At 31.4% G+C, this 72089-nt stretch overlaps 2 protein-coding genes, 1 long non-coding RNA gene and 1 other non-coding gene across 4 annotated transcripts; all 4 read left to right on the top strand.

The window, feature by feature from the left end:
- Nucleotides 1–8054: 8054 nt before the first annotated feature.
- Nucleotides 8055–9444, top strand: LOC131173926 (uncharacterized). Its single transcript, XR_009144244.1, has 3 exons — nt 8055–8253; nt 8698–8755; nt 9331–9444. It is a non-coding gene; the product is annotated as an uncharacterized LOC131173926 (long non-coding RNA).
- A 10447-nt stretch (nt 9445–19891) lies between these two features.
- LOC110659254 (probable xyloglucan endotransglucosylase/hydrolase protein 30) lies at nt 19892–23518 on the top strand. The gene is made up of 4 exons (XM_021817131.2): nt 19892–20242; nt 20367–20467; nt 20854–21062; nt 22880–23518. Exons 1-4 carry the CDS (start codon nt 20044–20046, stop codon nt 23406–23408), a joined length of 1038 nt encoding a protein of 345 aa, XP_021672823.2. The 5' UTR covers nt 19892–20043; the 3' UTR covers nt 23409–23518.
- Nucleotides 23519–33741: 10223 nt separating this feature from the next.
- LOC131174232 (U6 spliceosomal RNA) lies at nt 33742–33847 on the top strand. The gene has a single exon (XR_009144480.1). It is a non-coding gene; the product is annotated as a U6 spliceosomal RNA (small nuclear RNA).
- Nucleotides 33848–57333: 23486 nt separating this feature from the next.
- On the top strand, nt 57334–58970 carry LOC110661364 (putative F-box/LRR-repeat protein At3g18150). Its single transcript, XM_058136837.1, has one exon. It carries the CDS (start codon nt 57799–57801, stop codon nt 58807–58809), a length of 1011 nt encoding a protein of 336 aa, XP_057992820.1. The 5' UTR covers nt 57334–57798; the 3' UTR covers nt 58810–58970.
- The last annotated feature ends 13119 nt before the right edge of the window (nt 58971–72089 follow it).

Here is a 72089-nt window from a genome sequence, read left to right as displayed (position 1 = left end):
TATATCTAATGTATGTTAGAATGTGAATATGCTTACCAGTAGGACTATATAGTTTCATGAGTTAGTGAGTTGTTTCCTCTAGAATGAAATGGAAGAGCATAATGAACTTTGAAAGTATACAATATAATTATAAAGTATAAAAAGGGGAATGTGGAGTTCCTTAAATGTAGATAGAAGTAATTAGGGAAATGATAAGGACAAGAGAGTAAGACTAATCGGTCAAGTCTTCTCCATAATTAATTGAATTATGTTGCATAAATGATGTAATGTTTAAAGAGGAAGTAGTGTCCAAAAAATCACACTAAACATGAGATATATGTAATGGAAGTCTACTGAGGTAATAAAAGACACTCTTAGGTGTTTCAATACCAAGGGTAGACTTAATGATGAAAGAAAAGTAAAGTTAAGTGTGATTAATATAATGTAGTTAAAGTTAATGTATCAAATATTTTGAACAGCTGTAAAAGAAATAAGAAAATAAAGGAAAGCGAGCATATTTTTCCTAAGGAAACAATTCTAAGAAATCCTGCTCATAGTAGTCTTACAAAAGAGACATAAAGAGCTTAGTTTTGCACAAACAAAATAGAATACTGAAGTAATGGTAAAGTAAACTAGAAACAGAAAAAGAAATTTCAGCATAATACACTTAAGGTATTAAGCTCTTTCTGATGAGTTGAGTTATAGTGGAGGAAAGAACCTCCTTTTGACTTTATGGAAAGTTCCATTCAGTAAAGTGGGCCATTAGAAGGTCAAAGTCTATAGTCTTAGGTTGACTACGAGTTTCGGCAGCCTTAAATTAACCTATTCCCTAGTGCTGGTAATGACTCCCCAGTTGGGTAGTTACAACCTGCAATTGTCTATTCTAAAAGTCAAAAGCGCAATTAGTTGATCTTGTACGCTCGTAAATCACAAGTTATTAGCCAACCATGTTTTTAATAAAACAAGACCAATTCCATCCATCTTCTAAAATCTTTTTATCTTTCTATTTCTATCTCACTTTACCCCAAATCACTCTCCCCTCATTTTTACAAATCAATTGCAACTTCAAGACATATTTCTCCTTTCTACTTTGTTCAAAAAGAACCAACTTGCTACATATAGATATTTCCTTTTGGAATATTACTAGGTGCACCTTTAGCACATAACTGTAGTGCTTCTCATACTTATATATATGCGAGTCTCTTCATAAATTATGTGAAATGGACCCCATATTTATATGAGTGAAGAAGTAATAATTCATTTATATTTAATAATTTTTGCTTTCATGTATATTTAATAATTTTTGCTTTCTAATATTCTTGAGGCTTGGTCTTTTTGATGCTTTGGGACAATGACGAACGCAACATATAGATGTAGGGGCTAGCAACGGACATAAGGTGCCTTGCATTTAAATCTAAGAGGGTTAGTGATGAACATAACATTTAAACTTAGCTATCTTTTAAGGCCTATTTTGTAGTAAGGCAAAGGGCAAGAGAAGTGGAAAAAAAAAACCAAAATTTTTTTCATTTAAAAATTTGGGAAAAATTAATAAGAAGTTGATATAAATTTTATAATTAAAAATGTTATTTAAATATATCTAATATTTTTAATCATTTAATCATGAAAATTGAAGTAATAATGGCAATAATAAAAATACTGAAAAAGAAAATAAAAAAGAAAATTAAATAAAAATAGAATTAAATACTTAACATAAAAGACAATAATTTCTATAAGTCTTTCTAAGTGCTACGTAGCAAAATCAAGAAAAAATTTGTATACATGGCATCACCAACAAAAACTTTGCCCACTTTATATTTATAGATAAATAAGAATCAATAGAAATATATAAATAAAATTTGTGAATAAAGACTAATAACTCTTAAATGAAGTAATAAAAATAATAAAGCAAATCAAAAGAAATATAAGAGTAATTAGATTAAGAGACAATATTTGGTTAGAAGAAAAAAGTTTAGTTTGTATCAAATAACAAAAGGTATTAACTATTTATAAACAGAGATAGAGAAAATTAATATCAGAATTAATTAGGTCATTATTAATTAAAAAAAAGTTATTCTTTAATTGAAAGAATTATACGTTACTATTTAAAATATTAAAATTCTAAAACGTTAATCATAAATTTTAGATATAAGTTAGTAGTTACTTTCAAATCAATAGCTTTAATATTGACAGTTTTTTTAGTGACTATAAGTTTTTTTAATGTAAATAATAGTGATAATTAAAAGAGAAATAAAAAAAATTAAATAACAATTAGTATAAAAAAGAGTTATTTATAAAAAGTGATACATGATAAACTCTTCAACATAGCAACATTACGAAAATACTTATCTGCTTCACACACACACACACACACACACACACACATATATATATATATATATATATATATATATATATATATATATATATATATATATATACACATATATATTTGCATGAAGAAATCTCTGATCTACTCCTGTGTTTCCATTTATCTATTACCACTCTCATTTTCCGTCACAATTGCAACACTTCTAATTGTTGCTCTCGTCCGCACTTAGCCAAGGTAACTCGCATGCCCATGTACAGCAAGCGATACTTTTTCTTATTAACTAGTCATTTACCCTATGGTAGTTAGTTAAATTTTTTATTTTTTATTTTTATTTAATTTAAATCAAGTGAACTTTAATTATTTACATTTTTTATTTCTCTATACATTGACAAAAAGAAATTAATTATTATACTAATTTATATATTAATATATATTAATTTAGTAGTATTTGATTTAAACCAAAATAATCGGCCAAATTAAAATAAAGGTTGGAAAATTCCATTAATAAAGATTTTAAAGGATAGAATTATAACTATTAGCTGAAAAGATAATTAGTAAAAAAATATTTTAACATACATAATAGTATGAATAATAATTTAAAAGTATTCAATAAAAAATATAATTAAAGATTGAGTTTTTTTAATATATATAATTTACTAATATATCAGATAAAATATTTTTAATAGTCATACTTAAGTAAATAAAGTTGAAAATGTCACATGAATTTAATATTTTAAAAAGGACTCTTAATATACCAAATTTTCTATTCTTAATTACAGTAATAGACCCGTAAACATTAAATTCATAATTAAAAAATAAATTAAAATAAAATTTCAAATTCTTTTAAGATAATTATTAAATTATGTATCATCTAATATTAATAAATAAATTTATAACTAAAAAAATAAGTTAAAATGAAATTTTAAATTTAATTAAGATAAAATTATTAAATTAAACAATACCTAATGCAAATAACTAAATTTAAAATTAGAAAAAGATAAGTTAAAAATAAATTTTAAATAAAATTATTTTTTCAATTATGTCAAATGTCAGTTAATGGTAGGTATAAGTGTCAAAATTTTAATTAATAATTTTTGGGTGTATAATTAGATTATTTATATTAGATGGCCCTTTTTTAATATTATTAATTATAAGTTTATATATATATATTAATGTCAAATATAAACACATCTTTCTTTTTTTTTTTAAGGAAAAAAATTAAAATTTAGAAGTCTACAAGTGTTATGTGTATATTCAAGTGGCAAACTATTTATGCTGAACTTTTTAATACAATATTTATTTGATATTAATTAACACATGTTTTATATGTATTTGCATATTTTAAAGAAATGTTACAATTCTAAAACATTTGAAATATTTAATAAATATGATTTTTTTTCTTATTAATTATATCTTATATACATACACGTAACTATCCATAAAATAAATTATTAATTTCTTTTAAAAAAATACATAATTAGTAAATTTTAATATATATATATATATATATATATATATATATATATATATATATATATATATATATATAATATTTCACAATAAAATTATCAAGTCAAGCATCATCAAATACCAATAATTATATTTATAAAAAAATAAACTAAAATAAAATTTAAAATATTTTAAAATTTATAAATTATAAATATTTTATATTTTTAAATAAAATTAGGACTTTTAATTATGCCATGTATCATTTAATTATGAATACAAGTGTCGAATTGATTTTGTTAACCAATTTTAAATCTTTAACTTTCATTTATATATATATATATATATATACCAAAATCAAGCTAGCTAAAATGCTCAACAGTTTCTCTCTCTTTTACTATGAGGACAAGATGTAAAGTTTTTTTCTTTTTTTTTATCTCACTTTGTTTTTATTTTCTTCTTTCTCTCTCTAGGATTTCTAGGCCTGCAAAGCAAAAATGTTTTTTTAATTTGGTGAGATATTGTTGGGATTGTTATAGAATTGGAAGATTAATAATTTAACATTTTAGTTAGTTATAGAATTGGAAGATTAATTGTGTCATTCTCTTTCATGCCCATAATGGGTCTCTCGTAAGTAATATTAGTTTTTGCCTCTTTCCCTCTTCAGATTTGATCACATATCTATCTTTTTTGTTCTTAGGAATTCAACATGCCTTATTGATCTATCACCCTTTCTTAATCCTTTGTTTTGAGAAGCCTAGTGTTTTCCAACTAGCATTGAGAAGCTTCGGCTTTAAAGACTTTGTGGTGCTTGGGCTTTAATCTAACTATGGGCTGGTATTTTGAGAAGTATTGCCATCCACGCTATAATGACGCCTTCTATGTTACTAATAATTAGTGATAAGTAACTTATCTCTTGTTGAAAGGGTAAGAGTAGTGAAAGGTGTTTATAAGTTTTTAATAACAAAATCAAACAAATTTTGATGGTCCAAAAATTTGGAGAAACGTTCAAAATGGCATTTATTTGACCTTTAATAAAATATTATGTAAAGTACAAAAAATGGGGGCTTAGGCACTTGGGTTTAAAGCCCTAATTTAATTAATAATTTTTATTTTTTAATTAGAAATTATTAGTAGTTATTAGAAATTGGCAAACTGTTCAATTTAGCCATTGTTTTATTGAAAAAGTTTAATTTAGTCTGTTTTTAATTTTTTGTCAATTTAGCTCAAAAATTTCAATTTAAACTCAATTTAGCTTAAAAAAGTTAAAATTTATGAGGTAAATTTCTTTATTTTTTGATTTAAATAAAAATTCAAGAAATTCAATTTCTTGATTTTGAGAGTAAATTTCTTTATTTCTTGATTTAAGTCCGAAATTAAGAAAATTTTTTTAATTTTTTTTATTTTTAAGCTAAATTGAGTTTAAATAGAAATTTTTTAATTAAATTAGAAAAAAAAATTAAAAATGAGCTAAATTAAACTTTTTCAATAAGTATAAGGATGTAATTGAGTTTTAAGTCATTAGAAATTAATAATTACACATATATGTGTCAAAGGTCGTAATGTTATAATATGGCTTTTAAGGTATAAATACCTATTTTTTCTCTGCAAATTTGACTTCTTTCCATCTTCTTCTCTTCTTTCTTGTATATAATTTTTTTCTTTAATGTGTTCTTGGGTCTCTAAAGAAATATGTCATTAACTCAATAGCAACATAGTAAAAGGCATAATTTCCTTAAAGATAATGATTTCGTTTCTATTTCTAATATTCTCCTCCTCCTATAACCTAATTAATGAAGTTTATTTCTGTTGCTATCTTTTAGACAAAGGGTCACTAAGAGCCCTAGTACTTACAAGAACTCAAATGCATATGTGACAATAATGGTGAGTGGAAAATCTTCCCTTGATTTCACCTTTATTTCTCAACTGCTTAGGACCTGCGGTTTGCTTGTCATCTTATTATACTAGAGTTCGGCCTTTTGCAGTTGTTATAAAGTACTTAGGCTAGGTTCTTATGAACTCACATGTCTCTTGTGTATACATTAACTTGTGAAGTCTCTCTCAGTTTGTGTAGAGAACTCTTATGACTTTTTAACTTTTTATAGGTTCTAATTAGACAAGAACACATTAGGTGGCACTTGCTTGGCTAGACAAGCCCATCTATATTTGCTCTTTGGTTTTATTTTAAAATCAGATAAATTATTATTATTATTATTATTATTATTATTATTATTATAAATGAATTATTACAATAGACATAATAAAATCAATATTTTTGGTTTACGAAAGCGGGATAAATTGAATTTGAGACATTATACAAATTCAGATATTTATTTATTTTTATATGTAAAATATTTATTCAATTAAAAAAAGAATAAAATATGGAATTTTGTTTAATATTGTATTTTTGGATGCACCCTTTTGTTTTAGATTCTGAAAACAGCATTTGCACTACTTTGCTTGTGGCAATAATTAAGTTTGAATATGGTATGCTATTAGTGACATCAATTAAAGTTTAGTTGGAAAGACTTGGTCTTAATTAAGCTATAAATTAGTGTGATTGATGGCAACATTTTGCCTAATATTCTGCCCAAGGTTGTAATTGGCAACCACTTCCCATGCCTTTGTATAAATAATGTAATTAATATCATTTAATATGGTAGAAATATGTCTATTTCTTAAATAATTTAATACTTGAGCTTCCCTTTGTCGTTATTTTTCATTTTTAGTGTGAATTGTATTCAATTTGCATAAATCAAATTCTTACAATTAATGTAATTAATAAGGAGTACATCAACAAGGTTAGTGCTCTACCAAGGGATGATTGGACCCAAGCTTAAAATAACTATTTGGTTTTCAAGTAAATTAAAAAAAAAAAATTACTTGATATGTATATATATATAGAGGATTATAAAAATTAAAACTAATTTCAAAATAGTGAAAAAGTTTACCAAGGCATTAAATTAAAAACTTTTGTGGATTTAGTTAATTTCTCCATGTGATTGTCTTTTTCTCCATAAATATTTTCATATTTTATAATAATTAATTTTATTAATTAACATCATCGCTTAAAAGACTATAATAATTATGATGAATAACGCTATTAAAAAAAACGTTGAGACATCAAAATAATTCAAGAGTTTATAAGTTTAGATCTTAATTTTTTGATATTACTATTTTCTATTCTAAATATCATAGGAGTATTTTATCAATTGAATTACACTTTCTTTTATAATAATAATAATAATAATAATAATAATAATAATAATAATAATAATTATTATTATTATTATTATTATTATTATTATTATTATTATTATTATTATTATTGTTGTTGTTATGTTTTGGTTATTTTATTTATGAACTTTTTAAAATCATTTTGCATGGTAGCTCTTATCTAACCTTAAATTAAAATGAAATTAGATAGTTACACACCAAATCTTACACAATCTTTTGTAATAGATAATAATATTTGAATTCTTTTTTATTTAAATTTAATTTAAAATAAAAATATAGATTAACATGAAAATATAATTTTTTTTATTAAATACATAAATCTCATATATTTATATTTTAAATACATAATAAATCAAATCTAAATAAAAATTTTTTTATAAAACTCACAAGCATCCTTATCATCTTTATTAATTTTCACCTTGCATTAGATCCTAAACAAAAACATTATTTCTTAAAAAAAAAACACTATTCCATATATAGTTTGCAGTTGCTTAAAAGTGTGCGTTATATATATATATATATATATATATATATATATATATATATATATATATATATATTATTTTTTTAGTAACACAAAATAGAGACATTACACACTTCTCAATAATCATCATAGTTTTCATTTAATTACTGTATGAAAAAGATGGAATCCCCAGTCATTAGTAACCAAACAACAGCTTCCATCTAAATAAATAACTACAAATGGCAGGTTTTTTTTTTTTTTTTAATATATATATCAAATATAGGAATTGATTAATGCTACAAATTTGTCAACAAGGAGGATACAACCTGATGATGCTGTGCTACAGAACTGCAATAGAAGGAAAAGTGGTGGAGGGTCTTAGCTGCTAAAGCGTGAGCCACTCCATTGAATTCCCTTTTAACAAATTGCAATTATGGCCTATACTTTAATACAGCCCTAATTTCAACAAGGGCATTGTCGTAATATTACAACATTTTTAAAGTCAATTTTTTTTGCACATAAAATTCAAAATCACATGCAGCAACTAACATCTTAAGAACTAATTGACATCGCAAGGTTTAATTAAAAACAAATATGTAACACCCCTGATTTTTTATATATTATTATTGGGCTTCGTGTAGGTATCCTCAATTCGCGGAAATTCGACAGTTGTCCGGATCTGTGAATTTCCGGCCAGACAGACCAGCTACCGGAAAAGTCTCCGAATTGGATCGAGGTTTTGGCTACCCCACCATTGTCAGGCATCCCGAGCGCGTTCCCGAAGTCGGAATCGGCAAAGGTAAACCCGAACCTTGCTTTTTCGTAATTTTCTAGTGCTTAAATAGGATTAAAAATTCATAAAATATTCGTGGTAGCTTAGAAAATTACGATTCTTTTTGCAATAGCTTAGTAATATTGCTAAGGACCGCGGGGCAAAGTTTTATAATTTTTAGAGCTTGTTTGGGCAATTTTTGCAAAAATGATCAATTATAAGGACTAAATTGAAATTTTTCCATATTGTGATGAATGATTGATTTGATGGGCCCAGGATGGGCTGTGTGATGTGATTGAGTTGTGGATATATGGATTGTGGATATAGAAGTGTGTTTGAGCCCTTTGCGGGTTGGGTAGGTCCTAGGTATAGGGAGACTCACGGGATTTTCGGCATGACTTAAGACGTATTTGGTCTTTTCTTTATTTGTATTGAGTCATTTGTGTTAAATAAATGTAATGTAATTGTCAGGTGAGCCGGGACAGCCTTCTTCCTCCGCCCAGCCGCCACAGTGATTGTCGTCAAGTCTGTGAGTAAAATATTAATTTTAATTATAATTTCGATATTATTATATGTTCAAGCATGCCCATGCATCACTTATATGCATATATTTATGTAGTTAAACTCTAGGCACGATTTATGTTGCATTCATAACTGTTAATGTGCCATGAGTGTTGTTGTGGTAATTTGGAGCAGTGTGCGTGCGTTGGCGTGCGTGTGATGTGGTGTGGACTATGGATAGGACGGGGTAGTCACGGCTTGAGTTCTTCGCTGGGACCCGTTCCTTCGAGGGTAGTCACGGCTTGAGTTCTTATTTGGGACCCTCGATTTGGTTTATTAAGCGAAAGTCCGCTTGAGTTCTTCACGCACTGAGTTGGATCTAAGAGAGTCAGATAGGGATCAGCTCCCAATATATTATGATTGATGCTAAAGGGTGCGTGAGTGCTCCAAATTACCTTTTTGATGCTATGATGTGAATATGATGTTGATGTTGCATTTCACGCTACAGGGTGCATTAGTTTCAGATAGTTATAGAGATTATGGTTAAAATTGATATTTTACTCTCTGAGTCGAACGCTCACTCCTGTTCAAAAATTTTTACAGGCCACAGGAGGATATTTTTTTTGAGGTTAACCTGCTTTCTCCCTCGCAGGTCGATTACTACTGTTTGTATAAACTTGTTAAATCTTAGAATTTCCGCATGTGTTAGAAATGTTTATTTGATTTGGGTCTCAGAACTAAATTATTATTTTTGGACCTGTAAACTTAAATGTGCTATGCATGTTTGATGGATTGGATGAGGGAGCTGAGCTCCCATTTATTTTATGTTGATGAGTATGTGGAGGGTGAGCTGAGCTCCCCAATTGACTATATATTGTGTTTACAGGTCGGGTGAGTCGAAAACTCCCCGTTGGAAAGTCCATTTTATGGCCGGACTCTGTCCGTTTGTTTTCTTAATTTGGGCCCAATGGGCCTTAGAATTGGGTAAATGAGCAGTTAAGGCTTACTACGGGCCTCGGGGCTTTAGGGTGGCCCAGTCCTAGTCTTGGTCCGGCCCATAGGTTGGGTCGTGACAAATGTGGTATCAGAGCTTAGGCTCCAGATTCTTAGGGAATGTTTGTCTAAAATGTTGGGAAGAGTCTACTAGGAGTCACATGCGGAGTATAGGATTCTGTTTCGTCTTTTCCTGTAATTCTTTGTTTCTAGATTCTACGTTATACCTCGGGAAATATAAGATTACCTCAGTTAGTGTCTTGATTTTCGTGGAGTACAGAAATGTGAAATAGAGTTAGTAGACATGTGAGATCTATCATTAGGATAAGTACTCCAAGAAATGTTATATTTTTGTCAGTATGGGTTTAAATGGTGTGCCCATTTCGTGTAAGACACGAGTACATAAAAGTGAGTCTTAAAAGTACAGTTGCCCTAGATAAGGATGAGGATACCACTACTGGCAGTCATCAGTAGATGACCCAGTCAGAATAAGTTTGTGATAATAGAAGATTCAGGAGAGATAAGAAATTAGGAGACCTAGTGCATGGGACGTATCGTAGTAACTATACAATGTTCTCGATGTCCGCTCTGTAGTCGCAGACACTGATCGACATGAGATTATTGTGTAGAGCTGCGTGCATCCCCGTGGTGCTCCATAATGAGGGTGTTTGAGATGGCTTCTGTTTTGGTACAGTTATGCCAGAACAGAGTTCTATATTTGCAGAGGAGTTGGGAACTCCTGGTTAAGAGTCTAGAGTTAGAATATTGAAAGGTCACAGTTGGGTGATAACTAGAGTCGATGACTCGATTACCCAAAGATGAGCTAGAGTTACATCAAGAGTTGCCATCAGACCAGGTTTCGGACTAGTTGCAAAGTAAAGGTGACACTTATAGAGTGAGAATAGTATACCTTGTGTGTATCAGTATGGAATAAAGTACAACTCTACTACCTAGAGAAGGTTGAAACTATGAATTGATGATTTATAGAGCTATGATATGATAAAAGAGTCATTAACTTGACATGGTTATGGCAAGGTGGTAGATGTAGTACCTTTGTTGCGACAAGTTAGGATATAGTCCTATCTTTTGGAATGGATCGAAGGTTATTAACGATAATGATGACTTATGGAATAGTGTCCCGGATGGGATGTAGAGTGTGGTAGAGAGTAGTTGGCTCGGGTATCTTGGAGAGGATACAAGTTCCATTATAGGAATCATATATAATCGATCACGATGGATGTAAATCCTTTGAATTGGATGACGGGTTTGGGTGCGAAATCTTAAGTTTTGGAATTGAGTAAACATGGAAAATAATAATAATAATAATAGTGTTAAGAGTAATAAATTAGCGAAGATAAATCACAGAAGGCCAATGGATAAAGAAAGTGCAGAATGAAAGTTTGGGCAATTGATTGCAGATGCAATATAATCTAAATGCTAGTGGAAGTACTAGCTAGAGTGGTCAAAGGACCAACCGAGTAGCAGGACATATGATAACGCGATAGAGACTCGAAAGATATAGTTAGCAAATGCACTATTATGTTAGGAAGAAGAATGGAACCGAGGATAGAATAGTCAAGTTCTATTTTGGGTAAGACAAAGGAAATAAATGAAAGGACAACCTAAAGAGCGCATAATAAAAGGAACAAAGTTAAGATATAGGATAGGCTAAGTGTTATTCTTGGCAAGGAGAATGACAAGGATGGAAAACCCAAAATGGGACCACATTAGTGAGAAAAGTGATGGAGGTATGGAATACAATAATAATGAGTAAATGTTAGAAGGTGTGCGATGGTATTGCGGACTACCTAAATAGGTAGAGAAAGAGAAGTTAGTAAGCGATAAGTTGAATAAAAGTCGGTCTAAGGGATCAAATAGGTATGATGAGAGGAAAAGAATGATAGATAATGACACATATGTTTTAGTTTAGACTTTTGAGATAGTGAGAAGGTAGATAGATGTTCGTTATTATTGTCATGCAAACATTTTTAGTGTGATCAACAGAATCACTTTGTAGTGAAGCAATAACGACAGGACAATAGTAGGGGTAGAACGAAAAGTGACAAGTCTGGATGGTTATAAATCAGTAGAAAGTTCAAGGATCAAATTAATGACCCTAGATAAGGGTGGAATTAGTGTTGGAATAATTTATTAGTGAGAGAAATCTTTCAGGAATCAACAAAAGTTAATGGCACAATAAAAACGATGATAGATATGAATCATAGGTCGAGTATAAGTAAAGTTAATAAATTATAAAATATTATGTCAAGAAGGAAAATGGTAGTGCAGAAAGGGTTCATGCAGATGATACCTTATAGGTAGAGCATAATTGTGCTAGGAGATGATGAAATTTGGAGAGAAAGACCAAGAAACTTAGGTGAAACGTTATAATATGACAATCGGGTGTAGTTGAATATAAGAGGATATTTTCTTTCTTTTCAAGTTTAGCTTGTGCTTTTGGTTCTAGAAGGTTATATAAGGAACAGAAACTGAGTCAAGGAGACCTAGTTATTGAGAGTTTAGTAGGCACAAATTCATACATAATTTCCTGATATGAGAATGACAGTAAGTGCATACCTAGTATTAAGTATGAAAGGACGAACAGAGTAATGACAGGAGTTAAATTGAGTTAGCTACTAAGGCTTGCAAGCTTTTAAACTATGAGCCGGAGGAAGTACTATTTATGGTTGAGATTCAATAGATGAAATTGTTGGATGGGTAATTTGAGGTTGAAGTTTAGAAAGCTATGGGCGTATATATGATTATATTAAGGAGAATGAACACGTGAAGTATCTTGTTTGGAATTAAGGCATGACACATATTTCCTACTGTAGTGTTAGTTCGGATGGAACTTATAGTTTATGGGGCTCATATTCATCCAGGATAAGCAATTTCCTACTAAGGTTGATAGGGAATGATAATGTTCTGATAGTTAAGTTGGAAAAAAAGGGGCTACAAGAAAAAAAAAATTTCTATGGGTAATTATAAGTGTTACATAAGGTGAAGAATGTGCTGGTATGAGTAAATCATAGTGTTAGAATTCATGAAGTAATGAAACTAGTATTCAAGATAAGACTAAGAAATAAAAAGAAAGTTAAAGTTGATGATGGGATCGACATATTTGAAGGAAAAGATGTAAGGATGAGATAGGACTAAAATTAAGGAATAAGTACAAAGAGTTGAAATGATACAAACAATACCAAAAAAAGTAAAAGGGAAGTGGATAATATGCAAAGGACGGGAAGAGAGCTCGATAGAGTCGGTTATAATGATGAGGATAAGGAGTGTCTAACCATTGCCCTGTGTTAACACTACCTATGAGCGGTGAAGGATACACTGCAGTGTCTTGTGACGCCTCGAGAGTTGGCCTAGGGTGTATTTTGATGCGGAATGGAAAAGTAGTGGCTTATGCTTCAAGGCACAAGAGGCATGAGCGTAACTATCCCACCCATGATTTGGAAATGGCTGTATTCTTTGCACTAAAAATCTGGAGACACTACCTGTATGGTGAAGTGTGCGAGATATACACCGACCATAAAAGTTTGAAGTACATCTTCCAACAGAGGGATTTAAACTTGAGACAGAGGAGATGGATGAAGCTTCTGGAAGACTTTTATTGCCCCATCCAGTACGACCCTGGGAAGGCCAATGTAGTAGCAGTTGCTTTAAGCAGAAAATCTTACGCGGTTTGGCGCACATTTCACAGAGAAGAGATCGTTGATTCAGAGGTACATGAGTTGATGGATCAAGGTTTAATCCTAGATCTTTCAGATGATGGGGTATTGTTGGCTCACTTTTCAGTGAGGCCAGACTTGAGGGACAGAGTTAGAGTTTCCCAGCACAGAGACCAACAATTGATGAAGATCATAGAAAGAGTACAAAGAAGGTGAAGGTGGGGAGATTGGGGTAGCCAATCATCGCGCCCTAGTGCAAGGTGCTAGGCTCTGAGTGCCCGATGTGGACAACCTCCGGAATGAAATCATGCGAGAGGCACACTATACATCATAAAGATCCACCTGTGTTCCACCAAGATGTACCATGATGTGAAAGATAGCTATTGGTGGAATGGCATGAAGAGAGACATAGCCGACTTTGTGTCCAAGTGCTTGACTTGTCGAAGGTGAAGTTTGAACACGAGACCGTCAAGGAAGGCTGCAAGAGCTCCCTATCACAGAATGTAAGTGGGAAATGAGTACTATGGATTTTGTGACTGGGTAGCCTAGTACCACGCGAGGATATGATTCGATATGTGTAATTGTAGACCGATTTACCAAATCAGCTCACTTCTTACTCAGAAGACTACATACTCGTGGGCACGATGCGGCTCTACATTCGAGAAATAGTCAGATTGCATGGAGTTCCGGCTTCCATAATATCTGACAGAGGGTCCCAGTTCACTTCTCGGTTTTGGAGAAAGTTGCAGGAGGCACTTGGCACACAGTTGAACTTCAGTACGGCTTTCCACCCTCAGACAGACGGACAGTCCGAAAGGACGATCCAAACACTGGAAGACATGCTTCGCATGAGTGTTTTGGATTTTGGAGGTCAATGGGATGAGCAGCTAGCTTTAGTGGAGTTTGCCTACAACAACAGTTATCACTCCAGCATAGGGTTGGCACCCTATGAGGCACTATATGGAAGAAAGTGTAGGTCTCCTCTGTGTTGGACAGAAATGGGGGAAGCAAGGGTGCATGATGTAGACCTAGTGCAGTACACTTCAGAGGTAGTTCCTTTAATCAGGGAACGATCCGAGGACTTTTCAGTAGACAGAAAAGTTATGCAGACCCCAGACGGAGGGATGTGGAGTTTGCGGTGGGCGACTATGTATTCCTGAAGGTATCTCCAATGAAGGGAGTCATGAGATTCGGAAAGAAGGGCAAGTTGGCACCTCAGTATATCGGACATTTTGAGGTTACGGATAGAGTTGGAGCAGTTGCCTACCGGTTTGAGCTACCACCCAACCTCTCTCACGTTCATCCCGTGTTTCACATCTCCATGCTCAGGAAATACATTCCCGATCCTTCTCATGTACTGCAGCCGGATGTGATAGAGCTAAAAGAAAATTTGACATTTGAGGAGCAGCCTGTAGCCATAGTGGACTACCAAGTGAGACAGCTGAGATCAAAACAGATCCCTATGGTTAAGGTTTTGTGGAGGAGTCAGTCGGTGGAAGAGTGCACCTGGAAGTCAGAACGGGACATGCGTAGCAAGTACCCTTATTTGTTCAATGTATAATCATGTGCTTTATTCTGCCTTGTGTAAAATTCGAGGACGAATTTTTACGTAAGGGGGAAGAATGTAACACCCTGATTTTTATATATTATTATTGGGCCGTGTAGGTATCCTCAATTCGGAAATTCGGCGGTTGTCCGGACTGTGAATTTCCTACGCATGCATCAGCTACCGGAAAAGTCTCCGAATTGGATCGAGGTTTTGGCTACCCCACCATTGTCAGGCATCCCGATTGCGTTCCCGAAGTCGGAATCGGCAAAGGTAAACCCGAACCTTGCTTTTTCGTAATTTTCTAGTGCTTAAATAGGATTAAAAATTCATAAAATATTCGTGGTAGCTTAGAAAATTACGATTCTTTTTGCAATAGCTTAGTAATATTGCTAAGGACGCGGCAAAGTTTTATAATGTTTAGAGCTTGTTTGGGCAATTTTTGCAAAAATGATCAATTATAAGGACTAAATTGAAATTTTTCCATATTGTGATGAATGATTGATTTGATGGGCCCAGGATGGGCTGTGTGATGTGATTGAGTTGTGGATATATGGATTGTGGATATAGAAGTGTGTTTTGAGCCCTTTTGCAGGTTGGGTAGGTCCTAGGTATAGGGAGACTCTGTAGGATTTTCGGCATGACTTAGGGCGTATTTGGTCTTTTCTTTATTTGTATTGAGTCATTTGTGTTAAATAAATGTAATGTAATTGTCGTGAGCCGATGCCTTCTTCCTCCGCCCACCGCCATGTGATTGTCGTCAAGTCTGTGAGTAAAATATTAATTTTAATTATAATTTCGATATTATTATATGTTCAAACATGCCCATGCATCACTTATATGCATATATATTTATGTAGTTAAACTCTAGGCACAATTTATGTTGCATTCATAACTGTTAATGTGCCATGAGTGTTGTTGTAGTAATTTGGAGCAGTGTGCGTGCGTTGGCGTGCGTGCGATGTGGTGTGGACTATGGATAGGACGGGGTAGTCACGCTTGAGTTCTTCGCTGGGACACGTTCCTTAGAGGGGTAGTCACGTCTTGAGTTCTTCGATGGGACCCTCGATTTGTTTTATTAAGCGAAAGTCCGCTTGAGTTCTTCACGGCACTGAGTTGGATCTAAGAGAGTCAGATAGAGGATCAGCTCCCAATATATTATGATTGATGCTACAGGGTGCGTGAGTGCTCCAAATTACCTTTTTGATGCTATGATGTGAATATGATGTTGATGTTGCATTTCACGCTACAGGGTGCATTAGAGTTCAGATAGTTATAGAGATTATAGTTAAGATTGATATTTTACTCTCCGAGTCGAACGCTCACTCTGTTCAAAAATTTTTACAGCCACGGAGGATATTTTTTGAGGTTAACTCGCTTTCTCCTCGCAGTCGATTACTCTTGCTTGTATAAACTTGTTAAATCTTAGAATTTCCGCATGTGTTAGAAATGTTTATTTGATTTGGGTCTGTAAACTAAATTATTATTTTTGGACCTGTAAACTTAAATGTGCTATGCATGTTTGATGGATTGGATGAGGGAGCTGAGCTCCCATTTATTTTATGTTGATGAGTATGTGGAGGGTGAGCTGAGCTCCCCAATTGACTATATATTGTGTTTACAGGTCGGGTGAGTCGAAAACTCCCCGTTGGAAAGTCCATTTTATGGCCGGACTCTGTCCGTTTGTTTTCTTGAATTTGGGCCCAATGGGCCTTAGAATTGGGTAAATGAACAGTTAAGGCTTACTACGGGCCTCGGGGGCTTTAGGCTGGCCCAGGTCCTAGTGCCGGTCCGGCCCATAGGTTGGGTCGTGACAAAATAGGTATCAGTGATAGATTGACAAATTTATCGATAATCCGTCACAAAAATACAGGTTAGCGATAGATTTGTCACTAATTTTTCATTAAATCCATCATAAAAATAAAAGTTAGTGACAAATTTATTGCTGATTTATGTTAAATTTTATTAGCAGTGAAATTTTCAGTGCCTAATCTTTTACTGATAATTTATAGCTAATTTAAAAAATTAACTTTCAACCATATATTTTAGTCTATCATTGAAATTCTCATTGCTAGAGTATGAGCAACGGATTAGTGAAGTATCAGTAATAGATCCGTTGCTGATCAATATTTTTATGACAAAATTTTTATTTATCGCTAAATCCATAAATGATACTTATGTTTTCTCGTAATGATTCTATTTGACTATAAATTATAATAAAAGTTTTTATTAATATAAAAAATAGTGCACTAAAAAAATTATTTTTTATAGTCCCAATGACATATGATGAGATATTATTTATGTAAAATTCTTAATTTTGTATGTGAAAATTAGTTCCTTGTATCTTGATTTATATTAATTGAACTTAAATTAAAATAATTTAATTTATATTAATATATTTAAAATGATTTTTTTAAATAACTACTAAAATAATAGTAATAAATTAAACACAAATATTGCTGAAAAGAATGATTTAAAACTGAATTAAATATTAATTTATTCTCCAAAATTGGCAATTAATAAATTTTAATTAAACAAAAAATATAATAATTGGATTAATTTTATCTTGAGTTTGACAAATTGGGTGATATAATTTTTCTTTTTTTCTTTTTTCAGTTTTGTGCAAGTGCCTATAGAGGGGCTAAATTAATTTTTTTCATTTTACAGTTTGGTTCTCAAATTTTATAAAAGTTACCATTTGGTCATTCACTCTTTATATTATCTTTTCACTCTCTCCTTTGTTCCTTCCATCTTCATATTTTATCAATCCCAATAAACTATAACAGTGACGAAAAATTTTAATTAAAAATTAAAATAAAAATATTATCTATTTATTTTTCTACGTTGTTATTCTCACATCAAAATTAAAACTCAACTAAACCTTTATCTTAAGAATTTGGGGTCGGCTATATGGATTCTCTTTCTCCATTCTAAATGATTTTGGGTTAAATTCTCAGAAATATGTAATACTTCTAGGTCATGTTGTACTACTCTCCTCCAAGTCTAAAAATTAAAGTAAAATATTCTACAATTTCAATATTAAAAATATTTTTTAATAAAAAATCTAATTTTGCATTTTATGCTTCATTCAACATATTGATGCTAAATTTAGGGATCAAATTTATCATTTCTTTCCATTTAAAAAATAATGTTTAATTATTATGGAATTTTTTTTATAAATAGGACACACGCATACACAGATCAATGATAGATATAGACCACTGTTAAAATCATGACAACTGTATGCAGAAAGATGATGATGATAAATATGTAAACAAACTCTTTTTTTCCAAATAAAATTAATGTTTAACTGTTATGGATTTGGCATACAGAGAGATGATGATGATAATTTGACATATTTAATAATAATAATAATAATAATAATAATAATAATAGCCAACGAGAGTTATTTAATTAGAGGTTTGATTTGTTTCGTTAAAAATAATATATATATATATATATATTTTTTTTTTCTATAATAATTATTTTTTATAAAAAAGTTTTTCATAAAAAGTAATTGATATATAATTATGTTATGTATAAATAAAAAATAATATTTATTTAGTTTTTTTCTTTGATAAAAAAATTTTTGGTTGATATTTTTTAAATGTTTAAAAAAATTAAAAAAATATTTACAAAAAATTATTTTTTTACAAAATAAACAGAGCCTTAATCAATACTCTCATGATTAAATTGAGAATTAAAATCCTACTAAATATTTTTTTTAATTGATAATTTATAAACTCTACTATAATTTATCAATAAAATTGGTGTTATACTGACTTTGAATTGAAACCCTCCTTTCATTTAAATATTAAAATAATAATAATAATAATAATAATAATAATAATAATTATTATTATTATTATTATTATTATTATTATTATTATTATTATTATTATTATTATTTTCTTATTTTATTTATAATTTTTTTAAATAATTTTGCATTGTAGTTATTATCTGGCCTTAAATTTAGATGAAAGTCGTAGATAGTTGCATGGAATCTTTTGCAATAGATTAGATAATAAAACTCACATGCATCCTTATCACCTTCATCAGCTTCCACCATCCTAAAGGTTCCCATTTAGTTTTGGTTATTGTATAGATCAGTTGGAATCCCCAATCATTACTAACCAAACAATAGCATCCATCCATATTATTAACTGCAAATTCCAATTATCACCTAATACTTAATGACAACCTTCATTTCACAAGGGCATTGTCGTAATTTCGCAACATTTTTAAAGTCAATTTTGCTTTTTCCACATAAAGTTCAAAATCACACGCAACACGTAGTATCGGAATGAATAATTGACAATAGAAGCTTCTGTTTGGCGGCAAATTATAGTATTGTTTTTACGTAATAATATATTTATAATTAATAAATTTTTTAAATATGGAAAATAGTGCTTTAAAAAATACTAATTTTCATAGTATCTGTAAAATTTTTAATTTTATATGTGAAAACTATTTCTTCGTATTTTGATTAATTCATATATTTTTTTATTTATTCTTTAATTTTTTTATAATTTTAAAAGTTAATTTAAATTATATTTAATTTTTATATTTTGAAAAATATAATTTTTGTATTATTTTTATTTTTGAAATATTTAGTTACATAACCTACTTTTAATCTCTTTTAAATATATTCACTTTAAAGTAAAATAAAATAGTTAATTTTTTTTTTCATTTTCAAAATTCTAGGGAACACGATTAACCGACGTATGGTGTAAATCCTTTATTTTTATAATTTTTTATTATTTTTATTATTTTTTTATAAATTTTTTTATTTTCTATTACTATAAATAAATAAAAAATAAATAACGAAAAATTTAATGCGTTTTATATCTTATCAATTGTGGTAATATCGATACATTTTGAAGGGCATTATTGTCCATATACAACTTAAAACAACACGCCAGCAGACTAAGACCATTCTCGGTCCGTCTCCTCTCTCTCTCTCTCTCTCTCTCTCTCTCTCTCTCTCAAATTCTTCTTGCGGCATATATACACAAATTTTCAGGTTCAGGGAAAGCAAGAATTGAAGGATTGAGGCGAGATGAATTAAGAAGAAGATACAATAAAGGAAAAGAAAAAACAGAAATGGATTGTTCATCATGTTACCATAATTCTCATATCTTGTGTGTCGTGCTTGTGTTGTCGTTAAGCGTTGGGAATATTGCAGGTTTCAACCTGTCTACCATATCCTTCGATGAGGGTTATGCCCCTCTCTTCGGCGATGGAAATCTTGTTCGTTCTCCAAATGGCAGAAGCGTCCGTCTACTCCTCGACCGCTTCACCGGTATACATCTATCTCTTATTTTTCCATATATATATATATATATATATTGTTATCATGATTTGGCAAATAATACAGAGATAAAGACAATGATTTGATTACCTGAAAAGGAAAAAATTAATATCAGGTTCGGGTTTTATTTCGTCAAAAATGTACAAGTATGGATTCTTCAGCGCCAACATCAAATTGCCCGCAGATTATACCGCCGGGATATGTGTTGCCTTCTATGTAAGTCATCATTGTTAGCTTTTAATTTTTATTGAAAATCATGTCTTTTTACCGATTATTAAATTTTAATTTTAAATTAAATTTTGTGTGTTTTAGTCTTGAAAACTCTGAAATAGTTAATTTTTTAATAATATTTTTAAAAGTAATTTAAATGACAATCTCAATCAGGTTCTAAATCTTTTTGCCAATAATCAAGTGTACCTTTTTGTTTTCCAATAAAATTCCTAAGAATTTAAGACCTTTAATATTTACAATTATTTATGCATTTTGCTTGATTTTATTTGAATTTCAATACAAATATTTAATTTAAGTATGGATTACATGTATGTAAGAAAAGGAACAAATATTCCGAGTAGTTGAAAAAATTTCTCGTTTATGAAAAACAGACATCCAACGCGGATGTATTTGAGAAGAGACACGATGAATTAGACTTCGAGTTCTTGGGAAACATAGAGGGGAAGCCATGGAGGTTCCAGACAAACTTGTATGGAAATGGTAGCACTAGCCGTGGCAGAGAAGAGAGATATCAATTATGGTTCGATCCCTCCAAGGAGTTCCATAGGTACAGCATTCTCTGGACCAAGAAGAATATCATGTGAGTTCTCTCCTCTTTCTTTCGTTCTTTGAAAATTCATATTAAACTTTTTTTTTTATATATAAATTTTTAATATTAATTAGTGATATTGAATGAGATATTAAATTTAAATTTCAATAAAAATTAAAAATTAGGAGATTAGGGTAAAGTGAATGTTAAGTTTATATGGAATGAGTTAGACGGCTGAGATCAATTCAAATAAAAATAGACGATCATGATTTTATCAATGTGTTGAGTAAAAGAACATGTAATAGCCATTGAAGACTAGACCACTCAATGCATGATATTCTTTAAACGACTAAGCTAGAGAGAACAATGTGTCATTTATCTTTCGACATTATACTTATTTCGGTCGATTTAGTTTAGTTCAACTGGATTCATATAATTAATTTTTTTTTAAATAATAAAATTAAACTAAATTGAATTATCTAATAAATCGAATTAAAATTTTAATTCTCAATTATTAAATTTGAATCAAATTCTACTCACCTTGATAGTATGCTCTTTCACTCTTGCCCCTTCTGCTCAATAATTATTGGTTCATTTTTATTTCTTTCAATCTCATTCTGAAATTAAAAATAAAAATTGATAAGTCTAATAAATATTTAATAATTATAACAATAAAAATACTTTTTAAAAAAAATAGAAAAACTTATTTATTACTTTTCTAAAATTTCAATACTTAAATAATAATTTATTTAGAGATAATAATATAATTTATCATTAATTATTTAGGTTTCTCACTTGCTTTTTTAGCACGCATAGCATAATTTAGATTAAATTGACTTATTTTGTCAAATTATCTGTTGTTCCAATTTTATAATTTTAAATTTAATTATCCTTAACTGCTCAATTTAAAGAGCAAATTGAGTTGGGTAAAAAAAAAAAAAGCAAATTGATTTTTTTTTTTAATGGATGTATTAGGTTTTAAAATGGTAAGGTTTCAAATTTCAGCTAATTCCAAAGCTGAAAAAATTGTGATATGCACTAATCTCAATGGTAAGAGTCTGTTTGGCATTAATTGTTGTTTAAGAAAATATATATTTTTTAAATATATTAATTAAGGAGTATTAAAATTAAATTTAATATTTTCTAAATTTTAAAAATAAAAATAAAATAATATTTTTCAAAATTTATTTTTTAATAATATTTAAAAATGGAATTGTTTGAGCCAACAAGAGAAAGAAATAAAGATGAGAGTTGCGTGTGAGATGTTTGGATATATAAACTAGTGGACAAGCGTGAGCTCTACAAAGATAATGTTTAAGCTGCTTTTTAGGCCATATTCGCTTTCAATATAATGCCAATTTGGCCTAAAAAGCAGCCTCTTTTAGTGTTTCTTCTTTCACTCTATTCTAGTTTTTCATTTTCTCTAGAATATTTCCTTCTATCAATTCAATCGTTTATAAGTCTATATTTAGTATTCATGATTAGAAAATAAAAAAAAAAAAACTTTTAAAAAAATATTATTTTAAATATTATTGAAAAAATGATTTGAATTATTTTAGAGTTTTTATAATTAAATTACATTAAATTTTAATATATTAAAGAAAGTGGTTTTCTCAACAACTTTAATAGTATTAATTGAACCAATTTCAATTGATTTAAGTGACAAAAAAAAATATTTAAATTACTATATATAAGGAGACGGAAAATAAAAAGGTTCTCTACTCTTTGATTATTATAGTATGATATTTGATCAATTAATTAATTACTCTTTTAATTATATAAAATTATTCGTTTAATTTATTGATCATGAATTAGTCATTAGTTGATCTCAATAATTAATATGAACATTTGTGTGCATATATTTTCAGATTTTACATTGACAATGTTCCAGTTCGAGAGGTGGTGCGCAATGATGCAATGGGCAGCGAATACCCATCAAAGCCAATGTCCTTATACGCCACAATATGGGATGCCTCAAATTGGGCAACCTCAGGAGGCAAGTACAAGGTTAATTACAAGTATTCACCATTTGTGTCCGAATATAAAGATCTAGTCTTAGAGGGCTGCCCTATCGACCCCATCCAGCAAATTCCCATGGCCTCCACTTGCTCCGAAAGCAATGCCCGCCTAGACACAGCGGATTATACCATCATCACTCGCAAGCAACGTCTCGCTATGCGTAGGTTTCGCCAACGTTTCATGTATTATTCATATTGCTATGATACGTTGAGGTATCCCGTACCACCGCCGGAATGCGTTATTGATCCAGTTGAGAAGGAGCGATTTAAAGATACCGGAAGGTTAAAGTTTGGCGGTAGCCATCAAAGCCATAAACGTCGATCAAGGCGGCGGAGCAAAACTCGTGTTGTTTCTAATAATGATGATCATATTATGTGATACCATTTTCATATTATGTTAATTATATATTTGTTTATAAATATAATAATATGATTTGGTGATGTAATTTAAGATCATTTTAAAATTATGATTTAAACTTATTTTTGAAAGAGTATAATTTTGAAATGTTATTAAAAAATAACTTAAAAAAAGTTTAATTGGGTAGAGATGGTATGATTGCTTTGAAAATAGATATGAGTAAGGCTTATAATGGGGTTAAGTGGGAGTGTTTATGTGATACACTGGTGAAATTGGGGTTTGGGCAGGGTTTTGTATAGAGGGTTATGATGTGTGTTACTTCAGTTGTTTATACTATTGCTCAGGATGGCAGGAAGCTTGGACCTATTCCTAGTAGCGGTTAGAGGCAGGGTGACCCATTATCCCCCCATTTGTTCATTATTTGTGTGAAGGGATTATTTACTTTATTTAGGGACATGGAAACTAGAGGTCTCATTCATGGTTGTAGAGTAGCAAGGGGTGCTCTATCAATTTCACATCTATTCTTCATAGATGATAGCCTTGAGTATATGCATATGTAAAGGCAATGAGGAGCCCTATGATGGGGTGCTTAAGGAGCCATATGTAGATTTTGTCGATAATTGTAAACGAGCCAACTCGCGAGTCTTAACAAGCTAAATACCATTGAGCTCAAGTTAGACTTGTTTATTAAATGAGTTTAAAAGTAAGGCTCAAATCAGCTCGTTTTATAAACTAACCAAATTGAGCTTCAAGCGGCTTGGTTTGTTTACACCCATAATGAAATGATAATGATCCAGTAAAAGCTGGGAGTCTCTAACAAACTTGAGTATCATGAGAAATGCTTCCTATCATGAGAAATGACAATGATCTACTTGTAGTGGCTTTACAGTCATTCATCTTTAATTTGGTTGGGTCAATTTTTTTTTGCATTCTTGCTCTGCTAACTCTATCGAGCTATTCCCCTTCTTCAGTTGCTCTTGGAGTTGCCTTAGTTCAAATTAAGAGTTTTAAGCAGTTAATTGACTTTGTTCTTGCTTGCTGCGTTTGTTGATATTATTAAAATTATTGGTTGCAACTCTATTGTTGGTAATTACTAACGCATATGTTGTCAGTAGTATTGTAGCTAGTTCACTCATAGCTTATAATCTGTTCTTGAAAAATGCCAACGACAATTCCACCATATACCGACGAAAGAATTGGTTGATAAACTTAACAATAGCTAAGAATGTGGTTAGTAAAGTTTACCTACAATCTAAATACTAGTCTATCTAATTTTAGTTGGTAAGTCATCAGTAAAATATATTACCGACCAACCCTTGGTAGATGGAAATTTCCAGAGCTCCTTTTTTGTAGTGAAAAAGAAAATCAGCATCTTCTCTTCGTTAGCATTGTTTGAAGATGATTATGGTAATAAATGGATTGTCTTTTGCACATACTCTAATTTTGATACTCAACCTTGCTTAATTTGAAGGTCAAATTTGGTTTTGGACCAATATTAGGTGCTTAATTTGGTTTTCTTTATCTTAATTTACTTTGCCTTTTTGTGTGTTTAATCCAACTTGCCAGGACTTGTGTTAAGCTATTAGCATCATTTAGACATTCAATAGGGAGTTTTATTTAGTTGATTAAAATTGCACAAATCCTTGCAAATGAGTTAATTTTCCATCTAATTGCTCAAGAGTTTTGTGAATGTACGTAGGAATCAAATGTTTGATTTAAAGTATGCATCAACCATTCCTAAGCCAATGTAGGAATCCAAATGCTTAGTTAAAACTAATTTTAATATTTGGATGCTACATTTTGCATAAATAATGAACATTCCAAGGTTGTGCGACAATTAGAGGTAGGTTATAAATGTAACATAGTGCTATAAGTAGTATTCTTCCGTTGAGCGTTTACTTTTATCAATCATAAAGAGAGAAGAGTTCATTAGATATATGGTGGAAATAATTGTATTAAATATTTACATTTTTTATTGTTATTGATTCTTTTTAATATTTCACTGTTCTCACACTCATAACTAGACCCAATCTTAGGGCTAAACATGCAAGATAAAATAAAATATTATAAATAAATTTGGGTTATCTTAGCCTAATGACGTCAAACGTGCACAATTGGGGGAGCCCAGCTTAACTCTAAACCCAGCATATATTGTCACACCTTACTCCTCTATAAGGCATAACATGATCCCGTAGTATACCTAATGAATTACCAAACTTCGCCTACTAATAATCCATTAAATACACTACAAGGGATTTTAAACCTTTTCTTATTTCTTTTTACAGTGGTGAGCACTTTTGACAGGTGTTAAAAATTTTTAACTGAAGTGAAACAAAATAACAAATCTGAGTATCAATAATTTCTGTAAAAATTTTGGCAGAGTGCCATCTATATTTTGAATAAAATAATTCTTCAAAAACCTGTAAAAAGTACTTCCAATGTATTTCTACAATCCCAAACTCCAATAAATTTGTTCAACATAATAAATTTCTCAACATTATCAACTCAGTTCAACAATCAATTTTTCAGTGTTTCCAAAAGCTGAGATAAGATAAATATATCACAATATTTTTACAAGCGAGAATAATTTACAATTTTAGTTTACAACTACTCAAGACCAAGTACAATATATACATACAGTGCACATACATTACAACAAAAATTACAAAATATAATATACTCAATATACCCGGTGAAATCTCAAAATGTAGCACTTACTCTACTCTCTCGTCTGTCTGTCTACTTGCATAAAGAATGAAAAAGCTATCGCTGAGCCAATGTCTCAGTGTTGTACAACATTAAGAAAATACAATTTAAACCCATAAATCATAAATCATATGAACTGTGGATACTTAAAATCATAGTTAAATTCAAAAGACAGAGAATGTCATAAAGAATTTAAACTCCATTTCACAATATTACAATAAATATCAATAAATCACACACACAGCTTAATCATGATTTCATAGTCCAATTCGTCCTAAAAGCCGATGGCTAATGAGGAATAACACAGCTAGCTAGCAATAATATGAGTACTCATCCTATTCGTCCTCAATTGACACACACCTCAACACTTCAGTCAGAGAGGGAATTCAAAGTCAATTCGTCCCACTAGACAAGCTAGCGAGGAATTCAATCAATATACATGATAGCTGTGGTTTCAAACCATTTGCAATGTTTTTCAAGCAATAAGTATCCATCAAATATCCATTCAAACAAATTTCCACAATTTAAAACAATAACATACAAATAGTCATAATTTATTTCAATTGAAAAATTCAAAAGAAATAACTGTTGTGAACAAACCTCTGAAGAGTAACTTCTTGGCCCTAACTCAGTGTTTCGTTCCCCTTCCTTGAGTCTTTGCTAACTGAAACATACAATTTGAAGTGTTTCAGTACTCATTTAAACTGTCTCTAACAATAAGGTTCAATAATTAATTTTTTTAATTCTATTGTTTTCCTTAGTCAACCTATAATGTTGACTCTTGATGCACTCTAGGTGAATTAGGTTTAATGTTACCAATATGTCACATTTTGTATTTCAATATGCTACCAATATAGTGCAATTTACCATTTTCATAAGTTGGCATTCATTGCCAAATTATTTCAAGCATCATTGTATGTAAATGTCAAGTTCTCAATTTTTGTGTGTTAGATTGGTCTAGCTTAAAGTCCTATTTCTCTTAGTTTTTAGCTTTTGGTCAAAGAAGCAAAATTGTAGCTCTATGTCTTATTACACTCTAGGCAAAATTTTAGGTCATTCTGAGTTGTATAGACCAAGATATGGCCAATTTACTAAAGCTGGACAGATTGCACTAAAATGGCAACTTTAGGTCATTTTTAGGTTATTTCTGGTTCTGGGGGTTTTTATATCCGAACTTGTGTAAGCCTTTTGACTTGCTTATGGTTATTTCTGGGTTTTGGTGTCTTCATAAGAGTTGTAGCTCTATGTCTAATCTATTCATGGTAAAAATTTCAGGTCATTTGGATCTAGTTTGAGTGAGTTATGGCTAAAACACTAACTGCTGCCCAAATGGTAAATTTTCAGGCTTTCAAGTCACTAATCCGGATTTGGTCATTTTTAAGGTTAGTTTCTAGGCAGAATTTTGGTAACATTTCTACATGAAAGTTGGCCTATTTGGTGCCTAGTTTCACCCTCCATTGGCCTCATACCAATTGGGTTCACAGTTTTGCACTTATAACCTAATTTAGGTACTGCCAACAACACACAACCTGCACAAGACAATTACACTTCCAATTTGACATTCCTTCTCCTCCTCATGACTTCATTATTCATTCATAGCACTTCTACAAATACTAAACACAATTCCAGCAAGCATATTGGACAGAACACTCAAGTGCTCAATGCACACAATATCATTCAAGTTCAACATTCACTTCCACCAAAATTCAACATATCTCAATATCAATATTACACATACACTTCCATATACTCATACCTCAATATCAATTACACATGCTGCTCACAATTTAACACTATCATATTTCATTAATAAACTTCATATTCACACACACAAATTCATGATATTATAGGCTGCCAAACATGGCAGTTTGCCAAAGCATCAAGGTCCCATTTCAAACCCTTAATTCAAACACTAACATGCACATCCTTGGATATTAATTTACTACATCTTCTATTTGAGTTAATCAACCTTAATCTCAATCGATTAGAGGTAAGAAAAACTCAAACACTACAAACCTTCATGGCTGCCGAAAATGGCTCAACTCCAATACTCAACCATTCATCAAATTTTCTTCACCAAACAACATCCCTTAACCCAAGCATCACTTTTACTAGAGGAAGGAAGAGAATTGGACACTAACTTATTTTTGTAGCTTGCTCAAACCTCACTAAACTTCCTTCTTTTTGCTCCAAGTATGCTGCCTAAGGTGTGTAGACAATGGTTAGTGAAGGAAACTAGTGAAAAAGGCGACTTGATCAAGGTTGCATGGAGCTCACCATGGACGGCTATGGAGTTCTTTCAATGGTGAGAGTTTCGGCTGGTTTTTTGTGAAGGTTGAAGATGACCAATTTCTGCCCACTAAGACTTATTTTGTCTCTCATAATGTAGTTAGTGGAGCACTAAACAATAATTAAATGTTTAATTATACAAGGTTTCCAAAATTTGCAATTTGGCCACCACACTTTAACTAATTATATTAGGTACCACTCTTTTAATTTTCATGACATTTTCAAAGTTTATATCATTTATTTTTAATGGACATTGAGGTCAAAAGTCAACTCGGGGTGTCAAATAACCACAATGCCCCTATTCGGGTTGCATTCTCGATTTTTCAGTAACACAGAGTTTTGTCGTTTTCTCGATTTCTCAATTTTCTTTATACTAATTAATTAATTTTTCTTTGATATTTCTAATAACATTTATACTTCAATAAGTTTTTAATTATGTCTCGAAACTAAATTTTGAGGGTTCCTTGCAGTCCTGGGGTCGGCTATTGCCTGCACCGTAACTTTCCCGTGCGGTCACCCATCGCTGCGGTGTTAGCTCGTTTAACTTAGTTTCATTTCATTGCTATTATTTTTCTTTTGTTTTTCTTGTATTTTTCTTTCTTGTATTTCATTATTTTATGTCTCCTCACTAATATTTAAATTTAGTTCTAGGCATCCTAGCTGTTCGGACAGACACTGGTCACCGGAACAGTAGAACGCACTACCGAACATAGGGGTGTTACATATATAATCCACTTAATACCATTAATTTTCTTTAATTAAAATAATATATTAATACATTAGTGTCACAGTGGAATTCTAAGAATTAAAGAAATATATATATTGATAAATAATTAGATGAACACAATAAAAACTATTGACTAAGAGCACCTCAATCTGTGAAGAAAATGCAGGTTAAATTTGGAAATAAAATTGCTTCTCCTGCAACCTAGGAACAAATATTAAGTAGGAATGAGCATTCTACTCAAAGAGTTTAGATATTGTTTATAATTATAATTTCTTTAACTATCTATTTCTAATGCAGTCCTATTAATGAAAATGTACTAAACAAACAAATTATCTAATCCTCACACAAGAAGATAAATTGGAGCTACACAAGCACCCATAATACATATTGGGTGCCGATCCCATACCCTAACTCTCTGCAATCCAACATGTTCTCTTAATCCTTTTTCCGCGAGAGTCACTGATCCATATAGCCATCATACCTATATCGCAGTGGCGAGAGTCAACAATCCATAAGCCGTCGTACCTACCCCGCCCATCCATATCTATGGGAGACAGCAATTACTCAAGCCGTACCTACCCTAGAATTCCACATCCATAATACATATATATAAACTCCAACTTATCCCTAAGGCAACATAACACAGAAAATTATAATGTAACAAATAGGGGGATGCTCCTAATATAATAACTATCTAACTAACTAACTACATATATATATATATATATATATAGTTATTATATGAGCATACATTTTCATTAATACATTAAATAGATAGTTAAAGAAATTATAATTATAAACAATATCTAAACTCTTTGAGTAGAATGCTCATTCTACTTAATATTTGTTCTAGGAGAAGAAATTTTATTTCCAAATTTAACTGCATTTTCTTCAATTAGTCAATAGTTTTTATTGTGTTCATCTAATTATTTATCAATATATATATTTCTTTAATTCTTAGAATTCCACACTAATGTATTAATATATTATTTTAATTAAAGAAAATTAATGGTATTAAGTGGTTATATATGTAACACCTATGTTAGATGCCTAGAACTAAATTTAAATATTAGTGAGACATAAAATAATGAAATACAGAAAAGAAAAATACAAGAAACAAAAGAAAAATAATAGCAATGAAATGAAACTAAGTTAAGCGATAAGGCCTACAACAATAACTACAATGCTCATCCAGGGACTACAAGAAACCTAATCTAAGTCCAGATTTCCAATCTCTAGCTCAAGTTCCTAACTTCTTTATAGTCCAAATAATTATTTTCAGTACTTCAAAAATCATAAAAATATTCATGAAAATCCTCCACATCATTCTTGTATTAATTAAATTCATTTTGCTTAATTTCACTAAGCCAAGAATATTTTACAAATTAATCAGCTAGCCTAAAAACCTAGGTAAAAAACACTAAACTTGAGTTGGGGTTTACCTTTACTAGTTCTGCTACCTAAAATGTATTCGGAATGTATGAAAATGCTAGAATTGACTACAATATTGACCACTTTTAGGGACAGACTGTCGGGCTTCCAGATGAAGCTGGAAACTCAGTCCTGGTGCTAGTGAGTTATCGTTGATCCTATCACACCTACACGAAGCTCAAAACACGTAAAAAAAAATCATGCAATTAGTTCTCAAAACCAATTACTAAAAAAGCTAAAAAATCTCATCGATCAATTTAAGACCTCCGATAATCATTTTTTCTAACGACATACGATCAAAGTAGGGTTAGTCCCAACTTGAAGGTTTCAACATGTTGAGTTCATTAGTGGTCTCAGATCATCAATCTGACTGCTGGATTGGCTGGAATCTAGTCGGAGAGGGTGAAAGACCCATTTTTTCTCTCTACTTGTTTTTTTCGTGATTCCGGCCACCATACTCGCTGCCACTGGTTGGAAAAGGAAGCTAGCATTGTGGAGACTCCTTCGCCGATGAGAGGTTGCCATTTGGTGGCCAAAAACCACTGAAAATGGTGAGGGAAGTTTGGGCTTTACATTCTCTCTTTCTTCGAAATCCTTCATCGCTAATCACCTTTTTTGTCCCCGTTGGATCATGCTGGAGTTGTCTGGAGCTATTATGGGGGTCGACAAGCTCATTGATGGGGTGCTAGTGGCTGGCTTATGCAAAAATAAAAAGAAAGGGTGGGGGGGGAGGGGGGGGAAATAGCATCAGGGAGAGAGAAGGAAGGGGGGGTTGCTATTGTGTTGGATTTTCAAAATCTTTTTTTTTTCTCTTAGTAAGACTTTCTCCATGCTTAAAGCACATGTAGTTATTAATTCCATGATATTACAAACTTCCAATTTACTTCATGAAACTAACTAGGTCCTTGTACCAACTCCTATCCATCTTAGGTAACCAACTGTGTAGAGCTCCATCTAAGTGCTAAATGTCTCACTCACCATCAATCAACCTAAGAATGTGATTTGGGTCTCTTCTCTAACATGAAAAATTTCTAGTAACCCAGTTAACATGACTTTTACTTGAAACGTCTTACTGTTTAAGATACCTTCGGAGACATCTGGCACTTAGCTTGAAATTCTATTACGCCTCTTTTCCTGTTGTGTCATCATAAATTATCCTAAAACATCCCTTAGTGCGCTCCTAGTATACTCATTCGTTCTTTTCATCCTTGTAACTAACTCTTCTTGAGCTTTTCCTTTGTCCTTTGCGTCTTATTTGCTTCCTCTTTCTTGTTTTTGCTATTAATGATATCTTCCAAACTACTGTGTTTTCACTTTAACATTTGTCTCAAGTTTTGAACTTATAACACCAATAGTGCTTAACTGTCCATCTTGTTTGTCTTCAACCTTGCCCTTTTTCACCCGTTTGACTTTTTCCTTTGAAGATGTCCACCACGTTAGCATTAACTTTTCCCTTGTTTTTATTTTTTAGTCCTAACTTGCTTACTAGATCTATTACTTCTGTAATTTTGACTTTACAATTGGCTCCTACTAGCACATCTTTCATATCATATAACACTATGGTAATAACCTACTACCTATATTATGCAACGCATATAATTCACCATGGAGGATTCTTCCTGTACCTCCTTCACCAACTTGACTATCATAGCATTATCATCCCTTAATACCCTTTGTAAGGAATTGTAATCATCATTAAATATGGCCTATTGAACCTATAAATTCCACTTGAACTAACAGGTAGTGGTGAATGTGTGTTCTACCACAATCCCTGTCAAGATATGTTACGCATTCATTCTCCTTAATATAGCCACATCTATTGTCTATAGCTTTCCAAACTTTAACCTCAAATTTACCCTTATCTTTTGATCGTTTTCTTCCAATTTCATTATTTCTTTAAAGTTATTGTGCCTTCTATAAGACATTAGTTGCACCAACCCTCTGTTGTACCACTATCCCACTTGACATATCATCTTCTAATTAACTATGTCCACTTATACTCCATTTGTATTCCATACCTATCATCATTTATCTTACACCCCTACCTTCTACTATATTCTAGAAGATACCTCTTACTAATAGATTCTTCTAGAACTAACCCTAGTCTTACATATTACTATCACGCTGATCCTCGTACTTTCTAGTGACTTATGACTACCACCTATACCTGTCTCTTCTTATTCTGTCTCCTACTGTTATTCCATCATTAATGCTTCCGCATAAGTGACTCTATTGGTCACACTAAAGAAATCCACTTAATTTTTTATAATAGTCTATTACTTCTATTTTACCATTTCTGCAGTCTAACCTAAAGCCTTTGTGCTATTAATTACCATTCTTTTGTCTCATTATGCTTATTTGAACCATTAGGTTGACCTATACTAACTTACTACTTACTAGCTTCGCTTCTCTACTTAATATGATAGTTTTGGACACCATTGTACACCCTCTAAGTACTGCTCACTCTAATTGCATTCCCCGCCTAACTTTCCTCATATTGTCAATAGGTTAAAGGGATCTTGTTAGATTGCTAGCTACTCCACCTTGGGAATGGGGAATAGATATAATATGATTTTAATCTTGATCCTACAACTCTTAACTCAATATTCTGGCCCCTGACACTACCCAAATTACAAGCTACTCCAAGTTTTGCACTTTTGGGTTCAGTATCTTATCAACTGTTCTCGCTGATGCAGTCTTATTCTGGGCCTTCTAATCTTGCTTTTCATTTTATCTTGTTTACCTTGCCTAGAATAACAGTCTGTCTACTCTAATTCTTAACTTTGTTCTTACTTCTGACCTGATAATTACTCTAAAAATTTGTACCCCTTCTTACTATCTCTGCCACTCATCTATGCTTCTGTGTTACTCAAAATTGGTCCTCTGACCACTTTAAGTAGCACTTCCAGTAGCATTTATATTATCTCTCCTGCTGCATCTAAACTAACTATCCTAAATTTCATTTATGCACTTCTTTTATCTACTATTATTCTATGATTTTTCTCCGCTGACTTACTGCCCTTATCCTTTTCTGTGCTTAGAGAATCTCATCTTGGGTAGTAAGAAGCTGTAACACCCTAGGCAAATCCCACATCGACAAAACACGGGAGAGATGCTGGGTTTATAAGTTGGTGGTTCGTAACCCCTAGTGACGCGTTTTAAAACCGTGAGGGCTTCGGCCCAGAGCGGACAATATCACTAGTGGGCCGGGCCATTACATCTGATAAAATTGGAACAATACAGAGAAGATTAGCATGGCCCCTGCACAAGGATGACAGGCACAAATCGAGAAATGGTCCAAAATTTTCAAATGTAATAGCCCGGCCCACTAGTGATATTGTCCGCTCTGTACCAAAGCCCTCATGGTTTTAAAACCCGTCACTAGGGGTTACGAACCGCCAACTTATAAACCCAGCATCTCTTCCGTGTTTTGCCGATGTGGGATTTGCCTAGAGTGTTACAATCCACCCCCTTATGGGACTCAGCATTCTCGCTGAGGTTTGCCCCACCATCGTTCAAGGTTGCACGCAGAGTGGCTCTGATATCACAAATGTAACAGCCTGGCCCACTAGTGATATTATCCTCTCTGGGCCGAAACTCTCACGGTTTTAAAACGCGTCAACAGGGGTTACGAATCGCCAACTTATAAACCCAGCATCTCTCCTGTGTTTTGTCGATGTGGGATTTGCCTAGGGTGTTACAATCCACCCCCCTTATGGGACTCAGCGTCCTCGCTGAGGTTTGCCCCACCATCGTTCAAGGTTGCACGCGGAGCGGCTCTGATACCACAAATGTAATGGCCCAGCCCACTAGTGATATTATCCACTCTGGGCTAAAGCCCTCACGATTTTAAAACGCGTCAATAGGGGTTACGAACCATCAACTTATAAACCCAGCATCTCTCCCGTGTTTTGTCGATGTGGGATTTGCCTAGGGTGTTACAGAAGCTAAGAAGGAACTCAGGGAACAATAGCCATGCATTCATTGTGTGATCTTTATTCCTATATGTTAAACTATAAACTACCCTCTACTACCTCGAGGAGGAGATCTATAGGGATTCGCTTTTCCCATTTCCACTAAATTAGCCAAAACTTAAAGTACTTGAAACCAATCCCATTACTAAACTCAACAAAACTAATATGTCATAATTTGATCTCTTATGATTCTTATAATGGAACTTATACCCTCCTTAGGGTACCTGAGCCACCAACTCTCTATCATACTGCACACTTCCTTATAATGCTATTTCATAGGCTATGAACATTATTCATAACCTCATGTCTTCCTTAGAGAGCAGAGTCATACTCTGTATCTTACTGCCACACAAAGAAGATGCTATCTTCATTAAACTATAGGCAAAATATACACTCTAAAGCCAAAACCATCAAGATTCCATACTGAAGACTAGATGGTCTCACTTAGTAAGTGCCACATTACATTGCAACCATATCGAATCCTTTAATCTCGTGGCAACTCTTATTATAACTTTATGCTTAAGTTAGGATAACTGAGCCATTGACTCTAGTTACCACCCAATTATAACCTCCGATACTTTATCTCAAGGACTCTAAACCCTAACAAGGAGTTGCCTAACTCCTTTGTAGAAACATAATTCTGTTATGGCACAACCATACCAAAACAGAAGCTGTATGCAAACCTCATCATGGAACACCATAGGGATGCATGAAGCTCTATATAATAATCCCATGTTGGCACTGTAATCTGTAGCTTATAGTACAAAGATCGAGAGTATTACAGAGGTTACTGCAATACCTCCCATTAAACCATAGTTATTAACTTCTTATCCCTCTTTAGACCACTAATGCTATAAACTTGCCCTGACCACACAGTCATAGTGGTGTTCACACCCTCACTTAGGGCCCTATATTGTCATAACTCATCCTATGTACTCATGCCTTACACTAATTAGGCACGCCACATGGCCCACTAACTGTACACAACATTTCTTAGAGTACATATGTCACACTCTACTCTTCCGTAAGGCATAACATGATCCCGTAGTACACCTAATGAATTACCGTACTTCACCTACCGATAACCCATTAAATATACTACAAGAGATTTTAAAATAATTTTTGTTCATTTTAAGTTGGTGGGTAATTTTTATCAAATATTAAAAAACTTTAATTGGCACTAAGTCATAAATCAAATTCTCGATTAAAATCTAGCATCACAAAAATTTTTCCAAATTTCGGCAGAGTGCTAGCTGTATTTTGAGAAAATAGTTCTTTAAACCTGAAAGGAAAAACACTTCCAATATGTTTTCTCAACCACAACTCCAATACAAATCATTTTCATATCCCAATTCAACACAATCAACTCAATTCAATTTTCAAGCCATACATGGGTTTCAAAACTCAAGAGGAAATTTGAATATCATACTCATTAGGACAATAAAATTAATATTACAAAAATGTACAAGTAAAGAATTTCTCAAATTAAGATTACAACAATTTGATTTCATTACATACCAAAATAATATTACAAGAGTTTTTGTACAATTGCTCAAACAATTTACATACATATAATTACATGTATATATCAAAATCAAATGTACAAGGGTATACCTCTAATATACCCGAAGCTAATCCCAATGAGTCTTCAAGGCGCAACTATCGGAAATCTCACTCAGCTGCTTTATCTTTACTTTCACCTGCGACAGTATACAAAGTTATCACTGGGTGGTGAACTCAGTGGTGCACAACTATAATTTAAAATATAATATATAATACCTTGCCAAAATTTTCGCAAAAAATTTGGAAATCTTGAAATTCAATCAAAATTTCAAAAATTAAAATATTTGTTGCCAATAAAATAAATCATTTGTTAAAATGACTCTGCTCGAGAATTTTAATTTATCAAATCATAACTGAACATTTAAAGTAATTCCAGTAATTTATGGAAACAAATCTTAATTTCAATAAAATTAATTATGCATAAATCCTATTTGAAATCATAATTTTTTACTATTCAAAAACCATTCTTTATCTCACTAACTATGCAAGACTAATCCGTAAGGGCCATCTTCAGAGCGATTCTAACTCCCTACGGTCGGGGAGGTCAAATCATCATACACAGTACACACCACGATAATGAAACTTTCAAAAGGGCTAATGAAAAACTTAGATCTAACCTCTAATAAGAGGAAAATCTAAGTCTGTGCACGTACAATGGTAATCAAAATAAAGATAACTCCATTGTCTTCTCAACAAATGAGAGAGACGGGTAATAACCTAATTAAGCATCTATAGTGAGATATAAAACCATATAATGAATCTCTTTATCCTTTTTGTGAGCATAAATCATAACACAATTCAATTCAAAGTCAATTCCAATATCCAGTAATTTTTATGCTCATCACAATTCCAAACATAAATTTATATTTTTCCATGCAAATTGCCCATCACAATTCAAAACAAAATTTTATCACAATTTTCCAAAACATAATTTATTCAATCCACAACAATGCTCAATACTTGTTGAAATACCATTTCACGAAACTAAACTCATGCATACTATACCAATTTTCAATAATCATTGAAATAAATTCAATACTTGATAAACATAATACATAGGGGAAATAAAGTCATTTAATTATATGAAATATTCAAAACAAAAATCAATTAAAAATTAGTTGTATACAAACCTCTTTTATTAACTCAATTTATTCAAACTTTCGTTTCTCCTTCAAAGATCCCTTTCCAACTGAAACACATAAATTTAAAGTACTTCAGTATCCATTTCTAATAATTAAATTCCAATAATTTCTTCGCAGACTTATCCTACCCATTATGGTTTATAATTTCAAGCCCTTTGCATTTTTGTGTATCGTGGTATTATTCATGGCACTATTCAAGTCAAAATATTGACTTTTTCCTACTAACTAGGTTTATTAATTCTAATTGCACCCATATACTACATTTTGGGTGTTAATTTTGTTAGCATTGATTGCCAATTCAATTTCTAATTTCCCTAGGTACAAATCCAAAAATTCAGTTTTGGGTCCCCTATTTTATATTATTCCATTGGTCTGATTACTGTGAAAATTTGGCTAAGTGTCCTTCATCAAAGTTGTTCCTTATTGTCTTAGTTTTAATTCCCTTTTTGAATCACTCCATTTGGAGTTTTGTAGCTCAAGTTATAGCCATTTTTCTAAGACTGGCCGGATTGGTTACGACCCAGAAATTCTGGGCACTTTCTGATTCTGGCAGTTTTGGTGACCCAAATTTGGGTGGTAATTTCACTTAGTTATGGGCAGAATTTGGATTGGTGTTCTTCATGAAAGTTGTAGTACTATGTCATATCTTTCCAATGCCACAAAAATCAGGTCATTTGGACTTTCCTAGACCAAGTTATGGCCAAATGAACAAATACTGTTTATTTGGTCATTTTTGTACAGTGGTAGTGTACCAATTCCGAGTTTGACCTAATTGTTCACTAACTTAGAGTCACTTTCTGGGCATGATTTCTACATGAAAAATGTGTTATTATGTGTCTATTTTCATCTCCAATTAGTCTCACACCAATTGGAGTGGCAGAATTATAGTTTGGGTCCCTAAAAGGGATCTAGGTCAGGCTGTCCAGTAATGAGTAATGACCCCTCACCAATCCAAATTTCATTGCAATTCTAATCACTCCAACACATCTCAATTGGTCCCAATTGACCATTTTTAACCTCACTTAGGTTAAAGTACATTAATTTACTAAATTCTCAAAATTTTCCCCCATAACCCTAAGGGTCAAGAACCCTAATTATGCCATTACTTAATTTATGTCAATTCAACTACACCAATCATTTATACCTACTCATTTAAGCTTAATTATACTCTTAATTTCATTCAAACCATCAAACTCTAAACCCTTCTATAGCAGCCGAAATTGGTGGCCTCCCATACCCACATGATTCTTTCAAATTTCTTAATGTAAATTCATCATCATAAATTCAATCTCAAGCACTTAAACTAAAGGAAGAGATTTGATTAACTTACCTTTACTTAAGCTTTCCCATCTTCAAATTCTTCTCCAAATTCTTCACTTTTCTTCTCCCAAACTTCCAATCTAGGGTTAATTAGAGGTTTTCTATGGAGTTTGGTTAGGGTTTAGAAGACAAAATCAAGCTTTAAAAGCTTGAAAATATGTAACAATGGTGGAATAAAAAAAATGAAAGAGAGGGGAGAGGTGGACGGCAAGGTTGAAGATGAGGGAAAAAAATTTGTTTTTCTTTTTAATTTTAGCCTTATTTATGCCATAATTATCCCAACTTTCCTAATTTTTAAATTTAGATTAATTAAGTCATGCATGTGTCATTCGTGATGATGTCATAATCTATTTATTTTCTTTTCTTTTCTTTTCCTTTCTTTTTCCTCACTTCTTTAATTTAATTATATATTTCAAAATTTTTATTTTTCAAATTTTATTGGACAGTTAAGTCATGAGTCACCTCTAGGGATGAATTGACCAATTTGCCCATCGCGGGTCTGATCCGGTTTGCCAATAATTCAGTGTTTCTTTTGGAACCCTGACCTAATTATTTGATATGGTTCTGCACCTTTTTCTGTGATTTTCACATTTCTCCTAGCTTCGCAATTTTTCTTAGGCCTGTGGTGTCACAATGCCCCGTACGAAATTAGGATTTTGACTGATCTCACAGTCACTTCCCGGTGCGATCACTCATCGCTGTGACCCCCGGCTCATTTAACTTTTTATGCTTTGTTTTTCTTATTTATATTTTTCCTTCTTATAATTGTTATTTATTTTTATCTATGACTTTTCTGGATGTCACATAAAATATTATAAATAAATTTGGGTTATCTCATAACATCAAACATACATAATTGAGGGAGCCTAGCTCAACCTTGAACCCAACATACATAATCCACTTAATACTATTAATTTTCATTAATTAAAATAATATATTAATACACCAGTATCACAATGGAGTTTTAAGAGTTAAACAAATAAATATATAAATAAATAATTAGATAAACACAATAACAATTACCAAATAAGAAGTATCACAACTTGCAAAGAAAAATGCAAGTTAAACTTGGAAATAAAATTGCTCCTCCTACAACCTAGGGAAAAAAATATTGAACAGAAATGAGCGTTCGACTCAGATAGTTTAGATATTAATTATAGTTATAATTTCTATAACTATCTATTTCTAATGTAGTCCTATTAATGAAAATGCACTAAACAAATAACTCACTCATCCTCGCACGAGAGGATAAATTGGACACACGCACCCATAATGCATATTGAGAACCGACCCCATATCCTAGCTCTCAAAAATCCAACATGTTCTCTTAATACATTTTCTGCGAAAGTCACCAATCCATCTAGCTGTCATACCTACCCCGCAATAGCGAGAGTCAGGGATCCACATAGCTGTTGTACCTACCCTGTCCATCCATATCTATATCCACAAAAGTCAGCGAATTACTCAAGCCATACCTATCCTGGATTCACATCCATGATACATATATATAAGCTCCAACTTATCCCCAATGAGGCACAACATAGAAAATTATAATGCAACAGATAGGGATGCTCCTAATATAATAATTAACTAGATATGTGTGTGTGTGTGAGAGAGAGAGAGAGAATGCATGAACTTGTCAAAAAATATAAATAATATTAAAATTATAAAAGTAATCAATATTCAACTCACAAAGCTGACAACCCTACTATAGTTGATCCAGTTGAAAGGAAGAAGACGGCCAACCTTGATCACTTATGCAGACATACTAACTTCTATCAATCGTTTAATAAAAATTACTAATTAAATTAAGTTAGTAAGAATTAATCTTAAGGCTTTTTTTTGTCTTTTTTTTTTTTTTTTTACAAGATAAGTCTTCTATACAAGTCATTTGGGTATTGTTCTCATCCAAAATAATTTATGTAAGACATTTGGTTTGGGTACTGGTTATGTAATTTAATGTAATTGAAAACATTTGATTGATCGTGTTTAATTTGATTGTTCTTCTGTTTACTTTAATTAAATAAAACTTGATTGATCTTGATTAATGTAATTAAAGACATCCGAAATAATTGTTCTGCTATAATTTAATAAAAGTGAAGTTTCGTGCACGTTGCTGCAGGTTAACCAAGTATTTTGTTCCTTTTTAATTTTTTGGATTTTATAATAATTAGCAATAAGGTTATTATTATATTTATTATTATAAATAATGGACAAAAAAGGAACACATTTATTTGTAAAATCAATATCTTTGTCTAACATTGATTTTGAATATATTTTTATTATATGTATAATGTTATGATATAAATAAAGCCAATTAAAGTTATTTTAGCAAAAAATAATAATTATTATACATCTAATAGTTAAATAAATTAAATAAAAATAAAAATAATAAAATAAAAATAAATGATTATATATGCAGGAGTGGACGCAGATTGGATGTGGAGAGGGTCAAAATCTAAAGTCATATAATTATTAAAATAAAAAAAATTTAATTGCACTTTTATTGAACAATAATTAACATTCATACATTAAAATAAGCAATATGAGTTTTAACAATATACAAATAACTAATATATATATATATATATATATATATATATATATATATATATATATATATATATATATATATATATATATATATATATATAAGCAATTCAAATTTAATAATATTTGCATAAATATACCTTAAATTAAGAAGATTTTGTTGTATAATTGTTCTAATGCTAGATTAATTATACTTTATCGATCAAGAATCTGACTAAAATTGAAATTAAAAATTATGAGAATTGAGATTTGATAATTGTGTCAAGATGCAAATCGAGTAAAAAGATGCTAAGGACCATGCACCTTAAACAATAAGCAATTCAATCAATTGCAATTATGGGTGAAAATAAAAGAGCATCTCTATACATGTTTTTAAAGTATATGTGATTTTAGCTTTATTTTTTCTCTCATCATATTACACAGTCCTTTTTTCAATATTTTTATTCTTATTTTTTATTATGGAATATTTAAATAGATATTCACACTTATAATATTTAATTTAATTATTATTATTTTATTCACTTCTAAAATACTTTTTTAGCATTAATAATATTTCAATTCCTTAAATTTATCATCATCATCATATCTAATTTAAAAAAAAATAAAAATTGAGGGGGCAAAGGCCTCGTTATCAAAACCCACCTACGAGTTAAAAAAAAAAAATTGTTATGCTTTGGGTCCACCCTGTATATATGTCATGTGATTAAAAATTAAACTAAATTAAAATTAAAAAGATTATAAAAATATTAAAAAAAGTACTACAATAGCTTTTAAGATACCATTTAATTTTTTGACTACTTCACTTATTTATATTATTCAATGTCATAATATTTATACTATTATATGGAGGTTAAAAGAGTGGTTCATGAAAAGTTATCCTCATAAATTTTAGAGGTTGAGGAAGCATTTTGACCAGAGTCAAATGGATGATACAACTATTTTTACGTTTAATAGCTAGTCTAATATCTATTTTTACTAAACACTTTTACTTTAAATCACTATATAAATAGCTAATCACTAACAATTAATATTTAACAGGTAACAACTAATAAAATAGCTAAAAATTATTAAAACAGTTAACAGCTACTATAACAGTTAATATTGCTAAACATGACCTTAATAGGATGTTTAAGTGCATGGTAGAGTCATGGAAAAGATATACATGTATTATTTTGAAATTAATTACGTGCATATTTAATCTATATAATCTTTCATAAATTTCATAATTCAATGTAAATTTGTTTCTTTTAAAAAATTTATTATATATTATATTCTCATGTAATTTTTAGATCAATTGATATATTTAACATTGATATAATTTTTTTCTAAAAGCTAAGCCTCCAAAATGGCTTCATCATAATGTGCCACTTATGTTAATAAGAAAGCTTAAAAAATTGTCATGTAGTAAAGCTTCTTATTTTTATTTTTTACATTTTTTTATATAAAATTATCTTATCATATTAAATATTAACTTTTTATTTTAATGTTTTCAAATTTCATCTATTAAAATTTTATCTTATAAAAAAATAATAATTACCTAAAATTCCTTTTACTATATCTTTTAAGAATTTTAAAACTTAAACATATATTTTAAATTTCTTATATTTAAAGCCTAAGAATTTATATATATGTAATTTAAATAAAATATAAATATAATATAATAAATATATATAATATAAATAAAATATATTAATATAATAAAATATATCAATACATTAAAAATGTTTGATTGTCTCACTTGATGAAAGTTTCATTTATATAGTGATAAAAGTGTAATTCGTTGTATTAATTCTAATATCTAATAGTTAAAGGATCCTTTAGTCCATATTTCAATGAAAAACTTTATTTTTTAAAAAAAACCAATCTAACGCTTAATGAAAATTTCAAGAAAAAATATACATTCTCGTGATTTATATCCAAGAATCAATTAGAAATTAAAAAATTGGATTATAATTAATTAAAAATTTTATTTAATCATTTATATCTAAACTAAAATATTTGCGAATGATTAGATAAACTACCAATCTAATCATTTTATTTAAATTCTAAATATTTTATATTTTAAAATTTTTATACATAATAAAATAAAAAAAATAAATTAAAATAAAATTTTAAATATTTTAAATTTTGTAAATTCTATTAAAAAAAGATAAACGAAAATGAAATTTTAAATATTACCAATTTTTTAAATTCCAAATATTTTATTTTTTTTTAAATAAAATTATTATTTATTTTTTTATTTTCATAAGCACATTATAAGATTTTGTTATGATAAAATTTTTTATTAATTATAATTTTATTTCAAGTATTGATAAATAAATAAGTTTTTAGTAGATTATTTTTTATTATCTTTTAAATTAATTAATATAGCCATATATTAGTAAAATAAGAAACAAAGTAGAAAAAAAAAAACCCATGCCATGACGATTTTTGAAATATTATTAGTAAAATTCTTAGACTTTAAATATAAAATATGTTTCTAAAATTAATTTTTTAAATTTTATGAATAATCTTTTTATTATATATATATATATATATATATATATATATATATATATATATATATATATATATATATCAATTTTTAAGTACTCTCATTGAGCTATGTGACATACTTTTGCAAAATCATTTCGCATTTAAAATTGTAAAATAAATTAATTAATAAATTATTATTTATTATTTTTTTAAATTAATTGATATATAACAGTAAATGATAAATAAACTAAAAAAAATCACGTGACAAATTTTAAAGTATCATTATTAAAATTTTTAGGCTTTAAATATAAGAAATTTAAAATATATGTTTAAGTTTTAAAATTCTTAAAAGATATAGTAAAAAGAGTTTTAGATAATTATTATTTTTTTATAAGATAAAATTTTAGTAGTTAAAATTTAAAATTATTTAGATAAAAAGTTAATATTTAATATGATAAAATAATTTTATATAAAAAACATAAAAAAAATAAAAAAAAAGTTTTGCCACATGGTGATTTTTTAAGTCTTCTTATCAACATAAGTGACACACTATGATGAATTTATTTTGGAGACTCAGTTTTAATATATATATATATATATATATATATATTGTTTTAAAAGTAAAAGGTTGGTGGGCTAACACCCACTCATCAGGGCAAGTAAACTTCATGACTCACCTAAATTCCCTTTTCATGATCTTACAGCTCACCACCCAAGGAACATATGAATATATATCTAATTGGACCTCAAGTTGTAAGGCTATAATTGTCTTTTCACTTAAAAAATTTTAAAAAATAATTTAAATATAAATTTTTTTAGTGTGATTAGGTTTATTTTTTTTAACTTTGGGTTAATGTACAATTCTTAAAATAAAAATATAATTTCTAAAAAAATATCAATTAATAAATTAGAATAAAATTAATAAAAATAAAATATAAAGAGTTTAATTCCACCCCTAACAATTACCTAGAAATAGAATCATTGAATCCAAACCATCCATTGCAAGTGATCATGACCGTCCAAACAAAGGTGGGAACCTAGGAGTACCCAAAAACCTTACTCCTCTGCCGTTGCGCTGTTAATCTCTCTTGCTCAAAATTTCTGACATAAAAACAAGAAAACTCTTATTCCCTTCCCCTGGCTCTTGTTTTTTCCTGCAAGATAGAACTTGTTGCAAGAATTCTAGAGTAGTCACTTACAAGGTAAGAATACTTTATGGGTTCAACTTATCAAGCTTATTGAGATGAGAATTGAGAAAAGCAAAGCCATGCTTTTTATTTTATATTTTATATTTTATGTGCAGATTTTACATATTCATGTTTGCATTGTCTTCTCTAGTTTGGTCACATATGAGCTGTCATCAACATTGTTCGTAAAAATTAATCATTTCATGTCGTGTTCAACTAGGAAACTTTGCACGTATGATGATATTATGTTTTCTAGTATCATTATCATTGATGATATGATTGTCAATTTCCATATTTAAGTTGTCACACATTATCCCTCTGTAAGGCATAACATGATCCCGTAGAATACCTAATGAATTACCGAACTTCACCTATCGATAACTCGTTAAGTACCCTATAAGGGATTTTAAAACCATTTTCTTACTTTTTAGAAGTGGTGAGCATTTTCTTACATTCAATAGAAGTTTAAAAACTAGTTCAAATTTTTGTCCATTTTATTTTTACGCAAATTTTTTAAAAAATTTCGACAGAGTGCCGTTAGTATTTTAAGAAAACAGTTCTTCAAAAACCTGTAAAAACACTTTCAATATCCCATTTCATCAAATCAAACACTATCACAACAAAATCAACATCAAATTTTTCCCAAGTCCAAAATTCAAAATAATTCTCATATCAATTGTCTTCAAAATATATCACAAAATAACTTCATTCATTTTTCATTAAAGTAAAATCAAATTACATTCATCATCCAAAATATACATGAGAAAATCCAAACTAATATTATTACAAACTCTATACAACTGCTCATGACTAGTTTATATATATACATACATTTACATACACCAAAATAAATATTACAATCAGGGTATAAAATATACCCGACAAAATTTTAGAGATGTGGCTCCAAGATCCTCAGCAGCTCACTCTGCTGCTCCTCTAATATCTATATCTGCGACAGTAATAACAGCCATCGCTGAGTACTATGACTCAATGGTGCACAACATACTAAAATAACATTTATGCATAATTCAAATAACATTTACTCAAATCCAGCACTGAAAATGAAAGACAGATACAAAACATGATTTATAAACTTTTAGTCCAGACAATTTCATTTAGGAAGTTTCAAAACGAATTTCATAAAAACACACAGTTATATCATGCCATTCAAAATAATACTCATCTCAATAGCTGGAGGCTTATGAGAAATCACAAGGCTAGCTAGCTCAAATATATGGGTACCCATTCAAATTTCTTCCTCTACTGGCACACACCTCAAAACTTCAGCCAGAGAGAGAATCAAAATTCAAAACTATTTCCTCCCACTAGTCATGCTAGTGAGGTATTCAAATATATGGTCATGACACTGTGGTTTCAAAACTGTCTTAGCAATTTAATAAACATTTATTGGCATTTCAAACCCATACAAGTAAACTTTTAACAATTTAAGTCAAAAGCATGTTGTTCCTTTCAATCACAATTTTCAATACAATTAAATCATAATTCATTTCACACAAATTGCAAAAGAAAATTTAAAGACAATTTTTATGTTGTGCACAAACCTTATACGAGTCACCTCTTGGCCTTGACTAGATGCCTCGAGTTCTTTCCCGGTATTCTTTTCAACTAAAACACACAATTTTACAGTGTTTCAGTATCATAATTTATCATTAATCTAAAAATAATTTCAAATCTATTTATGATACTATTCAAGTTAAATTGTTGACTTTCTAATGTTTAATAGGTATGAGACTTTTAATTTCACCCACATACCACATTTTGGTTACCTAACTTGTTGGTTTTGATTGTTTTCTTCAAATCTTAAGTCTCTTAAGTGAAATTCCAAAATTTTATATTTGGTGTCCTATTTTACACTGTTCCATTGGTCAAGTTGCTGTAGTAATTTGGCTAAGGTTTTTTCATAGAAGTTGTTCTTTATTGTCTTAACTTTATTTTCCTTTTTGAATCACTCCATTTGGAGTTTTGTACCCCTAGTTATGACCATTTGAACATGGCTGGCCGGATTTGATGTTACCTAGAATTCTGGGCATTTTCTGAATTTTAGCAATTTTTGTACATTGACTGCAGGTGACTATTTGGATAGGTTATGGTCAAAGTTTGGGTTTATTTTCTTCATGAAAGTTGTAGGGCTATGTCTCAGCTTTCTATCGATATAAAATTCAGGTCATTTGGACCTTCCTAGACCAAGTTATGGTCATTTATGTAACTACTGTTCATTTGGTCATTTTTGTACAGGGCAGTGTGCCCAATTCCAGATTTGGTCTAGTTGTTTACTAAGTTATGGTCACTTTCTGGGCATGTTTCCTAAATTAAAAATGTGCCATTTTGTGTCTATTTTCATTCTCAATTGCCTCATAGCAATTGGGTTAGTAAATTTTCAGTTTTGATCTCTGAAAGGAACCTAAGTCAAGCTGCCTGCAGACTAACCTTCACCTATCCGAATTGGAACTTGGTTCCAATAATTCATATACACCACAAATGGTCACAATTGACCATTTCTCAACTCAAATAAGGTCAACTACATCAATTGACCAATTATCAACTTTTTCTCCAATTTTCACATGCTCAAAACCCTAGTTACATAAATTTTAACTCTAATACAATTTAAAGTGTATATTCATGATCTATACACTTAATTCACCTCAAATAACCTTTCAAATCCACCAAATTCATTTATCTCAAACCCTAACCCTAGCTGGTCGAATTTCATATTACTCCCCCAACAATTGTTTTGTTTTGATTTTTAAGTTGATTTCTAGTTTAATTGAGCTACAAACACAACATATAAACTAAGATTTTCAAATTCAATTACTTACCTCCACTTGAATCTCAACTTTTCAATTTCTTCCCTTTTCCTCTTTTCTTTTCTTCTTTAATCACCTTCTCAAGTTGGTCTAACAAGTTTTAATGGGGAAATTTGGGGACAAAGTGAGGTTTAATAGGGGTTTGCAAGCTTAATCTCAAGCTTCTATGGTGGTTTGTGGTGAGAGAAGTGGGAGAGAGAGAGGTGCCGACTGGTTTAGTGAGGAAGATGAAATGAATTTTTTTTCTTTTTATTTTTATCTTTTAATTATTAGGATTTATCCCCAAAATTTCAATTTTTTAAATGTTAGATTTATTGCATCATGCTTATGTCATGCATGATGTAAATAAACCTTTTTCTTTCTTTTTTTTTCTTTTGCATTTATTTTTTCATTTGTTCTTTAATTTAATTCTTGATCTCGAAATTTTCTTTTCTCTAATTTTATTAGACAGTTAGGTCAGGAGTCAGCTCTAGGGGTGAATTGACTAAATTGCTTCTTGCCAGTTCGATCCGGTTTGTAAATAATTCAATATTTCTTTCGGATCTCTGACCTAATTATTTGACCTGCTTAACAATTCTTTTCTGTGATTTTCTCTTTTCCACTATGTTCGCAATAGTCCTAAGGACCGCGGCGTCACATTTTACGGTTCAAAATTTGAGTTTAGACTAACCTCGTAGTCATTTCCCGAGAAGGTTACCCATCGCTGTGACTCCTGGCTCATTTAACTTCTTGTGTTCTATTTTTCTTATTTATACTTAACTATTTGGAAATTACTAATTATTTGCATTCAGGGCTTATCTAGGTGTCTTAGATGTGGTTCTACTTCTCTTACTTGTCTGGACCGACACTGATCACCGGAACAGTAAAATGTACCAGGCTATACCAATAGGGGTGTTACAATTCCCCCCCCCCCCCCCCCCTTAAAATAAATTTCGTCTCGAAATTTTACCTAGTATCAGTCTCTGAACAGCTGTGGGTGCTATCTCCTCATGTCCTCTTCTTGTTCCCAAGTAGCCTCCTAGCCCTAATGATGGTTCCACAGCACTTTCACTAACGGTATCTGCTTGTTCCGTAGCTGCTTCACCTCATAAGCCAGAATCTCTATGGGTTCTTCCTCATATGTGAGGTCTGGATTCACTTCAATTTCTTCCACTGGTAGTACATGAGATGGGTCAGATCTATACCTCCTCAACATAGACACATGGAAGACGTTATATATTTTCTCTAACTTTGGAGGTAGTTCCAAACGATATGCCAAAGGACCCACTCTCTCCAGAACCTCATATGGCCCAATGAAATGAGGACTCAATTTCCCCTTTCTGCCGAATCTCATAATTTTCTTCCAAGGGAAACCTTGAGGAATGCTTTGTCACCCACTGCATATTCAATATCCCTTCTCTTCAGATCAATATAGGACTTCTGATGGTCTGATGCAGCTTTGAGTCGATCTCTAACCAATCTGACTTTCTCTTCAGTCTGCTGAACAATTTCTGGCCCAATCATCTTTCTTTCGCCTACCTCATCCCAACACAATGGGGTTCTACATTTTCCGCCATACAAAGCTTCATATGGAGGCATCCCAATGCTTGATTGGTAGCCGTTGTTGTAAGCAAACTCAATCAAAGGCAAGTGTGTGTTCCAACTGCCCTCAAACTCAATCACACAAGCCCGTAGCATGTCCTCCAAGATCTGAATTACTCTTTCAGACTGGCCATCTGTCTGTGGGTGGAATGCTGTGCTAAAGTTCAATCTAGTTCCTAGGGCTCTCTGAAGAGTACCCCAGAATCTAGAAGTGAACCTAGGATCTCTGTCAGATACGATGGATACTGGCACTCCATGCAGTCTTACTATCTCATCAATGTACAACTTGGCCAATCTTTCTAAGCTATAGTTCATTCGGACAGGCAGAAAATGAGCAGACTTGGTCAGTCTGTCAACTATAACTCATACTGCATCATGACTCTTCTGTGTCGAAGTCCCATCACAAAATCCATCGTTAATCTCTTCCATTTCCATTCCGGTACTGGTAGTGGATGTAACAAATCAGCTGGTACTTGATGCTCTGCCTTCACTTGCTGACAAGTTAGGCATTTAGAAACAAATTCTGCTACATTTCTTTTTATACCCATCCACCAGTAATGTTCTTTCAGTCCTCTATACATTTTTGTGCCACCAGGGTGCATAACAAAAGGAAACTCATGTGTTTCTTTCAAAATGATCTGCCTCAAATCAACATCATTAAGAATGCACATTCTGCCTTGGTGAAACAGTAGACCGTCATCTCTCACTGAGAATTTTGGTTTCTTGCCCTGTCGGACTTCTTCTAACAGCTTCTAATACTTTTGATCATTCTGAGCAGCCATTCTGATCTGATCAATCAACACTGGCTGTACATGCCATGTAACTACTGTTTGCCCCTCATCATTAATCTCTAAGCTGGCATGTAATACTCTCAACTCATGTACTATAGACAAAGGAGAAACCCGTAGACTTGCCATAGTTTTACGACTTAAGGCGTCAGCCACCATATTAGCTTTCCCTGGCTGATAGTCTATCAGACAATCATAGTCTTTTATCAACTCTAACCATCTCCTCTGTCTCAAATTCAACTCCTTCTGAGTGCCCAGATACTTCAAACTCTTGTGATCTGTGTAGATGTAGCACTTCTCCCCATACAAATAGTGTCTCCAGATCTTAAGAGCGAACACAATAGCTGCTAGCTCTAAGTCATGTGTCAGATAATTCCTCTCATGCAGTTTCAGCTGGCGTGATGCATAGGCAATGACATTCCGCTCTTGCATCAATACACAGCCTAACCCATTGTGAGAAGTGTCACTGTAAACAGTATACTCTTTACCCGGGGTAGGTAAAGTAAGGACTGGAGCCTCAGTCAAACATCTCTTTAACTCATCAAAACTCTACTGGTATTTATCCGTCCACTGAAATTTTACATCTTTTTGAAGTAGCTTAGTCAATGGAGATGCCAACATGTAGAACCCTTTCACAAATCGGCGGTAGTATCCAGCTAAACCTAGAAAACTATGAATCTCCGTGATACTTCTGGGTGGTCTCCAATTAAGGATAGCTTCTATCTTACTTAGATCTACCTTGATGCCCTCTACTAATACTACATGCCCCAAGAAGGATATTTTCTTCAGCTAAAATTCACACTTCGACAATTTGGCGCATAGCTGTTTCTCCCTCAAAGTCTGCAGTACAATCCACAGATGTCTATCATGCTCTTCTGCACTCCTCGAATAGACCAATATATCATCTATGAATACCATAATAAACTGGTCGAGGTATGGTCTGAAGATAGTGTTCATCAGATCCATAAAAGCAGTCGGAGCATTAGTTAACCCGAATGGCATGACCAAGAACTCATAATGGCCATAGTGGGTTCTAAAGGCAGTTTTAGGAATACTCTGCTCTTGCACCTTCAGCTGATAACAACCTGATCTCAGGTTAATTTTGGAGAACACAGCTGCACCCCTCAACTAATCAAACAAATCATCAATGCAGGGCAATGGATATCTATTCTTTATTGTCACCTTATTCAACTGCCGATAGTCAATACATAAGCAGAGAGTGCCATCCTTCTTCTTAACAATCAACACTGGCACTCCCCAAGGTGACACACTAGGGCAGATAAAGCCCTTGTCAAGCAGCTCTTGCAGCTGCACTTTTAATTCTTTCAATTCTGCTGGTGCCATTCTATATGGTGTAATAGAGATTGGGTCCACACCAGGCATAACATCAATTTCAAACTGCACTTCTCTTTTTGGAGGTAATCCTGGCAATTCATCAGGAAACACATCTGAAAAGTCACATACGGTAGGGATGTCCCTCAGTGCTGGACTCCCCACTTGGGCATCTATCACATGTGCCAAGTATGCTTCACACCTTTTTCTGATCATCCTTCCGGCTAGTGCAGCCGAAATGATATTTGATGGCAGTAACTGCCTCTCCCCATGTATTACCACATCACCGTACAGAGGGAGATCAAAAGTGACTGTCTTCAGTCTACAGTCAATCATGGCGTGATGCCTGGCTAACCAATCCATGCCCAAGATGATATCATAATTTCTAAAGGGCATTTTCAATCAAATTTGATAGAAAAACAAGTCCTTGGATCACCAAAGGATAATCTCTATATATTCTATTGACCCGGACCTCTTGTCCTAATGGACTAGTTACTAGCACTTCAAAATCCATTTTAGCACATAGAACCGCAAGGGAACTAACTATGCTAGCACTAACATATGAGTAGGTTGAACCCGGATCAAACAGTACAAATACATCTTGATCAGAGATAGAGAATGTACCGGCTACTACATCGAAAGTCTCAGCCTCTTCCCACTGTCTCATTGTGTAAACTCGGCCGAGCACTCCCTTGTCTTGGCCGATCAACTGCACTCGATCGCTAAAAGCATTGTCTCTACCTCTGCCTCTTCCTCTGCTAACCGGTTGTGAACCTCTGGTAGCAGGACTCTAAATGGATCCTTCTACAGTAGTATGAGCTGGACCAAATCTAAGGGCACTGGTGCAGTCCTTAGCAAGATGGCCCTTGCCTCCACAGTTAAAGCAAGCTCCTGTTGCCTAATGACATTCTCCCCCATGAGTCGTGCCACAGGTCTCACAAGGGCGGGGAGGATATGAACCCCTAGTCGACTACTAACTAGATCTAGGGAGTCTATGTCTAGAGAATCTGCCCCTTCCGAACCTTCCACCTCTACCTCTGCTTGGTCCCCCAAATTTCTTCTTTTTTCCAGATGTACCACTGGGACTTTGCTTTAGTGATTTTTCCCCTTTATCTTTCTCTGATTTTTCAGTCTTCTCATATTTCTCTTTCACTGGTGTCGCTTCTAATTCAATTCTTTCTAACTCAAGTGCCTGAGAGATGAGCTCAGAGAAGTTACTGTGTCTGAATCCTACTACTTGCATCCTCAGACTGGGCTTCAAACTGGTCTCAAATCTCTTACACCTTTCTTTGCTGGTAGACAAAAGACTCCCAGCATAGTGGCTTAAGCGGGAGAACTCCCTCTCATACTCTGCCACTGATCTTTTGCCTTGTTTCAGACTCAGAAATTCTTGCAGTTTCTGATTCACATATGCATCTGGGACATATTTCTGTCTGAACTCTCTGATGAAGTCGTCCCAGGTCAATACTGGCAGTTCTGCCAAGCTGTGGGGGATAGTCTTCCACCAGTCATACGCATCCCCTAGAAGTAGCGACACTGAATACTCAAATTTCAGTTCATCCGAGCAGTGCAATTTCTTGAATACTCTGTCCATTCTTTTCAGCCATTGCTCTACCTCTAGAGGGTCTACTGTACCCTTGAATTATGTCGCCCCATATTTCAATAGCTTGTCATACTGTCTGATTGGAGCCTGAGGTTGCACCACAGAAGTCTAGGGTGGAGCTTGAGCAGGCATACCCCCAGCCATCTGTTGAAACATTGTAGCCATCTGCTGGGCGAATTGTACAGGAAACTGCGGCATTTGTGGGGCCGGTGCCACTGACCCACTGACATTTTGGAGAGCTGGGGCTTCCCCTTGGGCCTCAGTCTCTACCGACTGCTCAACAGAGCGATCCTCTTCCTCCATTTCAGTTTGGAGTTAGAATATCTCCTGAACAAATAACACAAGGAGATTTCCCTCCGTTAGTTCATATTCATGATGTAATGTATTGTATGTAACAAATAAGGACATTGAGCAGTTGTACTTATCAAAGAAAAGACACAAATTCACAAGTTAAAACATGCTTAAAAAAAAATTCGCTCTGATACCACTAAAACATGTCACAGCTTACCCCTCTGTAGGGCATAACATGATCCCGTAGAATACCTAATGAACTACCGAACTTCACCTACCGATAACTCGTTAAGTACCCTACAAGGGATTTTAAAACCATTTTCTTACTTTTTAAAAGTGGTGAGCATTTTCTTACATTTAATAGAAGTTTAAAAACTAGTTCAAATTTTTGTCCATTTTATTTTTAGGCAAATTTTTGAAAAAATTTCGGCAGAGTGCCGTCTGTATTTTAAGAAAACAGTTCTTCAAAAACCTGTAAAAACACTTTCAATATCTCATTTCATCAAATCAAACACTACCACAACAAAATCAACATCAAAATTTTTCCCAACTCCAAAATTCAAAATAATTCTCATATCAATTGTCTTCAAAATATATCACAAAATAACTTCATTCATTTTTCATTAAAGTAAAATCAAATTACATTCATCATCCAAAATATACATGAGAAAATCCAAACTAATATTATTACAAACTCTATACAACTGCTCATGACCAGTTTATACATGTACATATATTTACATACACCAAAATAAATATTACAATCAGGGTATAAAATATACCCGATAAAATTTCAGGGATGTGGCTCCAAGATCCTCAGCAGCTCACTCTGCTGCTCCTCTAATCTCTATATCTGTGACAGCAATAACAGCCATCGCTGAGTACTATGACTCAGTGGTGCACAACATACTAAAATAACATTTATGCGTAATTCAAATCACATTTATTCAAATCCAGTATTGAAAATGAAAGAAAGATACAAAACATGATTTATAAACTTTTAGTCCAGACAATTTCATTTAGGAAGTCTCAAAACGAATTTCATAAAAACACACAATTATATCATACCATTCAGAACAATACTCATCTCAATAGCCGAAGGCTTATGAGAAATCATAAGGCTAGCTAGCTCAAATATATGGGTACCCATTCAAATTTCTTCCTCTACTGGCATACATCTCAACACTTCAGCCAGAGAGGGAATCAAAATTCAAAACTATTTCCTCCCACTAGTCATGCTAGTGAGGTATTCAAATATATGGTCATGACACTGTGGTTTCAAAACTGTCTTAGCAATTTACTAAACATTTATTGGCATTTCAAACACATATAAGTAAACTTTCAACAATTTAAGTCAAAAGCATATTGTTCCTTTCAATCACAATTTTCAATACAATTAAATCATAATTCATTTCACACAAATTGCAAAAGAAAATTTAAAGACAATTTTTATGTTGTGCACAAACCTTATGCGAGTCGCCTCATGGCCTTGACTCGATGCCTCGGGTTCTTTCCTGGTATTCTTTTCAACTGAAACACACAATTTTACAGTGTTTCAGTATCATAATTTATCATTAATCCAAAAATAATTTCAAATCTATTTATGACACTATTCAAGTCAAATTGTTGACTTTCTAATGCTTAATAGGTATGAAATTTTTAATTTCACCCACATACCACATTTTGGTTACCTAACTTGTTGGTTTTGGTTGTTTTCCTCAAATCTTAAGTCTCTTAGGTGAAATTCCAAAATTTTAAATTTGGTGTCCTATTTTACACTGTTTCATTGGTCAAGTTGCTGTAGTAATTTGGCTAAGTTTTCTTCATAGAAGTTGTTCCTTATTGTCTTAACTTTATTTTCGTTTTTGAATCACTCCATTTGTAATTTTGTAGCTCTAGTTATGGCCATTTGAACATGTCTGGCCAGATTTGGTGTTACCCAAAATTCTGGACATTTCCTGGATTTTAGCAATTTTTGTACATTGACTGCAGGTGACTTTTTGGACAGGTTATAGTCAAAGTTTAGGTTTGTTTTCTTCATGAAAGTTGTAGGGCTATGTCTCATCTTTTTATCGGTATAAAATTCAGGTCATTTGGACCTTCCTATACCAAGTTGTGGTCATTTACGTAACTACTATTCATTTGGTCATTTTTGTACAGGGCAGTGTGCCCAATTCCGGATTTGGTCTGATTGTTCACTAAGTTATGATCACTTTCTGGGCATGATTCCTAAATGAAAAATGTGACATTTTGTATCTATTTTCATTCTCAATTGGCCTTATACGAATTGGGTTAGTAAATTTTCAGTTTTGGTCCTTGAAAGGGACCTAGGTCAAGCTGCTTGCAAACTGACCTTCACCTATCCAAATTGAAACTTGGTTCCAACAATTCATAGACACCACAAATGGTCACAATTGACCATTTCTCAACTCAAATAAGGTCAACTACATCAATTGACTAATTTTCAACTTTTTTTCCAATTTTTCACATGCTCAAAACCCTAGTTACATAAATTTCAACTCTAATGCAATTTAAAGTGTATATTCATGATCTATACACTTAATTCACCTCAAATAACCTTTCAAATCCACCAAATTCATTCATCTCAAACCTTAACCCTAGCTGGCTGAATTCCATATTACTCCCCCAACAATTGTTTTGTTTTGATTTTTAAGTTGATTTCTAGTTTAATTGAGCTACAAACACAACATATAAACTAAGATTTTCAAATTCAATTACTTATCTCCACTTGAATCTCAACTTTTCAATTTCTTCCCTTTTCCTCTTTTCTTTTCTTCTTTAATCACCTTCTCAAGTTGGTCTAACAAGTTTTAATGGGAAAATTTGGGGACAAAGTGAGGTTTAATGGGGGTTTGCAAGCTTGATCTCAAGCTTCCATGGTGGTTTGTGGTGAGAGAAGTGGGAGAGAGAGAGGTGCCGGCTGGTTTAGTGAGGAAGATGAAATGAATTTTTTTTTCTTTTTATTTTTATCTTTTAATTATTATGATTTATCCGCAAAATTTCAATTATTTAAATATGAAATTTATTGCATCATTCTTATGTCATGCATGATGTAAATAAACCTTTTTCTTTCTTTTTTTTTCTTTTGCATTTATTTTTTCATTAGTTCTTTAATTTAATTCTTGATATCGAAATTTTCTTTTCTCTGATTTTATTAGACAGTTAAGTTAGGAGTCAGCTCTAGAGGTGAATTGACCAAATTGCCCCTCACCGGTTCGATTCGGTTTGCAAATAATTTAATATTTCTTCCGGATCTCTGACCTAATTATTTGACCTGGTTAACTATTCTTTTCTGTGATTTTCTCTTTTCCACTATGTTTGCAATAGTCCTAAGGACCGCAGCGTCACATTTTACGGTTCGAAATTTGAGTTTAGACTGACCTCATAGTCATTTCCCGAGAAGATCACCCATATCTGTGACTCCCGGCTCATTTAATTTCTTGTGTTCTATTTTTCTTATTTATACTTAACTATTTGGCAATTACTAATTATTTGCGTTCAGAGCTTATTTAGGTGTCTTAGATGTGGTTTTACTTCTTTTACTTGTCCGGACCAACACCGGTCACCGGAACAGTAAAATGTACCAGGCAATGCCAATAGGGGTGTTACATAAGCATCTTCATTCTTAACTATGCCTTGATTTCTTGTTAAACATGTAGTTTTGGCTTGCATATACTGATTATTAATTTTATTTTTGAGATGGGTTTTATGTTTTTAATTGATGTTTGATTATTTCCATCCTTCTTTTACATTGATGTTTGATTATTTTTGGGCCATGCTTTACAGTTGAGTAATTTAGAAAGAGTTGCCAAAGAGAAACTCTAGTTAATGGGGAATAGGGAGAGGAAGCTTTGCAGCTTGGATTTTGCAAAATCGAAGATTATTTGGTTGAGGCCAAAGAGAAAGCGATATTCTTGGCACTTCAAAAAATCCAAGGTTAGTCTAGTTTAGTTTCAAGTTTTTATTGAATTTAACCCAAGATAATTATCACTAGTAGGCTTTTGCAAACTCAAGTTGTTCAAAATTTCCATCTAATATCAGGTTGCAATGTAACCCATTATTAGCTTTTCTAGGCTGATCATGTTATTATATGATGAAACTTTTTTGAATTTTCAGAAACTGTATGCAATCACTGGGATTGGAGCACACTGTGAAGATTGTCCTTTTTCCTAATTTTTCTCTTTTTGTAGAATTGGTATTACAATGAACCCTGTCTAAAATGCTTCCCACTCTCTCTCTCATAAAATTATTTTGGATATTATGAAGAGAATGGAATTAATATAAGTAATACATATATCATGTTAGCCATTTACTAATCAATTGGTTCAAGGAATCTACAAATTGATTTGAGTTTTGTACTTCTAAGTTGCAGTTCAGTATTGAAAGGCTATTTTGATTATAAATGGCATTGAAATTGTATTTTCTATTTTATTTCTACCAGAAATAGCTTGAAGCAGATTACAATGTAGTATCACATGTTTACATTAGTTGTCACTACAAGGAATTCTCTTTGTTGCATACTCATACTAAATAATGTACTATGTTTCCTTTGGGTGTTCATTGTTTGATTTTCTTATTGTTGTTTGCTTGAATATTCATAAAATATATGCATAATCAGTATTGTAGAAGGGTTGCATTGGAAGATCATACTAGTTCTCTGCCCGATGACATCCTCTTGCACATTTTGTCACTGTTGAGGCTGAGGGAGGCAGTAGCCACTAGCTTCCTTTCCAGAAGATGGCGATATTTATGGACTTCCATCCCAAAACTTAATTTTGAATTAGAAGAAATCTTTCCACAGTTGGACAGGGAAGCATATATAAAAATGGTCAATCAAGTTTTGAAGCTTTACAAGGGTTCAAATCTACATGAATTTAGCATCCATTACCCATTATTAGAAAATTCAAGCTGTCATATTGACCTTTGGGTTGCTTTTGCAATTGCCACTGGGGTTTCTCGACTTGAACTGAACTTCAGTTTTGATGCCTTTTGGAAGAATGAAATTATCCCACGTCGGTACGGTGATGAATCAAAGGGGAAGACGTATTACTTGCTTCAATTGGATCGCATTTCCTCTGTTCTTGTCTCTCCTCTTATTGCAAAGAATCGCTTAAAGTCTTTTAAAGAAATAATCCTAAATTGTGTACACACTACAGACAGTTCGTTTGAAACCATTTTATCTGCTTGTTCTTCTCTTGAACGCCTTGTTTTGTTTAACTGTCAGAAACTAATCAATGCAAAGCATACTGGTCAGAACTTAAAGTTGAAATTCTTAGAGATTTTCATATGTCGTGACTTAGAGAATATGGAAATTTTTGCTCCAGATTTGATTGCATTTAAGTATAATGGGCCAAAGATAAACATTTCTCTCCAAGGTGCTCAACAGCTTGTTAATGTATGCGCCATTTCTTTTTGTGAAGTGTTTGAATATCCATGTACAAGTTATTTAGGTTTGCCCTATCCGGAAAGGAAAGATTTTGTTTTTGGTCAGTTTGCAATCTATCTTTCCCAGCTTGAGCATTTGATGATGGATGTTAGTTCTTTCGAGGTAAGCAAAACGTATTTAAATATGCTGCTTTTTTCTCTTAAGCTCAGTCATTTACTGCTAGGTTGGTGATTCTTCAGGGGACAAGGTTGATCAATGAGGTCCCTCATTTCTGTAAATTAAAACAATTGTCGTTGCGATATTTTGGTGTACACCCTACGTCACTATGTTACAATACAGCCACTTCCTTTTTGAAGGCATCTCCGTTATTGCATCGGCTTGAGTTACATGTGAGTATTCCATATATATGCAAGTTGATTGCATTTTCTCGAAATCATTAGATTTTCTAATGTGTGGTTGATTGCATTTTTAACTTATGACGACATTATTTATTGTATTATTTCTATTGGTATTTGCTAAAAATCTCGAGGTTCTTTCTTTGATATGTTGACTTGATTCCTTATGTATACTATTTTTGTGTTTTCAGTGCATAAGAAGGTTGACATTGTGGGTGTCAAATTATGCATTGCATTACAAAGCTAAAAGATTTACAAAGTAAAATATTGCTACTTTATCTTGTGGTTCTCTGCATCACCATTCATACAGTTTTGTTAGAGAACATATTATATGAACAAAATATCCATACCTCAAAGATCACCTGTACGAAAAGCTTGGAAGTTCCAAAGAAAGATTGATGGGCTTCTGAATCAGATTTTTGGGTTTGAAGGATTCAAAGTTTTATTCCAAAAAGTAGTGGATCGAATCAACTTGCTAGATTAGAAAAGTGAATTGCAAAAGCAGCTTGCACAACAAAACCAAATGCACTAGAATTTCTACTGTCAAGAGTTTATTCTTTGGTTCTAGTGTGGTCACTAAAATGCAGGCTCATGCTTAACTGCTATTGCAGATACTCTATTCATAGCAACTTTTCTAGTGAATCTGAAAGGCATACATGGGTCTAGTTTTGCATAATTACAATACTGTTGAAATCAGATAATGATGCTGATGAGGTTTTGTTTGTGAATTGCAGTTATTACCCAAATTATATCCTACGGAAAGAAGGGCGAGGGGAAAAACAATTCCAATGTCTCCACACAAAAACCTCAAGGAGTTCCTTTTATCTGGTTTTGAAGATGATGAAGCTAATATGGAGTTTATGATGTTTATTTTTGACCGTGCCATTTGTCACGGGACGGGAGTTCTAGCCCCGTGCGGCACCTAGGTCCCCCTTGGCCAGGCTCCCAGGTCAGCCTCCCCTTATCTGGCAAGCTCGCATAAGCCCATATATTAAGCATCTTCGAGGTTTCTGGTACGTACCTGATTCATACTAGTTAGCTCCTTAGGGCAAGAGATAGCTTGTGACGGTCTTGCCAACTGCTAAGAATAGGAGTGGGGAACATCCGAACCGTTACATTCTCCCCCACCCAATCCCGCAAACGCCCTCGTTTGCGTGCATTCACGTCGCTTCCCTGCGCAACTTGATCACACTCCCTCGCACATAGGAGTCCACACACCATTCGTTGCGCTCGCCCAACGCAAACACTTGAGCAGCATATTGGCCACCAGTTTGCCAGTGCACTCACCCACTTCCGCACGCAGACATCCTCTAAAATGCCTTTGCCAAGATTCATCACGTTGCTCGCCAGACGCTGCATGATAGGCCGCACTTGTCCCTCGGATCGACCCCCTTCTTGTCCGATGTGGGATTGAGAAACCCATGTCTACCTCTGTCCCATTGAGGCCTGACATTCTCGCCCACCCGATTCTAGCAACACCCTTGTCGCCATCGGCACCCTGCCTACCCCGGTCCCGTTGGGGCGCTTGGCGTGATTCGCATTATCTGGGGCCTGCTCTGATACCACATTGTTACGGGACGGGAGTTCTAGCCCCGTGCGGCACCTAGGTCCCCCTTGGCCAGGGCCCCTAGGTCAGCCTCCCCATATCTGGCAAGCTCGCATAAGCCCATATATTAAGCATCTTCGAGGTTTCTGGTACGTACCTGTACAGATTCATACTAGTTAGCTTCGTAGGGCAAGAGACAGCTTGTGACGGCCTTGCCAACTGCCAAGAATAGGAGTGGAGAACTTCTGAACCGTTACACATTGCACTGGAGAAGGTGGAAATAAGAACGAGTTATATGGCAAGTATTGCAGATGGCGTACGATTTAGCAAGGGGTGGGACCCTGTTGTTGACACTGAAAAAAGCGCTTTGCAGCTTTGTCAAAGACTACCTCCCAAGGCCCAACTAAAATTTCTTGATAATTAGTATATCAATTTTCTTGTGTCTTTTCTTCTAAGTTATGATTTTTCAAGGGTAATATATATAAAAGTAAGAATGAGAAGGTGAACTTTTGAAGACAAAAATAACTCTATAAAAATTAATTAATATTAATAATATAAATTAAAATTTTAATCCTATTTTAAAAATAATTTTACTTGTATTAGAAATCCTACTATAATTTCATTCTTAATTAACATTGCATATATGTTATGGTTTATGTAATCATATTATGAGTATTAATACAATCCTATTATGAGTTTACATTATATCATAATTTATTAGGATTTAATTTTTTTAATGTTATTTTATTTTGATATAATTAAATTATTATTTATTATTATGTTTAATAATTTTAATATTATCTTATTATCAAAAAAAGTATACGTAATTCAAACTTTCCATTTAAAATTTAAATAAGAAATATCTATTTTATAGAGAAAATAATAAAAATAATAAATTTAAAATTTTTAAAACATATTTTTTTTCTACGTAAACAGATTATTTTTCTACGTATATAATCGGTCAATTAGATAATTAAAGTTCTATCAATAATAAAATAAGATTACAAAAAGAAAAGAAATTAATACCAATTTTATTGTAAAATAAGTATAAATTTTGTATTTTGTTCAATACAAATAATTAATTTAATAATAAAGAAAATTTACATTAACTAATTGAATTTATTTTTTCTTAATAAAAAACAATTCTATGAAAAATAATCATTAATAATTTTTTTCGATGACTTATTTATTATAAAATCTATAAATAATTTTAATTTTTAATATTATTATAATTAATATAAATTAAAATTTTAATGGTTATTATACTTATTCTAAATTCTATTATAATTCTATATTCTTAATTCTATAAGTATTATTAATTCATTAACAATTATTTAATTTATTATAATAACAATAAATGCCGAAAAAATGTCAATATTGTTTAAAACATAAATTTTATGATATAAGTTTTGATTTTATTAAAATGAGTAAAGTCTCTCGCACACAAATATTATGAGAAAACAAAAGCGAAAGTACAAATATATTAATCAAGTAAAAAAATTATAACTTAAAAAAAAAGTTTAAAAAAAATTATAAATCAATGAAAATAGGAGAGAAAATGAGATTTATCATGAAAATTTTATAATTAAAATATAATTTTAGAATTTTTAAAATTAAGAGGGGTATTTATCATAAAAATAAATAAATCTTTCCAATCTTAAGCTTAAATCTTCTCTCTCTCTCAAGTCTCAACTGTTAAAACAGAAAATAACGATCTAAGCGTTAGATTAGGGGTAACGCATCTTATAACCTTAATATGTTTTTAATGCATTATAACATAATTAATTCCTTATCTTTCCAATTTTAAATCATAGAATTATTAAGCCTTCCTTTATTTTCAAATAATTATATATATTAACCTATATATATATATAAATAACTGAATTAACTAAGTTATTGTTCAATTAGTTGCAATAAGAATATTAATTTAAACAAATATAAAAACATGTTGTTGTTATTGCTTGCTACAATAGTGGCAAACCTTTCTACTATAAATTTATGATGAGTAAAATAATTAGAAAAAAAATTATTATTAGAACTTAAATCCTTAATTCCTATGTTAACTTTTTTTTTTCTAGACCTGATATATGATGAATCTAAAACACATGTGAGATTCACCTATTAAATACATATATCTTACGTATTTTATATTTTGAATCTATAATAGATAGATCTCATAAAAAATTAATTAACTAATAGTTTTTTTTTAAATTATTTTTAACACATGAATAAAATTAAATTTTATGAGACATGTTATAACTTAATTGTTACTCTATAATTAATTTACCATTTCATATATAGTGACTTACATAGAATAACTAATTCATTATATAACTTCTCCTTCTATTGCCACAATAATGCCCTCTTCAAATTGAATACTTGCCCTTGAAGATTCCTCACCTTTTCAAATTCAAATCATAAAATATCAATATATATATATATATATATATATATATATATATATATATATATATATATATATATATATATATTAATTTTTGTTTGTCCAATCTCTAATCTCACTAACGCTTTATGATCGCATTTATTGTAAATCAAGTAGGATAATTATATAATTTATCATTAAAAAAATGCTTTTATAATATTACTATTCAATTAATTATCATAATTAATATAATAAGGTTCAAAAAATAAAGAAAGACATTGATAAATGCAAATCCACTTGATGAATATAGCATTACTCAATTCCCACAAGTTTGGTAGAAATTTGTAGGATTGCTTAATGTCAAAAAGTTTCATATTCAATTTCCATGTTATATAACTTGTGACATTAGTACAAATGTGGTCATTATATATGTTGGACAGTTCTAAAAATTTAAGGGTGTGACTATTATAAATTTGAGTTCATATGAAAATTAACTTAACAACCATTAGATCAAATATATTTACATTTAGATTAATGCAGTTTTCATATACACTTTAATTAATTCTATATACATCTCAATATCTATATATGCAGACATGTATACACACGCCGAGACACATGTATATATGCATGAGTAGGTGAATTAAATTAAGTTTTACGGATTTGATTTTAAGAGATTTATAACTGTTTCACTTCATATCTATATTTTACAATCATAAACTCCATCTTTAGTTGATTCAGCAATGTCAACAAATAAGACTCTCAAGCATTTGTCACAAAATATGAAAATCATGTCTACCTAACTGATCATCAAAATACAGTGAAGAGTGTATATACATAGGCAGAGACATATGTTTGAAGTGGATCCAATTCAAGAAAGAAAAAAAAAAGGATTTTCTTTGTTGTTTTTCTGTCGGTTAGAGTAGCAAAACAGTCAAAAATCAAAAACTTTGGTTTTGATAATAAAAAAAAGAAAGATGGATGTGGAGCCAGTAATTTCATTTCACATGCTCTTTAGAATGATTTTATTCTTAAATTTTAATCATTTTTCTAGTTCTTGGTGAATTATTGTTTCTATTTTTCTATTTAGTTTTATGTACCTTGAGAGTCTTTGATGGGTTCTTTTTTCTTTTTTTCTATTTTTATATTATGAGTGAGCTTAAAAGATTTATTTAAGCTACTTATGGTAGGTCTTGAACTTTGATATGTTCTTTTTCTTCTTTTCTATTTTGATATTTAAGCTCTTGCTACAACAATATAATATTTTGTAGGATGATGCTAGCCCAAAATAGATACAAAATGGTCATCAAATCGGGCAAAATGTGATGATGATGACTGAATGTCACAATGCAATAAAGCAAGCCAAGCAAAATATTCAAGATCAGGGTGAAAAAAATAGACAATTACACAATTGAAAAGAGACGGTGAGCAAGAACAACTGGAATTAGTGGAGCAGCTTTATAGGACTACAAGAAATTTGTTGCAAGATTGGGTTTATTCAATTTTCATGAATAGAAACATTAGGGATGATTTTGAACAGAAGGTTTGAGGGGTCATTCATGAACACCGTGTGATTACGGTTGCAAACTCCAATGAGCTCCAATTGGTGGAATATATAGGGATGACGTGCACGCTTATAATACATGCAGCAAATAAAGATTTAATTCATGAAGCACCAAGATTAGGCTATAATGTTTTGAAATATGAGTAATAGTTGATTCAGCAATGTCAACAAATAAGACTCTTAAGCATTTGTCACAAAATATGAAAATCATGTCTACCTAACTGATCATCAAAATACAGTGAAGAGTGTATATACATTGGCAGAGACATGTTTGAAGTGGATCCAATTCAAGAAAGAAAAAAAAGGATTTTCTTTGTTATTTTTCTATTGGTCAGAGTAGCAAAACTGTCAAAAAATCAAAAACTTTGGTTTTGGCAATAAAAAAAAGAAAGATTGATGTGGAGCCAGTAATTTCATTTCACATGCTCTTTAGAATGATTTTATTCTTAAATTTTAATCAGTTTTCTAGTTGTTGGTGAATTATTGTTTCTATTTTTCTATTTAGTTTTATGTACCTTGAGAGTCTTTGATAGGTTCTTTTTCTTCTTTTCTATTTTTATATTATGAGTGAGCTTAAAAGATTTATTGAAGCTACTTATGGTAGGTCTTGAACTTTGATAGGTTCTTTTTCTTCTTTTACATTTTGATATTTAAGCTCTTGCTACAACAATATAATATTTTGCAGGATGATGCTAGCCCAAAATAGATACAAAATGGTCATCAAATCGGGCAAAATCTTATGATGATGGCTGAATGTCACAATGCAATAAAGCAAGCCAGGCAAAATATTCAAGATTAGGGTGAAAAAAATGGACAATTACACAAATGAAAAGAGACGGTGAGCAAGAACAACTGGAATTAGCAGAGCAGCTTTATAGGACTACAAGAAACTTGTTGCAAGATTGGGTTTATTCAATTTCCATGAACAAAAACATTATAGATGATTTTGAACAGAAGGTTTGAGGGGTCATTCATGAACACTGTGTGATTACGGTTGGAAACTCCAATGAGCTCCAATTGGTGGAATATATAGGGATGACGTGCACTCTTATAATACATGCAGTAAATAATGATTTAATTCATGAAGCACTGAGATTAGGCTATAATGTTTTGAACTATGAGTAATAGTGTGCATCTATCAAAGCAATTTAATATTTATTATAAATAATACTAGACACTATTGTATTGCATTAATTAGTAGTGCAAAACTGGTGAACAAAATATATAATCACATTTTTCATTGTGAAATTGTAGGTTAGGTAACTCTATCTAAATAAAAATAGATCCAAATTTTAAGATGGAAGGAGAATTAAGTGTTTGATAAAATTCAAGCATTGATTTGATGCTACTTTTTGGAATAAAACTTCGAAACTCACAAATCTTTCCAAGTTTTTTGTTATTTGTGATCTTTGATATAGATATTTAATTCATATAATATCTTTGTAATTTATTACTTATTAGCACATGATTTCCACAAAATAAGAAATTTCATTTCTGATATCGAAAATCATAACATTTAAAGCTCTATTTGTTTCATAAAAAATAATTTATATGTGAAAAATATTTTTCATAAAAATTATTTTTTAAAAAATATATTTTTTTTGTTATTTGACATATATCTAGTATTTTATGTTATTATTGATAAAATGTACCAAGCTAAGTATTATGAAAGTTGAGAAAGTGAGGTTAGAAAAATGACTTATGGTTTAAAATATGAGAAGTAATTTTCCTTTATTTTAAGGTTATTTTCTTTTGACCAACAACTTATTTTCCTTTTACCAAATTTCACAAACACTCTCTAAAAATTAGAATATATATATATATATATATATATATATATATATATATATATATATATATATATATATATATATATATATATATATATATATATATATATATATATATATATATTCTACTTCGAGCTGGAATATAGGTAGGAAGTTGAGCCTAAAATTGGACTCGGGCTCGGGCTGAAATGAGGCCACTATCTCCCTAAAAAAATTTTAATTTTTAATTTTTAATAGTTTAAATGTAGGTTTGTATTTCATAAACTCTCACATCTAACAAAATTTTAAAAAGTTAATTTTTTTATTGAACCAATTAAAAAAATTAACGAACCCATTTTTTAATAATTTAAAGATTATTTTTTATTAGTCCAACTAAATATTAGTGGCCCATATTTTTTAACTATACTTTTAATTAATAAAAAATGAATTTTAAGACTATGATAATTATATAATTTATCATTAAAAAAATAAATGCTTTTATAATATTACTCTTCAATTAATTATCATAATTAATATAATAAAGTTCAAAAAATAAAGAAAGACATTGATAAATGCAAATCCACTTGATGAATATAGCATTACTCAATTCCCACAAGTGTGGTAGAAATTTGTGGGATTGCTTAATGTCAAAAAGTTTCATATTCAATTTACATGTTATATAACTTGTGATATTAGTACAAATGTGATTATTATATATGTTGGAGAGTTCTAAAAATTTAAGGGTGTGGCCATTATAAATTCAAGTTCATATGAGAATTAGCTTAATAACCACTAGATCAAATATAATTACATTTAGATTAATGCAGTTTTTATATACATTTTAATTAATTTTATACACATCTCAATATATGTATGCATGCATGTATACACACACCGATACACATGTATATATGCATGAGTAGGTGAATTAAATTAAGTTTTACAGATTTGATTTTAAGAGATTTATAACAGTTTCACTTCATATCTATATTTTACAACCATAAACTCCATCCTTAGTTGATTCAGCAATGTCAACAAATAAGACTCTCAAGCATTTGTCACAAAATATGCAAATCAGGTCTACCTATCTCATCATCAAAATACAATAAAGAGTGTATATACATAGGCAGAGACATATGCTTGGAGTGGATCCAATTCAAGAAAGGAAAAAAAAAAACAAATGATTTTCTTTGTTCTTTTTTTGTCGGTCAGAGTAGCAAAACTGTCGAAAATAAAAAACTTTGGTTTTGGCATCAAGAAAGAAAAATGGATGTGGAGCCAGTAATTTCATTTCACATGCTCTTTAGAATGATTTTATTCTTGAATTTTAATCGATTTTCTAGTTCTTGGTGAATTATTGTTTCTATTTTTTTATTTAGTTTTATGTACCTTGAGAGTCTTTGATGGGTTCTTTTTCTTCTTTTCTATTTTTATATTATGAGTGAGAGTAAAAGATTTATTTAAGCTACTTATGGTAGGTCTTCAACTTCGATAGGTTCTTTTTCTTCTTTTCCATTTTGATATTTAAGCTCTTACTATAACAATATTTTGCAGGATGATGCTACCCCAGAACAAATACCAAATGGTCATCAAATCGGGCAAGATCTGATGATAATGGTTGAATGTCACAATGCAATAAAGCAAGCCAGGCAAAATATTCAAGATCAGGGTGAACTGAAATGACAATTACACAATTGAAAAGAGACGGTGAACAAGAACAACTGGAATTAGTGGAGCAACTTTATAGGACTGCAAGAAAATTGTTGCAAGATTGGGTTTATTCAATTTCCATGAACAGAAACATTAGCGATGATTTTGAGTAGAAGGTTTGAGAGGTCATTCGTGAACAGTGTGATTACGGTTACAAACTCCAATGAGCTCCAATTGATGGAATATATAGGGATGATGTGCACGCTTATAATCCATGCAACAAATAAAGATTTAATTCATGAAGCACTGAGATTAGACAATAATGTTTTGAAAAATGAGTAGCAGTGTGTATCTATCAAAGCAATTTAATATTTATTATAAATAATACTAGACATTGTTGTATTGCTTTAATTAGCAGTGCAAAACTGGTCAACAAAATATATAATCACATTTTTCACTGTTAAATTATAGGTTAGGTAACTCTATCTAAATTAAAATTTGAAAATACATCCAAATCTTAAGATGGAAGGAGAATTAAGTGTTTGATAAAACTCAAGCATTGATTTGATGCTATTTTTTGGAATAAAACTTTGAAACCCATCAATCTTTCCAAGCTTTTTGTATTGGTGATCTTTGATATGGATATTTTATTCATATAATATCTTTGAGATTTATTGCTTATTAGCACATGATTTCCACATAATAAGAAATTTCGTTTCTGATATCGAAAATCATAACATTTAAAGATCCGTTTGTTTCATAAGAAACAATTTATATGTGAAAAATAATTTGTAAAAATATTTTTTTGTTATTTGACATGTATCTAGTAGTTTATGTCATTATTTGTAAAATCTACCAAGTTAAGTATTATGAAAGTTGAGAAAGTGAGGCTAGGAAAATGACTTTTGATTTAAAAAATGAGTAGTTATTTTCTTTTATTTTGAGGTTATTTTCTTTTGACTAACAACTTATTTTCCTTTTATCAAATTTCACAAACACTCTCCAAACATTGAAAATAAGAAAAATATTATATATATATATATATATATATATATAGGAATTAAAATTCTTCTTCAAACTGAAATATAGATAGGAAGTTAGCCTAACATTGGACTCGGGCTGAAATGGGGCCACTATCTCTCTAAAAAATTTTAAATTTTAATTTTGAATAGTTTAAATTTAGGTTTGTTTTTCATAAACTCTCACATCTAACAAAATTTTAAAAAGTTAATTTTTTTATTGAACCAATTAAAAAAAAATTAACGAGCCTGTATTTTAATAATTTAAAGATTATTTTTTATTAGTCCAACAAAATGTTAGTAGCCCATTTTTTTTTTTTGCTGTACTTTTAATTAATAAAAAATAAATTTTAAAAAGAATAATAAAAATGAAGAACGAGAATCCATAAAAAAATCTCAAGAACTACCACAAGAAATGTGAAAATGAAATTGCGTAAATAAAAAATCATTATAGCCTAGTTCATTGTTCATGTATACCATTTTGGACCATCAGATCATAATCATCATGTTGATATTTCTATTTATGGAGAGTCAGTAAACCGAATCTTTGAACAAGTCTTTGAGGTGAGAAGAAAAATAACTTCAAGACCTACTTAAATAAATTGAAATGGAGAGAATAAAATAGTGTTAAGTTGCAGGAAAATAAATCTTTCTCATTCTCAATCATAATATCAGAATAGAAAAGAAGACAAAAAAAACCCATCAAAAGACACATAAAATTGAATATAAAAACAAAAATCATAATTCACCAAGAACTAGAAAACCCATTAAAATTCAAGAATAAAATCAGTCTAAAGAGCATGTGAAATGAAATTATTAACATCATGTCCATCTTTTTTTCTTGATTGCCAAAGGGTTTTTGCTGGTCTGACCGTTATTTGGAAGATAACAAAAAGAGAAAAAGGAAAATCTTTTTTTCTTTCTTGATTGCCTATATATGGAGATTGAAATTTTTTTTTGTTCCACTCCAAGTAATTGTCTCTGGATCTATACATTTCCTTCCTTGTATTCTGATCATAATATTTGCATGTTTTGTGTTAAACGTCTACTTAATTAAAAATTTTTATTATGATTCACAATAAAACTTTGTGAAAGAGAATTAACTAAATCATCTTACCTAAAAAAATTTTTAACATTCAATTTTTATTAAATATTCATTTTCCAAATAAAATTAAAAAAAAAAAATTAGAAATTCACGTTTTTCTTAAAAAAAAGGTAACTTTTATGTTTAAAAAAAATAAATAAGTGTTTTTAATTTTATTTTTAGTGGCCCTTTTCTTTCTAAGACCATTTTTTAATTAAATATTAAAATTTATTACTTTACTATAATATATGAAACACACAAATGATAAGAGTATATGTGATTATATTTGTTATTTATAAAAATCAATAATTTGATTTTCTATTAATATATTATTTCTTTAATTAATTTATAATGTTATATTACATTTTATACACCTACCTGTAATTTATAAAAATATAAAAAAGGAGAGACTTTAGATATATTAATACCCATAAGTAGGGGTGGCCACGGTCCGGTTTCGAACCGGAACCGAACCGGAACCGGTTCGGTCAAAACCGGACCGAAACCGGTCAAAACCGGAACCGGCTTCAAACCGGACCGAAACCATCATTCTACGGTTTGGTTCAGGTTCATAATTTTTAAAAACCGTGAACCGGCGGTTCCGAATCGGATTGAACCGACAATTCCGAACCGGACCAAATCGGCAATTTAAATACAAAAAAATTCAATAAATACTTCACTCTACTCCTAATTCATTTATATATATCATTAATTCTCTACACAATTATTCTCTACACTCTCTTTAATTTTTAATACTCTTTCAATTTCTCTCAAATTTTCTAAATAATTATTTTCTACACTCCTTTTAATTCTCAGTACTTTCACAATTCCCCTACTTTATTTTTTTTATACTCACTGAAATTTTTAATACTATCTCAATTACTCTATTATTATTTTATATCTTCAATAAAATTTTCAATACCCTCTATTTTGATTTTTTTTTCTTTTATGTTTTTTTAATTATCAATTATCATATAATTTTTTTAAAAATGGCAAGTAATACTCAATTCAACTTAATTCAACTAAGCTTTTATCTCAAAAATTTATTGGGGTCGGCTATATAGATTCTCTTTCTCCACTCTAAACGATTTTGGGTTAAATACTCGAAAATGTGTAATGCTTCTAGGTCATGTTGTACTATTCTCCTCCAAGTCAGTTTAGATCTACCTATTATTTTCTTTCTATCCTCAACCCAATATGCTCTACTTGTCTAATTGGAGCTCCTATGTCTATGCTTCACATAACCAAACCACCTCAATCTCCCTTCTCTCAACTTATAACTGAAAATTTTGATTCCTCTAAATCCTAAAGGGATACATTGGCAAAATTAAGTTCATGCACATTTTTCTAATTTTTTTAAAAAATTAATTTTATCTCTAGTTTTTTAATAAGTTCAAGTCTTTGCTTATTAAATTTTTCTTAAAAATAAGTTATTTTTATTCTTATTTTTCTTATTTTATTTTGATTGAAAGATTTTTAAGAAAAATTAAAATATTTTTACAAATATAACTTAAATTCTAGATCAATAAAATTTTCCTCTAATTTTTTCCTTAAGTTGCTCTTAAACCGTCCTTAAACCGCTTTCAAACTGTCTTGAACTGTCATTTTTTGAACCATCCTTTAAACCGTTTTAAACCGGGCCTCGAACCGGAACCGGCGGTTCAATAACCGTCTTCCAAACCGTCCCATGACGGTTTGGTTCAGGTTCATAATTTCATTGAATCTGAACCGGCGGTTCAGGAACCGTAACCGGCGGTTCCTGAACCGTGGCCACCCCTACCCATAAGTAATTCTATTAATAATATCATATAGTATTTCTATGTCTCTCTAATATTTTGTAATTTAAATTTAATAAATTGTAAAAACAAACATAAATAAAATTTGAGTGAACAATTTTATAATTAAAGGAGATCATCCCTTTCCATAATTTTAACCTAGATATCGACTAATTCAAAAAATATAATGTTAAGTATTATTGGGATTAGAATTTTAAAAAATTAAGATATATAAATATAATTTGATTAGATAAGAAAAAAAAAGGGAAAAAAAAAGAGAGGTAGAGAAAGTTAACTACTTTTTCATTTATAAATTTTAAAAAGAT

This window comes from Hevea brasiliensis, chromosome 15 (assembly GCF_030052815.1).
Source record: "Hevea brasiliensis isolate MT/VB/25A 57/8 chromosome 15, ASM3005281v1, whole genome shotgun sequence".
Classification (NCBI taxonomy): domain Eukaryota; kingdom Viridiplantae; phylum Streptophyta; class Magnoliopsida; order Malpighiales; family Euphorbiaceae; genus Hevea; species Hevea brasiliensis.
The sequence above is the reverse complement of the archived record's forward strand: the minus strand, read 5'-3'. Positions and strand labels throughout refer to the sequence as shown.

Bases quoted from the DNA above. Each gene is read 5' to 3' on its own strand.
- LOC110659254 (XM_021817131.2), top strand. From the start codon at position 20,044: ATGGATTGTTCATCATGTTACCATAATTCTCATATCTTGTGTGTCGTG. The intron at 20,243-20,366 runs GTATACATCTAT...AATTAATATCAG, and splicing joins ACTCCTCGACCGCTTCACCG to GTTCGGGTTTTATTTCGTCA. The intron at 20,468-20,853 runs GTAAGTCATCAT...TATGAAAAACAG, and splicing joins GGATATGTGTTGCCTTCTAT to ACATCCAACGCGGATGTATT.
- LOC110661364 (XM_058136837.1), top strand. From the start codon at position 57,799: ATGCATAATCAGTATTGTAGAAGGGTTGCATTGGAAGATCATACTAGT.